We start from the raw sequence: 72,089 nt of genomic DNA on the forward strand, positions 1-72,089 counted from the left end.
CTGTTCTCTCTCTCTCTCTTGTTGTGGTTGTGGAGGGGGTGTGGAGGAGAAGTGGGCTCTAGGCAAAGGGCGGGGGGGGGTTGGCTGGGGGGGGTGAAGTCGACCTGTATGTTTGGCTGGTAAAAAAAAAAAAAAAAAAAAGGCTTGCCACTGTTTATCAAGCCACGGCAAATCCAATTAGCCTGTGGCCTGCCTTCCAACCCTATTAACCTGCTCAGCTGTGAGAGCACTCAACAGCTCCTGCCAATATCTCATTTCTCTCAGCCCCTGATAAGATCGGCTCAAGATATTCAGTGGGGTTCACTCCCGCTCCATCTCAGATGCTACAGCTGCCGCCGAGGCTCCGAAACCACAGCATCCGCCCTGTTCTCTCCCTCTCTCCCTCTCTCTGTCCTTCTCTTCCTTTCTCGCACTCTCTTTCCTTCATTCCCGTTCTCTGTCTTTCACCCCTGCTCCTCCGCCATCCACCTGTCACCTCCGTCCCCTCCCGTCTTCCCCTCCATTCACCCTGCCTCTTTCTCCCCCCTCCCTCCTCCGCACCTCTTCCTTCATCATACCTCTCTATCTCTCTTTCTCTCTCTCTCTGTCTCTCTCTCCCTCCTTCTCTCTCTCTCTCTCTCTCTCTCTCCTCCGTCATGTAGCTACACCGAGACAACAAAACAAGTAGGACAGTAACTTCCAGGCCCATGGCTTGTTTCCTCCCAGACAGCGATCAGGGCGCAGGCCCCACCGTCTGACAGGAGGGGAAACTGATTTTCCTTATCACGGGCTGCCCACAAAGGGCCAGGCCAGACCCGCGTGATTAGCATTCCTTGGTGGAGATGTGTCAGCCCTATTTCTATCACAGAGACAGATTGAGGCTTTCACTCAGACTGGCGACTGAGTGACACATGGCCCTGACCGGGGGGACAACATTGTTATTTGAGTTAAGAAATCAATTTGTATCAAATGTACACTGTAATTTATTTGTTGCCTTTGAAGGGAACCTGGCTAAGATAAATGGGAATGGACTTCTCTCCCCCCCTCTCCCTTACCTTGAGCCTGAGCCGATAAAGTTCTTGTGAAGCCCATGATAGTTCCCTGCGTCAGAGTAAAAAGTGACAAACATGTTTAAAGTTGCGCAGTGATCTTTAAATCTCAAAAAGAACACCTTGTCGGACATGATAGAACATTTTTACCTCTTCCCTCCCGTCTGTCAGCCGCCTCTGCTGACATACGGCTTTAGTATTTTTGCTGACATTTCGCTTTATCGCATACATCTGGCGGCGAATGGAGAAGCGATATTTGTCCTTCTTTTTTTATATATTTATTTTTTTCTCTCACTCGATCCGCAGTGAACATCCAAAGCTGTGAGATCAAGATGGTCTTTTTGGGATTAGAAAGATTAATCCCTTTTTTTCATGTCATATTTTAAAGCCTCTGAAACAATATTCATATTCTGTGACATGCATCCTTTTACATGAGAAGAAGCTCTAAAGTCCCGCTGATAAAAACTTGTTTATGCTTTTTTTACAAGTAGCATTTCAGAATATTGACACAGTGGCTATTTATCACTGAAATGAATTATACATGGCGGTGAAGTAACTCTTCACTTTGAATTGGGTTTGTTTGAAAGCTGATAACAGAGTATCATCATAAAAAATAAACTAGCAACAGTATGAATTCATGTATATATTATTTATGTTTATTTTTTTCAGCTGTAGAAAATATAGTTTTAGTTGTTTTTTTTTCAATATTTTTGTATTGTTTTAAAAATTAACAAATTAAGATTTCTCAGTGTCCTCTGCAATCTCCTACATCACAGTACCTTTTTGGAAACAGTGTGTACTTGCCTCTTACTTGGTAAACCAAGCGATCGGACAATTATGAGGAGGAAATCTGGTTCCAGTTAGTTTTTACTGCTGCTCCCCTGCTGGCTAAATCTGGGGGACAAACATCTTCCGCCTCATCGTGCCATGAGGACTTAACACTCAATCCATTGGGGACCACTTGGAATGGAAAACCTCTCAGCACTTCACAATTATTTTACAGATCGGTGCACATTAACTCTTGCAGGTAATTGCAGCAAGCCTGGCTCTGTGAATAAAAACCAGCACACAAAGTGTGCTCCGTTTTTTTATGCAGCATGGAATCTTTCAGTTAATTCAAATATATGTAATCTGTGTGTACAATCAGTCGGTTTGCTGCATTATCTGGTGCAGCCATGAGTTAAAATACCCTTAGGTATGCCAGATATTACATTTTCTGTATTTTTCAGCGGGGTAATAGTTTGTTTCCGACAACTACGCACATGTTTTGGCTCCTATTTCCAAAAACACTCATTCAAAAACACCGAGAAGGGAACGAGGGAGAAGACAAACAAGCGAGACAGCAAATATGTCTCATGGCTAAAGTATATTTTACTTGCACCGAGGAGAAAAACACTATTCATGTTCCTCCATTTGGTTGGAATAAACTCCACGTCCTCTCTGCATCTGAGGCTGGGAATTATGAAGAATAGCAGACTGTCCCATTAACATCAAGAGGGAGTTTAGCATTTCTCAGAAACTGGAGAAAGAGGGGAAAAAAGCAGGTGGCTATCTCTACACATCAAACATATATTAAGCCTCCAGGTTGACCCAGCAATGCTGCTCAGGCTGGATTTTTCAGCGGGCCACAAAGCACAGCCTGTCCTGAATTTCAGTGAAGGGGGAAAATTAGATATGCAAATGTACTCAAAGGATGCACGATTGAAAAAGGATGCCATATTGCCTCAAAGCCACATACTCTAAAGCTAAACAAGATTAGGAAAATTGAATCATTTCAAAAGCTGTGGGCAGAATGTAAACTGGTTAGCATTCTAATCCTCTGGGCCAGGTGACCAGCTCGGCATGTGTACAAACATACTGTAAGAAAAACAAATACGACGAGAGCCCGCGATTGAAACCAAATAATACCTATACCTGTGAAATGCATTCATTTACTTTTCCTTTTTATGTGACATGTCCTTGCTAGTTTTTTGTTTATAATATTATTAGAAATCTGGCCTACTTTCCATCCTGCTGTTCTCTTCGCCATATGTTTGTTTTTCTTTTCTAGGGAAGGTCTTTATTTATTTTCCAGCATCTTCTAGTTGCTCTATATATTCCCACAGACATGGCAGACAATAATTAGGTATTTATTTCCTACAATAACAACATTCTTCATATTTATTTGGTTTAAGCTGTTCGACTGTGGGTTTCCGCAGGTTTTGAAGATTCTCAAAGACATTTTTTCGGTTACCCATAAACCCCCGAAATAGGCGATTATGGGAAATGAGATAACTAAACACATCCAGATATACCCACGACATGGCGGTTGTGGTGAGGTTTATGAATAGCAGTATAAATAATTTGTACTCAAACGGATACGGCGACATGTCTCTGCCGCGGGGACGAGATCTGCAAAGGTCATTCAAACAGGAACTGAACTCTCGACCCTGGCGAACTGATAAGTAAACAGGCGGCCCCCCTAATAAAGTGTCACATTTCAGCTGCTTGTTTTCACAGAAGTCGACAAAGAGCAGCGGCAGGATAGCTTAGCATTAGCTTAAACGCTACATGGCCGAGCTCTTTGGTGACGTGTTAGCGCACAGAGGGCATCTCTTCAGGCGCTTTGATGCTCTCGGATGTGTGCAGCCTTATCGACTGCACTCTGGCTGACCTTTACGCTACGTTCTCAAGGCTCCGCTCTATATTTGTCATATCAACAGCAGAGTGATAGTCTTTCAGTGCTGCTCTCGAATGACATTGTGGGAATCAGATCTTGGGTCAACACTGGAGTTGAAGGTGTATTTTGGACACAGACTGACGCACAAATGGTGCGATGGGCTTCAATTAGACAGACGAGGATCTTTTTTCCCCTCGCGTGGTCAAAAGTGTCAAAGAAAACTACCTGTTCTTTTCTTTATTTTACCACTCTGTTTTCATCACAGAAAGATTCTCACTCTGTCGTATTATTTAAAAAAACCGAGTCAAGCTTTGAGGCTGAGGAATACAGTGAGGAGATCTGGCCGGTGTATTCACGCCCTGTCAACAGAGATCTTGTTTGAAGCACTGGGGTCAACAAACTGCTTAATCCCCTGCGTCAGTGGCTCGTACTGACAGACTGATAGATGTGCCCTGCTTTGACATCTTTTGTGAAACTGCTGCTTTCGAAGGGTTATTTGAGTTCAGTGAGTTGAAATGAAAGTGACCAGACACAAGTGAATGGCTGGATAGATTTTTTTTTTGTAGATTGAATGAACATGTGTGTACTGCAATTTTGACTTGCAGTAAAAACACATGTGAACACATAATAAAACATAGAACAACACTTTTAGGGACTAACAATACTTAAATGATTAGGACAAATATTTATTGAATACAGAAAACTTGTTTTGCCTTTGAAGGAAAAGTATTGTATATAAAAAATAACCAATATTATCAAATAATATCTAACAAAATACTTGGAACTCGTTTGATTTATTATTTTAATTAGTAATGAGATGATCACTTTAATGAGCATACTGAGTAAGTATTCTTAATTTCATGAAACCTCCAATTCGATACTTCTTATAGACCACAAAGTTTAGTCACTGGACCACTGCTGTGTTTTGCTAGTATATAAATAAAGTCCCTAACGCCACATATAAACTGTTTAAGACTTTTTGGAAGAAATCTTTTTTCTGGAATGTCAATTCTCTTGTTGATATTCAAATCTATGTTCATGTCCATGTTTATTTTTGTCTTTTTATATTGAACAATTCCAACTCTAACAATTCAATGCTGGATTTGTTAAATTATACTTTTTAATGTGTCAATATGTTTAATATATGAGCAAATATAATCATGTAATACATCACTAGAATATCTGTATCAAGTGTTATAATGATGTAATGTGGCTTGCTTCAGTTTTTTCTAGTTGTTTTAGGTCCCATTTGAATAATTTTATCTATAATAATACATTGGGAATTAATCACGCACTAACTTGCAGTGACCTGTATAAAAATCCTACATAAACTAAACCAAACCAAATATAAATATTCCATTATACTATTTGAAATGTCTTTTCAGCTCAGTTTAGCAAATTAATGCAGCTGCCTTTGTACTGTAGCTTTAACAGTTTGCATGGACCAGCTGACACTTTGGAAATGCCAGATCTCTACAGGACACTGACATTATTCTAGTGGAAGCTTCTAAAGCACGCGGCTATCACAGATCAAGGGAAGTGTGGACACGCAAATAGCAAAATGAAAGGTATGTGATATCTGGAAAGAAATCTATCCGGACTTTGAAAAGGCTCCCAAATGAGTAAATACATAAAATCTGAAATGCACTGAGCGACAAATTCTTTTGCACCAGAAGGTCCAAACATGTGTTCACAATCTGTTTCTCAAGTATCTGACAGCGACCTGTCGCACAACTGCTGCCTCCGTGACCAAGCTCACTTCGGTTTGTAAAAAGCAGAGGGCAGCGTTTAGATTCATGAAGTGAGTAAGGGTGACACATGTTTTTGTAACGTGCATTAAATAAATGTGTTGCTCGTCCCTAGGCAACGTGTGAACAAATTAATTTGGCGCTAACACAACCAGGATAAGGTAGCATCGTATTTATGCCCCGTGACATGTGGCATTTGGTGATCTATCATTTCCTCGCTCATTCGTTAAGAATGCGGTGGTGGAAACGTTTAAAAAGAGAGAGAGAGACACCTCGTACGTCATTGCACTACAGATGAACTCCTTACTGAGAATATGCAGTTTCATTTTCCGCAGTGAAACTTGAGTGAAACATGCACGATTTAATATGCACACCTAAAAATAATCTGTAGCCTCATAACTACAAGGAAATACGACCACGGCCAAACCCCACCAGCACTGGCAGACGACTGCATCCAGCCACCAACCTGTTTGCAGAACTCTGTTGATACCAATATACCATTTCATATTTCATCAGCTCCAAACCATAACTTGGTTGTGCTCCACAGAGAGTTTGTTCGGCTTTCACAAGAAGGGCTCGGATGCCGTGCTTCTCAGTAGTAATCCTTAAAAACCGAATTACTTCTTGTAGGATATTTGGAAAGTATTCCAGTAAATAAAAAAAAGGGTGGAATGCTGACGCCGAGGGGCAGAGGCTTCACGGAATCGTTGGCTGCAGAGCCTGCAGTGAAAGTTTGGTCACAGCACATAGCACGGCACGGCGCAGTACACTTCAGAGAAGAGCCAAGAATGTGTGTGTGATAAATCTCGCTCAACCCGGTGCTAAGTGTCACATTGTGTTTATGGCGTGCAGATTGCATACAGCTTGTTTTCTCCGAGGCTTGGGCCAGGGCAGGCGTGCTCTGGCTGCCTGACACACTGACAGACTCCGCGGGCAGGCTCTGACTCTAAACTGGTATTGTTTGAAATGATTTTTGTACTTTTGACTAGCCGAGTGGCTCCATAGCTCCGCGAGTGGCAACCTGACTGTCTCACCTGGTTGGCTCGATGCCTCACTGCCTGGTAGGCTGAGCGATTGGCTGGCTCGCTGGCTGTCTGAGCGGGGCTGTGTGATATATGATGCGGTTCGGCGTGGTTGCGATTAACGGATTGGCAGAGCGGTTGCATCCATTAATAACTCCACCCTATAGGGCTGGAGCCGTCCCAAGCTACACGCTGGTTCTGCAGTCGCATCACATTTTTAGGGTTGGGGGGGGTTAATTAATAAAGCTAGTTATATGATTTGTAGATTTGTGATTTTGGAAATGAGTTCACGCTTGCATTTGTGAGCGAATATCAATTTTTTGAATATAAAAAACAAAAAGGATGCATCAGAGGTGTCACCATCACTGCGCCTGGCTGTCAACGCGCGAGAGAGAAATGCACCGTGTCCCTGGGCCGCGTATAGATCTCCTTTGAATCTCACCCACTCATCGCTGCAGGGTTTGAAGAATTTAAGTTAATAAACTGGCTCATAAGGCAAGATTAAAGATACCGTGTAATTTGATTAACCGACTGGAAACGCGAGAGGCCACAGATGAGAAAATAAGCTTTTCCAGGGCCTCATTAAAGGGAACAATCCTGTCAAAACCTCATGGGTGAAATTCTACTGCGGAGATGCTCTCTCAATGGGGGTATAAAAAAATAAACAAATAATAATGTTTTTCGTGGCGTTCCATCATGTTGACGAAAAGTGGCTGCAGAGGAACATTTTGTAATAATTTACATCCTCAATGAGAAAAGTGTTTCCAGTTGCGGTGGCCGCTCTGACGGGAAAACATTCTGTACCTGATCTCTCGCTGTTATTTCAGAAACAAAATGGGCTCATTCCTCCTGGTTCCAACATGATAAATTTGCTTCTTCCTTCTTAGTCACATCAAAAAAAAAACTAAACAAATACATCTTGATGATCCAGAAGTGTGACTGATTCCACGGTAAGCACCGGCCCTATTTCATTTGTGTGTTTGGCTCATTTTGTTTGAGTGTTCCCCCGACATTTGAATCCAAGAAAACATCAAGTCAAAGGCATATGCTGTTGTATGTAAGATAAGAGGTTTTTCATTACACTGCTGATATTGAAAATAAAACCATGTGATGGGGAAATCTCATTTTAAAGTGAGAATGCATTTAAATGGCTGTAAATGAATGCAGGAGCCCGACTCCCGAAAAATGCACCATGTTTATACAAGCATGCGTTTAAAACTCTTATCTGCACAGGTTAAACGTATTCTCCATTTGTTTGCAGGTGTCCATCTGAGAACTTTATTAAAAATAACATGTGCCAAGTTTCCTTCTAATTGCTTTCGAATATGGACACGTTTCCAGGGCTGTCTGACTTCATTCCCTCCTCCACACGTGCCGGGAGATCAAGATTAGCCGTCTGCCGAATGAAAACCCAGGAAGTTCACCTGCTCGCCCTTGATATTACCCTGGAAATATAAAATCCATTCCCGGATTTAGACATCTCTCGCCACCGAGAAAATGTTCTATTCTGTCTGGAGCCACAGTCGGCCTGTCTGCGCCGCTGTCCCTTTATGGCTCAAACTAGATGTCTCAGTTATTGGGATGAAGAAATCCCTGTCGGTGGACATTCCGGGGAGAATCCCCCCCCTTTTTCCTCACTCTCAGCGAGGTGAGGTTAATTTATATTTCTCAAACCTGTTCCTTTCTCCTTAGAAATGGATTCAGTTGAAGTGTTGGCGCCGGATCGTTATCGGCGTGCTATCATTCCGCCGGGACAGCCCAGCCATCATCACAAATGGCCGTTTTTCAGCGGAATAAAACATATGAATTAAACTTCATAAGCTTATCTGGTCTTTGATATGTAGAAAGCCCAAGGTTTATTTCCACATTAATCCCCACACCCGTCTATTGCTTTGGCTCTTTGATGCATGAAGGTGGGTTTAGAAACTGGAATCTGCCAGGTATATATAACTCCATGTTTTACCCATCGCTGGAGCTTCAGGCCCTCTCTTCTCCCCCTCTCTCTGTCTCTCTCTCTCACTCTCACACACACACACACACACACACACACACACACACACACACACACACAGTGGTTTTCCCTAAGAATTTCATTACAAAAGGCAGCCATATGCATTGAAATACTGCCGGCAAGCAGGGGTCATGTAGCCCGATACTGAATTTCCCTTGCCTTTGTGCAATCTTAATTGTCTGTCATTTCTGTCTGCAGCCCCGTCTGTGCGTGCTCCAAATAAAACCTATGGAAACATGAAAGGTGGAGCACTGCCCTCACTTTCATCAAGGGATCGCTTACCGGGCCTTGCCGTGGCTACCCCGGGCTTGTGTTACGTACCTCATAAAAGTAGCTCTTGTTTCACCGATGCACTGCCCCATCTGGGCACTGGGCTAATCTGTCAAGCCGAGCTCCCAGGCAAATTCTTCCGCGGCGTAATGGACACTGTTACCGACGCCGCTCCCTCTCTCCTCCGCTCGTCTCACCCCCTCATTTCTGCGGAGGGCTCCCCTGATGCCCTCCGATGCCGCTGACAGTTGGAGCCGAGGCGGGATGCCGCGGCGAATTTTATATCGTGCTACCGCATCTGTCATTGTTTTTCGCCGAGGTGTTGACCTCCACGCGTCCTCTTCGGGCTCAGTTCTGCAACTCCAAGCAAAAAAAACCAGATACCTACAACTTGGTTGATCGAAAGGGGGGGGGGGGGGGGGGGGGGGGGGAGAGATATGTGCCACAGAGACCCTTTCCTCCGGTTTTTGATAGTTGGTGTAAAACTTTGACAGGCGGCTGGAAACCTCTGGGGAATTAGGTCACGGAGGGATGGGAGAGAGATGGAGGTTCTCAGGGGAGTTGGGCTGTTTCTATAGCCAGAGCTGTATCAGTGCCACAACAGCATGCAGTCAGGGATGGGAAACGCTCTTTAAACTGGAACCCATCTTGTGTCCTTCATACTTCACCGCAACATCATTTTTTGATCCTCTACACCTTGATCTCGCTGACAGTTTCACCTCCCGCTGCCATTTCTCATATAAAATCTCTTTATTTGTATAAATGTGTATTGAAAGCGCTCCATGTAGGACATTATCACTTTGAGGGGAAACTTCTCTCGGGAACACTCACTCGATGTATTGATCGCTCACTTTCCGCTACAGCCGCTGCTATCTTACAGTAACGCTTATTCTTCCTTATCTGGCACTGAGGGCATCAAGGCAGATACTGTACGAGGGGGACAGAAACAGTGACAAAGTCTGTGCTCTCCGAAGGCTCGCGCCCGACACATGGCCCACGAAGGGAGCTGGAAAGTGACTGCATTGAGTTTATTATACTCTGTACTCCTCTTAAAGCCGAGGATGGCGGATATCGCCCCCCCACCCCCCCCCCCCCCCTTTTTTTTTTTTTTAAAGTGTTATCACTCGGAGCTGTCGACTCACCGGGAAGCCTGACAGCTCCAGCCCGCTGAGACACGGAGTGGCCTCGCTGTGTCTTCGGCGGCTAACGATAGACAGGCGGGACAGCCGTGCTGCTCCACCATTCTTCTCCTGGTAACGCAGAGTGGCACGGACCTTTCCGCCTGCTTATTTATGGACGTAATGCTCTTTTTTCAGTGTTTAACTCAAATTGTGTAACTTTTTACGTGTGTATCCTATTCACGGAAATGGAGAGCATCTCCAAGACATGTACAATAATACATCCTCCAACTTTACAACCTCTTCACGTGATTGATGTAGATACTTTCATCTTTGTCTCCTCCCCCCCAGGGGGATGATGCATTACTTTCTGTATATCCACTTCCAGAAAATCCCAAATCTCAACTTTAGATAGGTTTACTTCAGTCCCCTTTTGCGAAATTTTTTTTAATTGTTATTTTTCTAAATTTAATTTTAAATATAGGCCATGATAGCATCAATCTTCTGATAGAAACACGTTGTAATGCCCAAAAACTGCATTCGAAAATTCTTTAAGAGCACACAGGTACCTGCCCCGCCCTCTTCCACTTCCCTCATCCAAGTCACCACAGTTTATGCACAAGAACCAAGCCCCCTGCAGAACTGCGTCATGGTTACGTTTCCCTGATGTCCACCAGGTAACGACAGTGTTTGAAAGCCTTGATGTTTCTCTTTGTTTAGGATGCAAGCACCGTAATGCATTACCTGTGGGTCCATTGTACATATGCTACTATATATACTCCATATATATTATTATTATTACTGTTGGACAGCCTTGTGTTTAGGGTTATTTAAATGAAAAAAAAAACGTTATTAACAGTTACACTACTGTATTTAACTTTATTTTTTAAGTTCTATAGAAAGCCCTGGGGACAAGTCTGAGTCTAAACCAAACCCAGCATGCAAGACCCGAATGCACTGAAAACAGATCATGCTTTCAGCTTAACTTTATATTCCATGATCTGGTTCCTCTTGTCTTTGTTTTGTTTTACTCTATTGCTTAGTGTGTCCACATTGTCTGTTTATGTAAGCACAAGTGTGTGAATAAGAGGGTCAAATAGATGAATGGATAGATAACATAAATAATATATCAAATACATGAAAACCCCCCAAATACCTTTACTTTGAAAACTTTCCCACGACTCATCACCTCTATCATTATGCTAATTCCGCTCTGTTATTTATGCGTAAACAAATTCTCTTGTCTCAGCCCGGGGTCAATGTTCAGCTAAAGGCCTCGGCCATGTGTAGTAAAGTAAACCGAGCTCTGGTGTTGTATATAGAGGGGCTCTGTAATGTTCATTATGCTTAACAACACACCAAGTTGAGAGTTAAGCTCTTCTCACATTCCAGGCCAGTTATTAGTCAGCATTACGGTTTATTTGTCCAAAGGTAAGATAAACCAGAATGCTCTGGGCCCGCCTGCTCCGGACCTGCAACACTGACTGGTTTGTTTGAACAGAGGGAAGTGCTCTCTTATGACAAATAGCACAATAACAGACGATAATGCATACACGGCCCCAAAACCAGATAGTGCCACTGTCCAGCTGCGACTGGGAATTGTAAGACTTTCACGTTCTTTAGGTGAACTTTGAAGTTGTGGTTTTTGGCATTGGGAACAGAGCATTTATCACAGTGTTCACCCAGGATGCATTGTATCAGTGAAAGCCGAGGCCCCAGCATGGGAGTTATTTCTTTTGCCTGAGAAATATTTAAAATGAGATCGAAACTAGAGAGCACTCAATGAGCCAACTGTATCGCCGCAATTTTCCATCAAACAAGTATTCTAATTCATCATACAGTACGCCCCCTGCACCCCCCCGCCCGTCTTTAACTTCATACATGTACTTTTTTTTTGCCAGCAGCTGCGTCTGCCGCACCGCCTGCCCCGTGTTTCCTTCTCCAGAACACCACATGTTCTGAACCGTACAGCCCAACAGCACATGACAGTCTCCATACATGTGAGCCCTTTCCCCCGCGCAGCCACATGCATACACTTAACTAATCAGGGCATGCAACCACAGTCACATTAGGCCCATGTAACCTCAGTGGGTCAAATTTGTCTCCCAAGAAATTAAATCTACACAAGTGTCTATGCTGTAATATCCGGCCCAGTGGTCGTATCAACTTCATTTTTTTCTTTCTTTTTCTTCTTTAGGGGACAGCGCCCGCCTTCAAACTTTAGGATTGTGTTTCAGTTTTGACTTTTGAGTGAGCGTGACTGCTGCTGTTCGTCCGAATACCAATCCAAACACGGGACAAAGAGTTGGTAAACATGTCTCGTGGAGTTTTGAAGTGCGGAGAAACGTGTGCATCGACCACAATCAGTTTCGTTATTATTTAAACATGATCCCTTCGGTTATCTCAGCAAATACACAAGTTAAGTGTAAGGTGTGACACGCACGCACGCACGCACAACCGCGCGGCTCGTCAAACAAACCGCGCCACCCGCGATTCCCGCCCCCATCTGCTGCGAGTGCGTAAATGTTTCTAATTAGCGAGGAGCTGTGGTGTTCCCTCTGTGACTGCTTACGGCCTGCCCATCACACTCGCTTCCTGATGTGTCCTGAGGATGAACTTTGAGAAAAACATGGATTGAAAAAAAAAAAAAAGGCATCTTCCTCTTAACCAAAAGCAGCCTACAGTGTGGCAGCTCGCGGGGCCGCCTGCTGCTGCACAGAGCATTCCCATCACAATCATGTTCAATTGTCCCCTAATTGTCCTCCTCTCTCTCCGCAGAAGAAGTTGCTGACATGAGAAATTAGGCAATCAGGATGGCATTAGTGCACGAGTGGAGGGACCGGGGCACGGTTATACTCTAATGTGTAGGCCCCATTGGGGGTGCAAATAAGCAGGAAAATGCTCGCGTCTCCCTTTGAAGTGATGGCCGCTCCCAAATTAAACTCTTAGTCACACTGCTATCAAAAGGATATGGTTGTTAGCAGTGCCCCGCTCTGATCTGCAGCACACTTCTGGATCTTATTACAATGTGGCTCCTGATTGATGCCCTTTAGGGTGGATCATTGTGAGTAAACATCCATATTCCTGTCCCTTTTTTCACCAGGCTGTCGCAGAGGAATGGGGAAATTACGGGTTATTACTCCAGAGTTCACGCGGCTGCGGGAGAGAAACGTGCAGCGTCATTTGATCGGTTATCAGGAAATAAAATGTTTCTTTAATATTGTTGTATTTTGAGGTGAGTTCCTTTATACTTTTTAAATGAGGGGAACTATTCGGCGAAAAAGTATTTTCTTTGTTCCGTAAAATTTATTCCGTCAGCATTACAGTTTCTCATAAATAAACAACTGACTTGTTTTTGGAAAGCAGAAGTTATTTGTTTTTCTGATATCATTTGCTAAAACATGTACCTTTTAATGAAAAAGCTAAAAGCAGCACTCGTGGGTAAAAACTCTTGATGAAACAATTACAAAATACCAAGAGAAAAAAAAAGAGATAATGATAAAAGGAAGTAAGCTGTATCCAAATAAACTGGGTCAGGTATAGCACTCCTTGGAGAGAAAGAAAACTCAGGGGGGGAGAAAAGTTCACCCAAAACCTCTCCGGGGGGGCGGGGGGGGGGGGGATTCAATGAGATTACCCCCCAAAAAGATTGAATTAGTTTGGCCAACAGAAGGAAGAAATGCTAGAAACTTAATGGCAAATAACAAGCTTGTGACAATTCATCAGGAGGCTTCACAGAGGGGAGGGCTCCGGTGGAATGCCGGAGACGGGACCTTTCCCCTGTGCTATGTTATTCTAACAAACAATGTCAATGAGATGGCATCCTACCTCTCACCAATTTGCATGGTTGTCAGAGGAGTGAAAGCCAGTTTAAAGGTACATCCTTTATGTGCCGGAGAAAGGATTAGGGCCAGCCCCACAAAGAGGCTTTGATTTCCCTGCAAATATGTATAAGAAGTTTGGCTGAGAAAAGTGAGTTTTCAAAGCTGCAACTTCTCCAAAGTGTTTTTTTTTTTTTTTTTTACTCCTCCATCTCTTTCTATCGCTCTCTCTCTCTTTTTCTCTCTCTGTCTCTCAGCTGGCATGTGTGTGATCTCAAAAAGAAACTTGACTAATGAGTCACCGTTGTGCATGTGTGAGTTAAATACAACACTATGTATTAAACTCACAAATACATAGAAAAAACTCACAAATACATAGAAAAAAGCTGTTGTAAACTTAATTCCAGGTAAAAAAAAAATTCAATGACAAAAGGAACTGGTATTCATTTGCTCCATGCTGAAATAATGGAGGATCATTGTGAGGCATCAACTTTTGGTTGAACTAGGCATGGCATAGAAACATTTTTTAATTTCAAGATTAATTTCCCAAAATTCCTTTCTTTATTAGTTGTCCTTCTTTGTTTTCCTTGTTTCTTTTTTTATATTTCTTTCTTTATTTCTTTTTTACATTCGTGTTGTTTCAGGGTCTCGGACTGAAAACGCCCGCACCACTCAGTTCAATGATCGACACGCTGATCCCACGTAAACACAAGGAGCACGCCATATGCACTTATAGGGAAGGGGGTTAGAGTGCAGCCCTCATTAGCATGTATAAACTCCCTGTGTCAAGAGGTCGCCTTTGACCCGAACACACAAACTCCTGCTCCAAACATGGCCGACACGGAGCGCATCTGTGCGGGTGAGGGAGGTACACAACTCTCTCGAAGTAGATAGAACTCCATCATCGGCTTCTACATGATTCTCCATAATATCCAACAAAAACAAATAGCGAGTTTTGCTTTTCACTTGAAATCAACATTGATTTCATATTATATCGCGAACCATACATTCATCATTTACTAAACGCAAACATCCTTAAACTGCAAGCTACAAAGCAAAAAATAACATTTCTATTTGCATCTAATGGTGCCGTCACTTTACTGAATAATTAAGTAAGTGAGTCAATACGTTTATTTTCCTACCCACTCGTCTGCATTGCTGTGTATATGGAAGTTATGTCGCAGTGAAATGGATTTGTATGATCACTTATGGCTGCACTGACACTTGCTTACAGCCGACTTACAGAAATCCCTCACTGTCCGAGGGCTGCTTCACAACTTTAAGTCACTTAATCGATTGATGGCTACATGGTATCAGGATTTCAAACAACTCCAGTTGACATTATAGGGTTTACAGACACACACGCACACACACACAAACACACACACACACACACACACAAACACACAAAACACTGCTTCATGCTCAAAAAAGATCACCGGAGAGGCGATGTCCCTTCGGTGGCAGTCCAGCACAATGTGTTCCAGTTCACTTTCATCATGTTGTACCAGCTGAACATGGTGTAGCTTTCAGCCCTGCCCTGTGGGAAACCAGCCTGTCTTTTCTCTCGCTGTGTGTGTTTGTGTGTGTGTGTGTGTGTGTGTGAGTGAGCATGTGTGTGTATGTGCGTGTGTGCGAGAGAGAGAGAGAGAGCGAGAGATGCTGTTGGAGCTGTGTTGTCCCGAGCTTTCAGCGACACAAACTCCTTGTCCTCGGGCCTCCAGCGTGGCTTGGCCACAGAGACTCTGTGTGGCATGCTCGGATGAATGCTACCCCTGATTCCCGACCAAAATGCCACCGATGCGACCCCTAAAGCATGTCTGTTGGGCCGCGCCGGCCTGCCAAGAGGGGGCCACTCTCTGCAATTTCTTGTTCTACTTCTCCATCTTTCTTCCTTTCTTTTCTTCTCCCTTTTCTCCGCTCATTCTGTGTCTTTACAGGCAAACAAAGCGAGTGTCGGCCTGAAAGCCACGCGATGTGTCTACAACCCCCTCCCCAACTGCTTTCACGGAGAGAAGTCCTCCTTCCTTCTACGGTCTCCTTCCTTCCGTCCTTCTCTCCTTCCTTCCTTTCTCCATTCGCTGACAGATGAGCCCAGACATACTGTAAAATCGCAAACGTTTAAAAAAGTACGACTACGCCATATGGCCTCACACATCGTATACACACTGTATCCTTCACCCTGCTGTGGTTAATGAGCCTCGTGGTCCACATGGGAACCTTCCTCTTTAGAGGCTCTAGTTAAACTGCTCCCCTCCATGCATGTTTATAGGTCAAACCATGAAACTTGATCATATCTTCTAATAATGGTGACTCTTTTGTTTATATCACATGACAGAGTCGGCATTGACACCACAGCTGACTGGATCCAACAGTAGTCCACCAGCAAATTGCTCCCCTGTATTTGTTAGATGACAGTATGCAGCCTGAGACTCTTGATAATGTAATCACACTTCGTTGCAAATGAATTTAGTTTTTCTTCGTTCTCATCTTCGCCCCCCCCCCCCGAGTTCCTGTCGAAACAGCTGTCTGGCATATAATACGCTCCTCTGTGACTTGTGTCAACAGGTTTACGAAAATAACAATGTTCTCATTGTTTAGGTAGGCCGGCGCTCTAGACGCTCCGAATCTTGAGCTGTTGACGTTCTTGAATACTTTATGATATGAATTCTCTCCCCCCCCCCCCCCAAAAGGTGACTGGACGCGACCTAATAACAAGTGCCCTTACTTTTGTAAATATACATGACAAATTCTGCCGTTAAACTCGATCCCCACTCCCCACCGCGCGTTTGGTCTTGGCACAATAAATCATGGCACTAAATAATATAAATGGAAACAAGAATAATACACAAGAGGTTTTGTTCAGCGTCACAATTTAATGGTGTAATCTAATTAGATGATACTTTTTAATTCGAGAAAGAGGATTTTAATCACAGTGTGAGTCAGACAGGCGTTTTTGGGGCCTGGCTGCCTTTCAAACCCTTATAGAGATCCCTGAAGACCAACAGCACACAATGTGTGGCTCATGTGTAACTATGAGCCTGGCCATAGTGTACAAATAAATCTTTTATTTACTTTTCAACCATTTTTAAATTTCTACCGAGCAGCAGCTGTGGTCATTCTGCCACTTCACCAATTATTACTTAAAGGCCAAATGTTGCCGAGCCCAGGGGACTCAAATCCAAACAAACTCCAGGTTTCCATTTTCAAGCAGCCTCAGTGAAGAGGATGGGAAAGTCTGAATTAAATATCTCCTTTCAGATGTCTGGTTTGTTTACATTTTGTTTCCCCGTGTATTCCTCTGGGGACGCTTGGAAATGGTAATAATGTCAAGAAGTGCTATGTCTTTAATGACTCAGGCGAGGAGGAGCTTGCCTCCAAAATGTCCATGTAAAACCAGCGCTGTGCCTGCAGGTCTGTGTGTGTGTGTGTGTGTGTGTGTGTGTGTGTATGAAAAGCCTAATCAGTTCTGAAGCTGATACGTAGGTAAAATAAATGAGACTTCAAACAAAGTAAAGTAGTCCTCGAGGGATGAGAACGAGGCACAAAGGGAGACGCACTCTGTGTGACATACGCAATGTTTCATCTGTGAGGAACACCAGAGAGCCGCGGCCTGTTTAACATAAACTCAGAGAGGTCGGATTTGTTTGGTGTCAAATCCAGTAAATAATTAGCTGATTCGGAGCAGTGTGGGGTCCTTCACAGAGCTCACCTCAAGGCCACAATAACATAACAGATGTAAACACCTATGGCACTGGATGGGAGTCAAGAATGGGTGGGCGAAAATCGAAAATGTGGACTGGTTTCTTTATCTTTTTCTTTTCTTTTCAAGTATTTGTAGTTTATTTCTCTTAATTTTATGAGGGAAAACTGTTGTTTGCAAGAGGCTCCTGTTTGACTGTCTGATTCAAGGTTATATCCCTTCAAGTCCACACTTTGGAAAGTTCTTGTTTGACACCTCTTCAGTTATTTTCATGAATGATCTACAAACTGGTTAGTGAAGCATGAACAAATTAAGAAACCAATTGCCTTGAAAAGGTTGAGCAAATATAACTATTAGTGTATTAAGTTGACGTTGAAGTTTATGTTCAAGTTTTTCCAACTTAAAAATGTGAAATTAAATGAACTATGGATTTGAATTGAAGTCAAATAGGTAACTGTGGTTTAGTTGGTTAGTTGTGTTTTCTCAGTCTATTAAATCAGGAAATATTAAATCTAGTCAAGTAGTTAGTAGAACTTTGTTTTAATTGTTATCCACGATGACATTAACTTCCAGTATAATTTGTTTGGATTCGGATTTAGCAAAGTGAAGAGCTCAAGCAGAGAGGGTGGATTACTTTATTTAAATGGTTTTCCACAAACACATTCTGGGTGCTAGTAACGCTGGAATCATTGCATTGCATCGCTTAACGTTAGCTGTGTGTGTCCCATGTGGTGTTGTCGTTATGACAATCACGTCTGCAGTGATAACGTAACACAGACGTGGGAGTCCAGCGTAAATGTGCACAAAACAACAGCCACAATGAAAAGAAAGGAATTAATACCGGCACATGCCAAGTAACATCTAGCCATAATGTCTCAGAACATAACTTAACTTCCGTGTATAACATTGACTCCGAACATGCTACATCTATACCATTGCTTTTTCCTTTGGGAGGCTCCACTCATCCACCCCCAACATACAACAATACCAATGTTGAATGTTCCTTTACTCTTCCACAGCACATGTGCACCACTGAGCTCTTACTCGCTTCAGCAGCAGTGGTGGAGGGGGGGAGAGCGTGGCCTAGGGGATAGAGCGGGTGTTCTGCAACAAGAGGGTTGTTGGTTCGAATCCTACTCTTTCCCATCTGCATGCCTAAGTAACTTTGGCAAAGATACTGAACCCCTAAAATGGCCCCTCAGAAATGTTGAGTGTACTAAAAATGTAAGTCGCTTTGGACAAAAGCGTCAGTTAAATGACATGTAATGTAAAGTCCAGTTTACCTAAGTGAATTTAGTTTCATTCCTGCTTTAGGCAAAACAAGTACATTACAGACATTACATGAGTTGAATAAACTGAAAAATAGGTAAAGAACAGTATTGAAACCTAAGAAAACTGTATTGCCTTTTTCAGAGGTAGTCTATATCAACTGTTTTCTTCTAAATATAACCTTGTGGGCGCTTTTCAAGCTGTAATTGTTTATCCCTGTCATTTTTATTCTTGTCTTCCATGATAACTGCAGAATGACTGGACCCAATTGTAGTGAAGCCACAAGCACAGAAAACCGAAAATGGCACAAGTTCCGTGCAAATTCGTAGCCGTTTGCCAAAGCTGGTGGAGTCACCGCCTGCTCGCTCAGCAGTGAAATCGGTCCCTCAGAAATGTCTCTGCTAACCAAACATTATCTGTTGGTGATTATCTAGCGCCACTGCTGAGTTAGTTTGATCCAGTGCACAGAAGTGGCCCCGGGGAGCCCTCCCTCCTTCAAGAACTAATGTTTACAATCATTTAGGGGCGTCCGCGGAAAGCATACAGGAGACACTGGCGTATGTTTGTCTCCGTTCTGAGGATTGTGGTTAAGCTGAAGCTCATCTGGCAGCCTTATGGGCTGCTCATCCTCACTGAAGCTCCCGTTGTTCCTTCCCCTCCTGTCCTCTCCCACTATCACACTTCTTCTTTCTCCCCCCTTTCTTTATCCTCCCCTGATTATTTAATCACTTTCTTTCTCTCGTACACATAACGCCGCTTTTGTTGCTTTGTCCAACTTTGTCCTCCTCATTCCACGCTCTCAACACGTCCTCGCCGCTTTCGTGCAGCCACTCATCGAATCGGTTGTCTCTGGTCCGTACATGTCATCCGCTGGTATGTGCTGATGGCTGGGTTTTCACGGGGCTTTCATGTGTGCATCATGTGTAGCAATGGCTGGAATAGGATGTAGGCTGGAGTAAATCAATTTGTCATATGAGTCAAATCTGCTGAGTGCATAGGTTCATGAGCAGGTTTTGTGGCTCCTCTTCGGTCTTCTCTCACATCACGATTTCAACATGTTCCAAATGGCCCCAGTGATCCACTGCTGTGTTCTATTTAGAGAGAGGAGGAACATGAACATCGCCAATGTCTTTCTTTTTTGAGCTGTTCCTCTTCTGCTTTTATTCAAGGCCAAGTCATTACCTGAGCTTCTTATCTTATTGCCCGAAAGACATAATGGTCCAACTCGGCACTGATGTCACTTCCAGGAAAAAATACACGAGTCGAACGATATTAAGTCCTTCATTCTAAATTGATGTGTTTCCCATTTGGAAAAACAAGATGTGACACCAACTCATGTAGAAACCATGCTGCAATCAATGCAATGTACGCAATAAGAAGAGAGAGAGGACTGTAAACATTGTAATCTGAAAGTTTTGTTGCAGAGGGCCGGGCTTTTTCCAAATATGTCAAATGAATGCTGCCCAATCCTTAGAAATTGGAGAGATCTATGGGACTTTACACATGTGAATGCTCGGAAAAAGCACAAGCAGGGAAATGAGATGAAGGACACAGAGGTTGAATCACTATGACAATGAAAGAATGCATTGGAAAGTGAGGGTGCTGTGGTTTGGGTAATGGGGCGGCATCTACATCTGTTTCCAACTTCACAGAACTGGGATTTCGTCTCAGCTCAGGCAAAGATGTTTTTTTGCCAAACTCTTTTTATTCGACCATAGCAAAAACTTTGGGTAAGAGTAAACCAAAATTATTTCCGCTTAAATGTTACCCTCAACTTAACTCTACCTAAACTTTGGTTTTAACTGCTTCTGTCACAAAGAGGTGAACTGTCCCTGATTATCTCCATCGAGGAAGCATCAACAGTGTTTGTTTGTTTTGTTATATTCAAGCAAAAACTACTGGACTGATTATCACACAAGAGATTGTTTTGATTTCTCAGGGAATAATCCATGGATCTTGATGGAAAAGCCTTGTTTAAGGAACTGATATCTATTGAAGTGTAACTTGATGTGGATCCAAATGAAAATCCAGATCTAGTGAATTTAGATCTGGTTTCTTAGGGGGACTGTTGGGTCTTGGTATGCGAGGTATGCTCTCTATAGTTACCTTCTAGGTTTCATTCATGATTCAAAGTTGCTGCAAAACATACAATTGATGATTGACACAAGTTCTTGCATATCTTTACTGTTAAATCCAGACCTAATCGTCTCTGGAATTTATTTATTTAATGTGGCAACAAAGAAGCATTGATCAAATTTGGCTCCTGATCATCAAACACAGTGTTAGTGTGGGCGGTTTGAAAATCTGTTTGCTTCTCTTGTGTTCAGGTGCTTGTTAACAGGTTCGAAACATGCTACAACAAGTGATTTAGATTTAGCTTTCAAGGTAAACTGACAGTCTGAATGTGGTTACGTCCCAAAGTCTCTAATTCATTACAGCCACTTGTTCCTAAGTCTCTCCCCACATTAAGCTTTCATAGAGGAAGTTAAGTGCCTTTGATAAAGTTCAGCAAATTATTGTGACAGAAGCTCTGTTTGATCTCACTGCAGGACTCAGTAAACACAGCTAATGCCAGCACCAGGTAAGACCCCAACACTAAGTGACTAGCACACAAAGACACATGTGCATAAGAAAACACAGCTGAGGAGGAAATGGCCTCCTGGGGTTTTCAGCTGGACCAAGTGTGTTTATTTTCCTCCCATGGTGCACCAGGGCAAAGTTGCTTAACAGAAGGCCGGGGTTCCTGCGGGGCTCTGTATAATGTACTGGATTTGTGTGTGTGTGTGTGTGGCTGTTTGCAACCATGTGTGTGCATATGTGGTTGGTGGCATTATCATTACTGTAATGCATGGGCAAAATGTGAGTCCGTGTTTAGAGTCAGTGAAAGGTTTTTGCGGGGGAGGTGTGTCATATTCTTTTTTTTCCTCTGTTTATTGTAAAAGGTTACATTCAGTCAAGCCTATCGTATGTGGCTATAGACAAATAACTGGGGAGGGCGAGAGAGCCGAGGCTGAACTTGGGGCCTGAGTGTTGGATAAACGTTAGGTTTCCCCCGCTGCCTGTGTCTGGATTATGAAGGGCAGATATACGGCTCTTCAGAGTGGGCCAATTAACAGCCACAGCAGCGGCCGCCACACAGGAGGGCCCCTCATAAAGACTCACCCTATGGTGTAAGCCCCGCCACTTCCAAGTGCTTTATCCGGGGCCGAGCCCATACACACAGCTGTTAAACTGGCAGGTTTTTAAGCAGCCCCAGCATCGCCGAAAGGGCCCAGGAGTTCATAAAGATTTTCTCAGCAAGTGCTTTTCCCAAGGAAAGAGAGAGGGAGAGAGATGAGAGGAGGTAGACTGACAGAGAGAGGGAGGGAGGGAGGGAGGGAGGGAAGGAGGGTTGAGCAAGGAGACCGGGGCAATCAAGGGGCAGACCTTGCTCAGAGACAAGATCGAGCTACCACGCTTCCTGCCTTCATCCCTCTCTCTGTCCCTCTATCTTTCCATCTCTCCTTCCGTTCTTGAATGCCCTCTTTCCTCATGCTCTCTCTTTTTCTTCATGTGAAGTAACCAGTGATTGCGATGGCGAGCAAGCCAACGACAGGCAGGGGGTCGCCTGCTGAGGACTTGGAAGGTGGGATAAGTCCAATCGTCCAAGCCACTGACACTCCAGCCCGCCACATACCAACTGCTGGCATTTGAACAGCTTTGATACATATTTTAAAGGCTGCAGTGCATCAGAACTGGACTAATCTTAGTTAAAAGGCGAAGCACCATGTACCGTTTTTTTTCTCCTCCTGCACAGAGGCCCAGCGGCTCATGCTGCAAAGTGCTGGGATGGAAGGACACACAAGCTGTGCATGAATCGACAGGGTTATGACATTTTGAGATGAAGAAATATGTAGTCATTGGCCAATGTATACAGATGAAAGCAACATGGATGTCCTACCTTTCCAGAGTTAAGATGTTTGACAAACATATTTTATTGCATAACTGTTGCTCAAGACAATAATATATACTGTTTATCTACCTTCTTATTCATCAAACATCTTTCTCTCTGTCTCTCTGTCAGTATGTGGAACACATATCTCGCAAACCATTTATAACATCGATTTCACATTTGGCATGTGTATTAAAAATTTACAAAAAGTTGTTGTCATGTTTTGTATGATTTTAGACATGTGATCGATTCAGCAATAATAAAACAGGCGTCAGTGGTTGACTGGGCAATGTGCCTTTATTCTGTGGACTGAGTTGAACACAGGGTTCGACAACTGGGTCACACCCTGGGTCAAAATCGCCACCAGATCATTTGGATGATTTGATTAGTCTTCTTCAAAGTAAAAGCACAACAATCTTCTTGTTGCTGTATTCTTCACACCAAGCAGCGTTATAGAGCTTTTATGTTAAAAACTTGTTTACTTCGGTTAAGTAAATCGTTCAAACATACATATAAACCACACATGTAAACAATAATAAAACAAATTATTTTTCATTTATTTAAACACATTGGCTGTGAAATCTTCACTGCAGATAAACAGGTAGGACAAACACAACGTTGTCTAACTTCACTCTGCACCATAGACTGTTTATAAAGAACTCTGCACACAAACATTACAAAGTGACAGTATATTGTAGAACCGTTTGAGGAGGACCCCCCAATGACAAGGAATGATTCTGAATTAGCCCCGGAGCATTAACACAGTCCAAGAGGACAGAAGACTGGTGTTTTAAAATGTTCCAAAAAGATGCAAGCAATCAAGTTAAAGGCAAGTTGTCCATTAACTTTTATTTAACCATACTTTATCAGGATTTAGTTGTGTTATTGCCATGTACCTAAAGCCTTTATTTCATGATGCATGAAGGAGCCCAGTGTTCAGGGCTGCTGTGACAGTGGAGGGTTGTGGACTGAACTGTTTAGCATGCTAGAATTTGTTTGACCAAGCTGTGCGAGTGTGTGTGCATGACGGCACATGCACCCATGTGTGGATGTCCGTACATGTCCATAACATGCGTGTTTGTGAGCACAAACAGCGTGTGTGTGTGTGTGTGTGTGTGTGTGTGTGTGTGTGTATACACCAAAATGACCCCAATGCATTTGTGCGCATGCGCTGGTGCCCTGGCAGCCCTGGGTCCACTTGCCATTGTTCCTGCTGACTGGAGCCCAGATAAAGCAGTGGAAGCCGAGCTGACCACATGCTCGACAGTATTGGCCACAGATGTGCCCACACAGATCACAGGGAAAACGTGATGGCATTTCCTCAAGATGTGGATGTGTATTTTTAAACTTTGATGTGAACATGATTTGCCATGAAAAAATGCTTTGTTCGTATGATTCACATGGTCTCAATAACGCAGCTCATACATATTGTATGCCTCTCCAGAACTTTTTTATTCCTCTCCGCCATAGTGTATGTTTATCTCAGGACGGTAAGTCGGCAGAATGAGTTCTCTTTTCTGGTAAAGAAAAACGTTGGTTATTATCGACCATAACTTTGACGTGAGGCTAACGTGTGTGAAACTTCAGCTGCTGAGACTGTTGGTATCACGGTGGTATCAACACAATAAGATACTCTGTGCTTAGGGTCAGGTCCTCAACACAGGCTCCCTATTTGAATACATTAGCCAAGCAGTTAAAAGACATTATGTGATTTAATAAACAAAATCAAACAAACGCTAACATCTAAAGTCTGTGGAACACATGTAACATCTAAAGACTGTGTAGATGGATATTTTTGTTGGCAGCCAACCAACGTTTTCTGTTCTATCTTCAGTCGTGTAATAGTTTTCTTCTGCATCAAAGCCCATTTTCTTATCCACGCTACCTTATCTGAACTATCGCTCCCTCTCTTGTGGCCATGTAGACATTAGCTTCTTCTGAAAGTTGCCTTTACAGATGAATCTATTACCAAAGCTTAAATAACCCAACAAAAATCCTATGACTTTGTATAAAAAAATACACAACTTTTATCTTCATATTTTACATTTATAAAGCAGCCTAATAGTGTAGATAGTATTTATATTTCTATCTTGTTTATTCTTGTTTCTATTCTTGTATTTCTTACAAAAAAATGTCCCCATGTGCTGCTTCTTCCATGTGCTGCTGTGTCAGTGTTTAATTTCCTCCACAGAAGATCAGTAAAGGGAAATAGTTTTTTTTATTTATCTCATATCATATAAATCTGTTTGGAACATGAGTTGAATTGTTTCATTAGTAATTTCACATTTTTAAATAAACCTTGTCTCTGCTGAATGGCATTATTTATATATTATTGTGTATGTTTGATCCATGGCTTTGTGCTTATAACATTCAGGAATCTATGCAGAAAAAACGACTTCCTGAAAGAACCCACCGTGGTAAAAACTTCTCCTTTCCCACATCGTTTTGCATGACATGCATTAACAGCAGCGGCTGTTATGGTAGATAGCTCTGCAGTTAATATTTGACATATCTAGCTTCTGTTGAAACTCCCAACATTCTGTGCCCGTCCCTGGCTAACGTTACACGGGCTAGTGTAGCAGGGAATGGCAGGTGTGAAGAGAGACCCTCCGGTTCAGGCAGAGGGGAAAGGTATCACTGCTGGATACTCAGGCTGTTGACTGGCCTGTCCCGCTGAGTTCAGGTCTGCGTGAAGTGATAGTTCCAACACATTGTGTTCTTGTTCTGCTCTTCTTCTGTTTCAGCCCTGGCAGGTGACCCAGCATTGGGTGTACTGGCTGCTGTACTCTGGGTGACAGCTTTTGACATTGTAATTGTCTGCTTTGGGCAAAGGGGGGGGTGGAGGGTGTCATACGTCTTACGTTTCCTTTCAGTAGAAATTATTGATAACTGGCTGTGAGAGGTGGTGTTGGTGTCACTAACCTGGTTTGAGCAGGTCTTGATTGATGATGGTAATTTGGGTTTACATGAAATTCAGGAACTACAGTGAAAATGATCAGGAATTGAACAATTATCAAACATCTGCTGTAAATATTGAGCGTGTGGCTTTTCATTAGGAGCCTTCAGAGTTAAAATATGTGGTTGATAATCCAAATGTACTCGCATGTTTTGTTTCAGTAACTATTTCATCATGCTACAGCGAAACCAAACTAAAAATATAGCACATGGAAGAAATAACTAGAAATAGTGAGTTCATATTAAACTGAGTTTAATGCAACAGTTTTACAGATGTCACTATTTTTATCTAAAAATATATATATTGTTATTATTATTTGTATTATTATTATTATTCGTATTAGAATCTCATGTTTCAGTAGTATTCATAATTATAATAAATAAATAATAATAAACAAAGTTTTTACAATATAATAATTGTTGTTTAATATTTTAAATATTATAGTTTTATATCCGTTTAAAAGTACTATTATTGTTATTGTTGTTCTTGTTAATTGTATTTTTTACTCTCCATGCACACAATTTATTATGAGATATGTATATTAGTATACCTGTATATGTTGACATACATTGTGAGTGTGTAGAACAGGTCTCTGTATACACTCTTCAATTGCACAGCTGCAGCAAATACTCATGCACAGTCAGTGAGCAGACAGCTTCTGCCACAGTGCAAAGAGGGAAAGGAAGGGAGAGCGGGGCAGAGAGAGAGAGAGAGAGAGAGAGAGAGTTGGACAGAGAGGGAAGAAGAGATTTCACATTCGCAGGGACGAGGATGGTGAGTTGCATTTGATATCACCTTCTGCGCTGCACATGTGCTGCGGGAGTTCAGAGGGAGCGAGCGAGGGAGAGCGACGGGGAGAAGCATCCTCTGCTAAATGGAAATTCCTGTGCTTCAGCCACAGCTGCAGTGTGACACTTCAGATGGCCGCGCTTCCCTTTGTACAGCCCCCTGGAATTAGCCCAAACCACAATGGCATCACATCAGAAAAGCTGACAGGAAAATCTGACTTTATTATCTATCGCTGTGGAAATATTTGTGCAGGGAGGAAAAGGGGGCACGAGGCCCTTGGCTTCTCTACTATGTCAACCTGCATTTTATTACTGAAAACACACACACACACACACACACAACTGTCTTTAAATAAGTGTCGGCGAACCCACTGCTACGATACCTGTGCTTCGGGATGGCTTGGCACAGCACTGAAATGTAAACACAGGTACACTTATCATTTTCCTTTCCTCTCCTTTCAGTCAGTTAGGCATGACATGTTACAATTGTTCGATTTTTTTTTCAACTCGGTGCAGAGAAATGAGTGCAGCACTGTAATGTCGAGCTGAACCCGCACACTGAGGGAACATTGTTCAACTAGCGCTGGGAAACCAACTCGGTGCTAACGAAGAGAAGTACAATCGCTGTGAATAAAACTTTCCATCAAATTGTGTTCGGGGAGGGGGATCCACTTCAAAGAGATCCCAGCACCGGCGCTGTCTGTCTGATTTACGTTTTCAAGTACATGCCAAATGTAAAAACCCCAATTTTGAGGAGTGTATAATTACAGGGAGAGAGAATGAGCGACTATAAATACCCCCATCATTACTAGTTCCTCCTGAAGAACATGATCCATATACTGACGGATAATTAAGGCAAAAATATTTCTGATCCTCCAGCAGCCTGTACCAGGAATGAGCGCACAAGTATAGTAGTGCTTGTGTGTGTGTGTGAGAGAGAGAGAGAGGGAGAGAGAGAGAGGGGAGGGGAGGGGGTCACAAGGCGTTCTCCCCTAAATATAGTTGTGTTCTGGTAGAGCTGCTATGTGCGGATACTTCAGGAAAACTCAAGACAGACAAGCTTTAATTGGTTTGTGAACTCATTAATGGAGCAGAAGCATAACTCGAGAACAATTGTGTGAATTGTGTGTGTGTGTTTGTGTGCCTGTGTGTGTGATGGACCCTGTCATTGCCCTTTAAACAACAACAGACACATGGAAATAACTTTGATCAACAAACATGTAGCAAACAAGAAGATAATAATGAACCTACATGTTCAGCTGAGGTCTCTGAAAATAGAACATTTCAACTAGGATACATCAGATTTGAGGATACTATCTCGACATTAGGCCAGCTAATTAGTGCCCCAATATCTGGCACCGCGCTTCCAGTTCCGATCCAAATAAGCATATTGTCCTCGTAGCAGTGAAAGAGCCGATCTGTGTGTTCCTCACTCAGAGTCGGAAAGAATGTTCGACTGAGACAGAGACAAACTTTACTCTCCTCCTCTCCCTGCCTGGCTTTGTTATCCCCTTCCCTCTCTTTCTTGGCCGATCAAAACGCAAGAATGTCCCTTTGAATGGGCGAATGAAAGAAAACCAGGCAAACAAGAGCGAGCGGCCGTGTTTATTTCTAGTGTTATCCGTGAACCGGGCCAGGGTTTGTGTGTCGGCGGGGGTCTTGCACGGGTTGTCGAGAGTTGTTGCTGAACCGGCAGCGAGTCAGTCAGCCAGCCAGTTGTCAAGCAAGTGCCGGCTCCTTGTTGCTATTTGTGTTCCAGTGTAGGCCCTGCCGAGAGCCACTCTCCGTGCGTTTTCCCCCCCGTTTCCAACCAAACCCTGCAACCCCTTCCTGCGGCAAGAACCATGTCTCACAGCAGCCTCTCGCTGCTGGGATGAAAAGTCTGCAACCGAGGCTCTCGTCCCACCTTCCCCTGCGATTGTGTTGCCGAAACAAGGGAGCAAAGTAGTCCGCTAAACAAAGTGCAGCGGGGTCTGATGGTGGCCCTGCTGCGGCCGATGCTGCTGGGCTCCAGTGACTTGTTTTCTGCTTGTTGTTGTGCGTTTTCCCCCCTCGGCTGTGGGCCGGGGTCGGGGCCCGGGATGGCTTTTGTGTCACCGCTCGGCCAGTGCTGCTCTCGCGAAACTAGATAAATGGATTAGAGGGGGGGGCATACATGGGTGGGCATCTTCCGAGAAAAGACAACAGAGGGGTTGAAGGGGAAGCAGGGGTTGGAGGAAGAGGAGGGTGAGGGGAGAGGAAGAGGCAAAGACATTTGTGTTGGTGGACTACAAGGGGTCGGGCCCGTTGTAAGAATAGCCTGCTTCTGCCAAAAAAGACAAGACAGTGATAAACTTTCCTCCACATGCAGTCACCTCGCTCCCCCCCTCACACCATCCCTTTCACAAACACACACACACACACACTGCACAAACTGTCACCACGCACAATTCACCATTAAAATGAATGGATTGCCACAGTGTGATACGTCTCAGTTGCATGGGGGAGATGGTACTTGCTCGCCAACAAAAGGCCGTGGTGTTATGGAGGGGGGCCGCAGCCTGTGACAGAATGCTAAATTGTTTTAGGGTCAACAACTTATTGTCTTTGCATGAGCTAGATTTACATATCTCCCAAGTGGGACTCGGCACTCGGATCTCTTGAAGCCTCTCTGGGAGTTGCAGCCTCTTGAAAGGTGGCTTTAAAAAGTTTGTTTAATTTGTTTATGTTTTACTTTAAAACAGCTAAATTAACCAAATTTTATTCCATCATTGAGTCAAATTATTTATTATTTAATGCACGGTTATTTAAAAACTGTAATGATCTTATCACTATAACCATTAAGGGGCAATTACCATGCTACAAGCATTGTTTACTCTGTCTAACAGTGGCTGTGGTGTTTTGAAAATCTGATAATATCATGTATTTACCTCTCTAATCCCAAGGAGCATTATTATTTAGCTCTATATTTACATTTAATTCATTTATCTGCTGTTCTTCCCTTTCTTTTCTTTTCTGTCCTTTAATTTCATGGTCTTTATTTGCTCTCCCTCCCCATCGTGGCCCAGGGGCGTGCAGAGGGGGAGAGGAGAAAATGGCTGGAAGTGACAGGCCTAATTATCAGCTCCAACTCCCGCTCATTACCCATTAGACAATCCCACTGTACATCCACTTACTAAATGAATAATTTTGTATATATTACGGGAACACAATATTATGGCCCGCAGCTAACGCCTCAGTGCTGCAACCCCACGCTGTTCCAGTACAAAAGGAATAAATGGGACACCGAGAGGTTATTTAATTTTAGCCCCCAAAAGCCAGCTCATGAGAGGATGTCATGTGCAAATGGGGCAGGGAGGGAGGGAAGGAAGGAGGGAAGGGAATATAAATTTTACACACCTGCCTCGTTTTTTTCCTCCTCCACAGCAATATTAAAATCATTATTGCCAATGCACGCGTTGTAGCATTAAGTGAAATTCACAAAAGTCCGATATGAAATTCCAATTTTGCGATGACAGGGGGTGGAACTCGTTTTCCCAACATGCACTGCAAAATGCTGCAGCACAGAGAAAAGAAAAGAAACCAAGATGCCTGTTAAAGTTAATATTGGCACATTCATATTAAATATCCGCAGCTACCCTGCAATCAATCACTGGTTTTCTTTGCTCTCAGTTTGAACTGTAGCGGAAGCTTCTTGTTTTTTGTTTTTTTTTTATTTCGCACATAATGACGCACAGTTTATGTTGTTGGTCCAACAGTGTTAATGTAAGTGTGTAAAAGCGCAATGACCCCGCTGCGGTCAACAAAACCTTCAGTGACCTTTGAGTTAATTTTTCAACACGCTCCTCACTGTTTAGCGAAGTGACACAGATTTATGCGCCCCCTGTGCTACACACACACACACACACACACACACACACACACACACACACACACACACACACACACACACACACACACACGCACACGCACAGACACACACGATCTAGTCAACGTTTACCAAGCATTAAAAAAGGAGCGGAGAAAATAAATCACCTTTGTCCCCTTTGCACGTTGCTGTGACGTTTAAATCCCGTGCAATAATTTGTAATGACTTTCTTTTGGAAGTTAAGCAGTTAAATTATTTATTGCAGAGCTGAAAACGAAAGATAATTTTGGCATTTAACGAAAAATATTCATTTTTGTTTTATAATATTTAATCTGAGATGAGTGTAATCATATTCTCATATATAAAGGTATTTCTATTTAAATTTCGTTTAAAACCTGCAATGTCACAATTCAGTTAAGTGCCACGTGTTTAAATCAAACTCTAAAACACACACTTCATTGTGTGTGATGATACAGTTTAAGCACATTGATTTATAACTGCTGGGAAGGTGAGAGCCGATTCAAGTGGAGGCGAGCTATATTCCTCGCCTATAGAGGTCGCTGTGATATTGCAAAACAGACGTGAACGAGTCACTCCACAGGTTTAGGCCACTCACAGCATTCACGCTCTGGAACAGCTCACTTCGCAGCTCAGTGGGATTCACAAAGGTGCACTAACTGAGGGGGGATATTTTCTCAGGTTATACTAAAGTCATTTTTTATAAAGAACGTAGTGAGTAATTGATTTTAACCAGAAATCACCATGAGGAAAGGCCTTGGCTCTCGGTAAAATAAAGATAATTTTAATTTTACAGGAAATTGTGAAAATGCTATCATTATTTTTTTTTATTTTCCTGTAATTTGCATTCTACAGTAAATTTCAATAGAAAGAGATAATAAAAACACAAAGGCCGCATCATTTCCCACCGCAGCTAATCATTGCACTTTCCTTTATTTAAACCCCATTAGGCCGTCGCGATAAATCAATATTTGGTTTTGGTCACCGATTGAGGAGCAGAGAAGCAGCTTTTGCAGGCTAATGATCACTATCAGCCTTGGAGCAGACAGGACCCCCCCCCCCCCCCCCCCCTTAAAAAATAAAAAAAAACTCACTGACCCACCAGCTCTACAATGCCAGCCTCCCCCTCCTCATCCAAAATAGAGAGAGAGAGGGGGAAAAAAATATTAATAATTTATCTTCGAATCGACTTCTCTCCCTGACAGATTAGATTTTAACCATTTGATTTTGTTTGGACTGGGCGTTCCCATATTATTACTTAATGACCTTCCCAGCTGCTCCTGTCCATTTTCTGTCACCAGCAACCATCTGGACACTTATTAGCACCTCAATGCATCCACGCCGCTTTCCCCCCAAACTTGAATAAAATTAAGCCTGGCTGCAGACTGCCAATACATGTAGTTGGTTTTCTGTCCCTTTCCCACTACCCCTGGAAGAAGGAAATACAACAAAATAGAAAATAAGCATCTACTAATAATAATAAAAATAATGCACACTCTGATGCATTCTCTATAATTTCATTTAGTTTATTAGGCAAAATATACGATCTGGACAAATTCCTTCAACGCTTCCTATTTACAAATTTAAATCACTTGGTATTTACATTAAAGGAAGGACACCAAAAAACACAAGATAGAGACAAAAAAAAAATAATTATAATAATTATAATTATAATAATAATAAAGTAAAAAGCCTACCAAAAAAAAATATCCCAGCCTGCCTGGGTCAAAGTGGAGAGAGAAAGAGAGAGAGTAACATTATAGGCGCGATTATAGGCTACACAACAATAGAGGAAGTAATCCATCCATCCACAGGATATTACCAAATTACGCCATTTGTTCTGTACCGACTGGATGCTACGCTGCATTATTATTTCTCATTGTCCTCTTTTTTTCTCAGGGAGTGTAAAGTCTCTTTTTTTCTGTCTCTGTTTTTTCTTGTCTTGTGTGTTGTTGTTGTTTTTTTTCAATCTCGGGGAAAAAAAGAAAAGAGAAAATGTCTTGATCAAGCCGAGGAGAGAGCAGTGAGGACGCGTTGCGTGGCGTCCGGTGGACTCCTGGCGCTGGAAGGCAGAGAGGATCTGCGTGGGGAAGAGAAAGAGAGGAGGTGGGTGAATGGAGATCCTCCGTGTTTGGACAGCGGGCTTCAATATGCAGCTCAAGTGGGCGGATGAATGGCTGAGCAGTTTGGATTTGAAACACACTGCAGCAGCTCCCCCCCCCCCCCCCTCCAATTTCCAATATAATAATAACAATAATGATAATTAAGTAATAATAAACACAGTAACGATAATAATAATCACATAATTATCCTCATCATAAATAATAAATAATTTCGAGTGTGTGAAGCCAGGAAATAAAAAAAATTATTGCACGATCATTTTCAATAATTCTAATAAATTAAATAGATTTTTTTTTTTTTAAATAAGACTGTTGCATTATTAGAGGGAGTATTTTGTAGGACTTGAAACTGAGGTAAAGGGTTTTTTTTCTACCCGCTTCCTTTTTCTGTGAGAGCGCTCCCCTGGGCTCCGGCTCTCCCATGGGTCTTTAGGGAAAGCACACAGCCCAGACAGAGCCCGTTTTACTCGGTGACTTGATAAGTAGCCACACTCTCCCCAGAGGGGAGGAATTAAAGGGGGGTGTGGGATGGGAGTCAAGACCCCTGTCACCCGCAAAGCAAACTGTGCTTTATTTGTCTTTGTTTATTTTTATTTCTTTACGTGTCATTCCAATTATCAAAGCTGTTGCATGCAGGGGGAAAAAATATCTAAATTTCCTATAAATTCGGCAGTGAGCTTGGTTTGCATCCCCTAAAATGGTATTATTTATTTTCGTATATTAACTGAGGTTATAATTTAATTCAAACGCAGGTCCTTTCCTTCTGTCCATAATCGTGCTTCATTTTAATAATTTTAATCCCTCACATTATGCATATTACAGGAGAAAGGTGCATTGTCTGAATCCGTATAAATGTCTAATAATGCAGGTTTGATTTAATCATTTGATTTAAATCTGGTAAAAAAAAATTATTCCAACAATCAACAAGAGCAAACAAGGCTTGAATGAACGTTGTCTCACCTGTCATGGATGGGTCGAAAGGAAGACTTCAGGATCTGCGTTGGAGGTGAAACAGACCTTACACCGTTTTCATGTTCTAGAAAAGGAAATGAGCAAAAAACACTTGTCAGTACTGGAGCTCTGGATTAAATCTAAAGGCTGTTATTTTCAGAATTGTTTTTTCTCACACATGATCATGTTTAAGCAAAACTGAACCCTGTGTTGATTTGTACGCACGAACTGATTTTAGTGCCCATGCGCTTTTACGCACGTCTGTGCAATACTTAATAATAGAGGCCACATAAATGAGAAACAGGTAGGACCAGGAAAAATAATACACACATATTTCACATTCTAAAAACCGCGGGGATTTTTATGGAGTGTGATAGTTGTGTGCTTGTGTATAGACTGTGCTCCTACCTATGTGTTTGGGACTGTGGGTCTCTGCTGGGGCCTTGCTGTCATTGCTGAGCGCTGCTGCAGCTGCTACCGGGGACACCACCACCGACGTCGGCTGCTGCTGCTGCTGCTGGGTCGGCAAGTGGTGGTTGTGGTGGTGGTGATGGTGCTGGTTTACTCCCAGAAACGACCGCACGTTGAGCAGGGAGTTCTGGCCCAGGAAAGCCCCGTTCGTCCAGTTGTGGAACTTTCCAATCTGGCAAGTGTACAGTCCGTGGCTTGGGAGGAAGGCCGGGTGGGTCTGGATCTGGTGGTGGGGGGCTGACGGGTGAGTGGTGGCCGCGGGGCCGCAGGGGGACGAGGGTTTCTGGGATGAAGTGTCGGGGCTAGTGGCGGTCTCTGCTAGAGACCAGATCTTAGGCTTGTTGTTGGACGGGAGAGGAAAGCTCCCGGATCTGTCCGGAGACAAAACTCTAGTCGTGTTGTTGTTGTTGCCGTCCGAGCTCTCCTTACTCCCTGCGTGAACTGAAATTGTGCTCTTCGATTTTTCAAAGGCCTCGTGGGCCTGCAGGGCGAAGGCCCGTCTTTTCTCCAAGCTGTCCAACTCCACCCCCGCACCCACACCGCCCCTATGCTCCCTGCTGCCCTCCGTCGATTTATCGTCATCGTCCTCGTTGCTCTGATCCCCGTCGTTGTCGTCGATCTTGTCGATGTCAATGCTCTCCAAATCGATCTCCTCCTCGTCTTCGTTCTTCTCCGCCTCGTCCCCGCTGCCGAACAAGTTCTCCTCCCCGTCCTCTTTGCTCCTGCCCCAGGTCACCTTGTTCTCCTTCTTGAGCCTCCTCCTGGCGTTGGCGAACCAGGTGGAGACCTGCGTCAGCGTCATCTTGGTGATGATGGCCAGCATGATCTTCTCGCCCTTGGTCGGGTACGGGTTTTTCCTGTGCTCGTTGAGCCAGGCCTTCAGGGTGCTGGTGCTCTCCCGGGTGGCGTTCTTGGGCCTGGCCGGGTCCCCGTACTGGAACTGACCGTATGGGTAGAAGGCAGGTGAGGTGTGGGCTGCAAAGCTGCCAGGGTGCACGCCAGGACTGTCCTTCAGCTCATACTGGGACCCCTTGAAAAATGCAAGATGATGTGTTATTACAATTTGGCAATTAATCATTTTTTCCCCCCACAGAATGAAAAAGCACGTGGTTTGATCACAACCCCCCCCCCCCCCCACGCCACACACACACACACACACACACACACACACTCATGCATTCTGGACATTATCTGCAGTCCACCCGAGTGACATGGCTGCTATTAAAAAAATCCTAGAGTACAGTTGCACCTGACTCTGGGCTTTCCACAAATAAGCTTCTCAACTTGCACAGCGGCGCACGAGGCCTGCGACACCTGCGCCTGGCACAGCCACTCACCGAGAGCCGCGGACCTTTTATTAGCAGACATTTTTCACACATGTCAGTCTAATAAGGGAACAAACAGCGAACAGGACAAGAGAAGGCCCGTCTCGTTCTTGGGTGAACGCGCACCTCGCATGCAAATTGCCAGCTTTCGTGCGTACCTGCCAAAAGTCCCCCCCCCCATATCCCCCCTTTCTCCCCTCTCCACTCTCCTCAAGTTATATGTCAGAGCAAGTTTGAAGGCCTAAGTTAAGTTTGCCCCAGCACGCATCATTTATTAATCCTCCCTGTCGTCGTTTCCACTTGATTCTGACACCGCAGCACACACACACACACACACACACACACACACACACACACACACACACAAACGCATATATCACATATCGACCAGTTCCAGGAACATCCACACATGCTTGGGTTTATTTATTTCTTTTGGATAATGGCCTTTGCTGTTGTGTTGAAGCTTTAGCGCAGTAGTTAGTGTCTGTGGTGGCCCGGTGCTCGCATTAGCCAACACATTAACACACTGTAAGTTAATCATTATCACCAGGGGGATGTTTTTAGGTCAGAGAAAGTCGGACCATTCTTCATTCGGCACAGACGCAAACCCTCCACGTGTAATTTAGTGAGATACTATTATAGCTCGGCTGTACTGCAGCACAGACTAAACAAATATTAAACTTACCAGCACATTTACAGCATGATATATTTAAATTTAAATAGAGAATATAACGATCTCATAAAAAAAAACTTAGCTGTAATACAAGACTGAGCAGAAACTTTATTTTTTTTAATGGTGCGTAAACACGCAGATGCACGTCTTCTTCGTCAGTAAAATGTATTTAAACTTTCTAATCAATCATTCTAACACTATAATAATTATTATTTGCCTGCTGTGTATTACATTCATGCTCTTCTTTATTTCTGGCCTTATTCTTCCTTCTGATTTTCTTTGTTGTCTGGGGCCAAACTTTTCCCAAGTTAACTAAACCAAACGAGACACTGATCTGCCCCAAACCAAGCGTACATATAAACTGAAATTTAATTAAACACATAAAAATGAAGTCAGTTTAAATTGTTTATATATTTCGTTTGGTTGGATAGCTCAAAGTGTAGTCTGTGGTTATTGTTTTTCTTTGTATGGGAAAGTCAAGCGAGCGAGTCCTCAAACACGGAACAGAAAAAAACAGAAATATGTCCTTACCATTTGCGAGAAGAGAGCCAGGTCCGCGCTGGTGTAAGGTAAGAAAGCGCTGTAGTTGTGCGCGTACGGGTTGGCGTACATGCCCAACACCGAACTGACCGCCGCCGCGGTGGCGGAAGGACTACCCCCGATTTCGGCGCTCCCTCCTCGGGACGAAGACGTAAGCACTCCCGGTCTCTCGCCTCCGTACACCGCCTGGGAGGCACTTAAGTACTGCGGGTAGCCGAGCTGGGGGAAAGACATCTCCTCCGCCGAAACTGTGGCACAGCCTGTATCGTCCGACAAACTGTGCGTAAAACGACCAAAAACAAGTGTGTGTGTGGTGGAAGAAAAAAAAGAGAAAGAAAAAAGGGAACCCAGAGGAGTCGAGGGGAAAATGTTCAAGCCAAAGTCACAGCTACTGGAGACGTAGAGCGGTATGTGCCGTCAAAACAAGCCCGCTCTTAAATCTCGGCTTCCTCTCTCTTTTTCTCGCGCAAAGTCCGCTGGATGTGATCTGATCAACAATTGCGCTCCGACTGACGCGCCTGGCCCTGAGGTCTCCGGGCTGATCTCTCAGATACAATTTGAAGTTGATGCTTTGATTGGCATCCCCTACTTGAGCCGGCAAGCTCCTCCTCGTTTGGAGCAATGTGGATAATGTGAATATGGAGTGAAGCACATTGGCTGGGGCCTCTCTCTCTCTCTCTCTCTCTCTCTCCCTCTCTCTCTCTCCCTCGCTCTCTCCCCCTCTCACTCTCTCACTCCCTCTCCCTCTCTCCTCTGTCTCCCTCTCTCCGTGTTTGGACTTATTGTATGTTAAATGTTCAAGCATTAGAGTCCATTCAACGAAGGCTTTGATTGTTGTATGACAACCTGTCTACAAGATTTTACAGCTGTCCGACACAGGAGGAAGTAAACCCGTCAGAAGAACCAACTAACTTTGAATAGATTTAAATTGCGTGCTAATTAAAAAACGGAAGAGCTGGTCCTGCTTGGAGGATTTAATATTTGGTACCAAAGACTTATGGTGCGTTTATTTAATAGCGACTAATTTACTCCAAAAAGTGTCTTTGTTCAAGTTGAGCTTATTCTTTGTAAAGTCATTGTCTTCATTTAATACCAAAACTGGTGTCCTACTTTTTATTGCAACATTATATTTATGTGGACGATATATTAATTAAAATAAACGTTTTTAATAAAATTACCTAATCTAATTAAGCTTCATATTTCAGCCATGAAACGCGCCCTAATTTTAATGACGCACGTTTTTCCCAAGAACTACACAGATCTTTCCACATCATTTATTGATTTAGTAGCTTTTATTGACTTCTGTTTTGCTTCCCTTTGATTTCTCCAGAAAGGTTTTTATCAGCCAACTTCTCCCTCCTTCTCTTTTCCTCACCCTCTTTCCCCCATCTGCACGCGCGGTCCGTATATGTGTGTGTGTGTGTGTGTGTGTGTTTGAGAGAGAGAGAGTGTGTGTGTGGATTTAAACCAGATTGTTGTTGTCTCTTATTGCAACAGCACAGCCACTTCCCGTCTCCTTGTTTGGAGAGAATAGGGATGAGGAAAACTCCAACATGGATCAGGTCCCTGTGCAGGGGACAAGCTGTTATCCATGTACATTTCGACCGAGCTAATTTTAAAGCAAGTGACGTGGCAGCACTTTCAGCAGTTGTGCTCAAAAAGTAAAATGAGGCTGAAGAATAATTTAGGCTTCATCGTGAAATAAACCTGTTCATAAAGTGATCGTAAAAGACACTTTTTATTTATTAATTTTTCTTATAAATTAGACTCAAGGAAATAATAATAATTCCACAAGAGTTAAATTTGAAAATAATAAATAAATCTGTTGCTGTAGCTTCTGGTCGCCTCTTCCTAAACACATTTCCAGCTCGGAGGAGGAAAATAGTCCGTTTTTCTGTCAACTCCTGACCTGCAGCCGCGTGGCTCAAAGAAGGAGGAGGGTTGTTGTCCGTGTTTTAACATTTCTATTTTTATTTGAATAGATTCTTACATCAACCAAGCACCTCAGCGTGCAGGGCTAGGGGTGGAGTGGAGTGGGGTGGTGGGGGGGTTATTCTGTAGATCTAGATTTAATGCCTTAACGACTGGGAGCCCAAGAAGTCAGTATAGATTCTGATCTGCACCAGATGGCTCCGAGTGGATATTGCCCGAGCTGAAGCGCCGAGGATCTGTTAGAAAGAAAAAAAATATATATCTGAGGGGCACTGATGGTAATCTGGGTAACACATCAGAAAGGAGGGGAGGAATGGCAATTGTGATAACCCGGTGGAAATGTGCGCATGTGAGGGGGGGAGGGAGGGAGGGGCGACTAGATGTGATGGTCGTGGTGTTGGAGAGGGGGGCAGCGAGGACACTGGAAATATCTCTCAATAGAAATGAAAGAAGTATAAACAAATTCTATGACCAGAAGTAAAGTAAAGGAGTGTGACAATGTATTAGTATTATTAGTATTATTAGTATTATTATTTATAATAATAATCATTTTCCTAATATAGTTATTTATTGTTTCTTTTTCTCAGAATGGAACCTTTTCCCCTTATTTTTGAAGAGCAAGTTGACTCCTGGTAAACAGTGACAAGTGTTGAGGGCAATAAACCATTACCGTTAACTGATTTATTGGGTCTTGTTAAACTCTCATTACCAACACAAGCTCCTCAGCTTCCACCCGGAGAGAGACAGAGAGAGTGGGTGGGTGAGTGTGTGTGCGAGTCTCTCTCTCTCTCTCTCTCTCTCTCTCTCTCTCTCTCTCTCTCTCTCTCTCTCTCTCTCTCTCTCTGTGTGTGTGTGTGTGCGAGTCTCTCTCTCTCTCTCTCTCTCTCTCTCTCTCTCTCTCTCTCTCTCTCTCTCTCTCTCTCTCTCTCTCTCTCTCTCTCTCTCTCTCTCTCTCTGTGTGTCTGTGTGTCTCTGTGTGTGTGTGTGTGTGGGATAGAGAGAGCATGTAAAACTTTGTTCCGGTTCCTCTCACCGCGTCCATGCAGCCACCCCCCCCCACCCCCCCTTCAACACGTTGATTTCTAATGCACTGCCTGGAAACAGATGTGCATTCAACATCTGCATCTGTCCATGACGCGCGTTTACGCACACGCGTCTGCACGCACAAGCACACGTATACATCCGTCATGACTTAAGAATTTTGAAATAGTCTTTCTCTCGCTCTCTCTCTCTCTCTCTCTCTCTCTCTCTCTCTCTCTTGAAAGAAGGTCCCCAGGCTTCTCATATCAGATTAGTTTAATCATGTAAATCTACAGGAGCCTCTTCATAAGCTGTTCTGCCTCGGCCACATTCTACTGATTCACTCAGGTGGAAAAAAAAAAGAAGTCATCTTTAAATTGAGATTATTTTTTAGATTAAATGCTTAATTACAAAAGACATGTGATAATATTGTTTAGATGTTACTGATGCATTATCTAAAATGTCTCAGCCACATCCACCCAAACTTCCACCTACAAAATCTAAAAAGAAGATAGAAAATACAAACTCTATCTTTCTCATCAATGTTATCAAAAATAATTACTCCTTTAGACAATAGAGACCTTTATTATATAAAGTAGAAATACAATTTTATATTTAACAGAACACACACGCACACTTACAGCATATGTCTGGTATACAAACAAGACCCTATCATTAAAGACAGGCCAGTGAAGCTAACACCATTCTACAAAGGTCTGTCAAAACACACATGGCAGCACTCTGCAAACCACATCCAGATATAATAGGTTTTATAATTATTTTTTAAGTTCTGTTAATTTCTTTATCCTCAAATTGATGCAGGGATGTTTGTCATAAATATTTTAACAAAAACAATGTCCTCTTGCAAGAAAATGCATATATTGCTCAATCAACATCCTATTTTTTCCAAAACATATATTTTCTTAACTATTGATTAAAACTTCTACCGTGAAAGTTTGATGTGAATTTTTTTGTGTCAGTTAGGCATTTTAAAGCTAAGATGTCCGTCCGGTTCTGGGTGTCATAGTCTTGTAATCCAACCTGTTTATGTTTAAAATCTATGCGTGCTTGTTCTCGGGCCTCTCAGACCCCTTGAAGCCGACACGCGGGCCTGAACGATTCCAGTGGAATTGAAAGCGAGTGAACCTGCATTACAAAAACACGGGTTATGTTGACAGTCGGCTACCACCGCAGAGGTCAAGGGTGTCTCTGTGAACTAATAACTGTGGTGAAAGATACTCCTTTCCTGCCTCTGGGAGTGCCAAAGTTGAGGAAAGGTTAAGAATCCGCAGAATGTCCCTTTTGTGCTTTTTCTCACAGATTATCAAATTAAGTGTTGAAACCAAAACTCCCTCTCCCCCTGGAGGGAGGAGATTAGATGAATATAACTGATACCACCGGACCATCACAACTGTTCAGCCGACCTCTTCCCTTTTAACACCAAGCACACACAAAACACTCACACGCGCTCAGCTCGGTTTGTACTCCCCGAACTGCGTCAGAGCAACTCGACTATTTAGCCGCGAGTTAGAGTCGCAGGACCACTGGTGTTACTGCGAGACATTTGATCCGCAGACAACTGCACCACACCTTTAGGTAAGGAAACTAGGAATTTCCTGGATAATAAAAGAGGACTATTCTGGGTCCTAGAAGGTCAAGACGTTATGCAGTTGACAGCTAACCACTTGGAGGGGAGGTGCTCTTCACTTCTGACACGACTGAGAGCGACTGGACGATAAACACCAGTTAAAGGTGTTTCACTGCAGTTAGGTGGGCAGTTCACTTTCACTGTACACATGTGTACACACGACAAGAACAGGGCGATAATTGATTTGACTTCAGTCTGCTTGAGGCCCCATTGAGGATTATTGAGGAAATGGCACCTTTAAATAAATATGCATTCACATACTTTTCTTTTTTAATGTTTCCAATACATGTTTTTTTGATGATTTAACCATTGCATATCTCTTAATTTTGTGTTTATTCCCACTTAGGAAAGAGTAAACAATTGTGTCAGTGGAAAAATACATGGGAATCGAGAGAAAAATAAAACAATTCAAGTCCTTAAATGTAGAAGTGAGTGATACAGTGTAATGTTCTGAGTTGTCACCTTCACCCTTTTTAGCCTTTTTGATAATTTATTTAATTTATATATATGTTGCAGATGCAGTCTTCTTGAAATGATCAATATGCAACTGATTTGTTTTTCCATCTATGTTTCTATAACAATTTGCAAACTGCAGGGCTTCGACACTGGGGTTTAAGCTTGAGTATAAATACATTGTGGTTAATGTTTAAAAAACTTTGGTTTTGGTTAAAATGTTTGAAGCAAACACGCAGTTCACTTGGCAGCGGAGTCTCTTAAGGAGCCTCACCGTGCTGATACAAAACATCTTCTAGGAGGTATTACATTTCATTCAAAACATGTTTGCTGATGGTATTACTCGTGTATTTAAAATGTCAGTTGTGTTTGTGGGAGACAGGGTTGAAGTAAGTTCATGCCGGTGCATTTAAGGTGACTGACACTCAGCAGAGCACAACACTGTCCTGCACTGTTCCTCCAGCTGGAGCAGCAACACGCTGCCACCACCGCCGCTGCTGCTGCCAATGCACACGAACTAAAAACAAGACCAAACACTCTGAGCACAGCAGGTGTTACCTCATCATGATCAAGTGTTACCATGATGAAGTGGTTCATCCAAACTTCCGAAAGTTCAGTGCTAAAGTGCGGGAGAAACACAGCACTTCATTATTGTTGACAAGTTTCTTTTAACTCGTTCTAGCTTCTGACTGCATACCACGCAAACGACAAGAGCCAAGGATCTGACTTTTCTCCCCCCCCCCCCCCAGGGGCACACTCAGGGGTGGGTAATGAACGAGTGGGCCCAGATTTTGATGTGGTTAGGGGCCAAGGGGAGAGAAATGTGAGAAGGGGTGTTAATTGTTTTGGCTCTTTACTGGGGAAACATATCAACATTAGATCTAATGGAGGTTAAAGACTCTCATTGCCATAGGGGCTGGAGCTAATGAATAGCTATAGCTAGCCAATGAGAGCGAGAGGGAGGGAGAGAGGGAGAGAGGAGGAAGAGAAAAAAAGGCGATGCAACATTTACAGGCCTTTAAGATGTTTTAACGGCACTAAGCCGAGTGTTTTATTGAGCTTCTGACCCAAGAGGATTAACATTAAGAAGTTGTGAAAGTATTTTTCATGAGTTTTTTCTACTTTTCTGCTCCAGTATTTACACTGTGAGTGACCTGCAACCATAAGTTTTGAGAAAATTCTCCCAATTTCAAGTAGTATCATCACGGTAATATGATTATTGAATATGAATGCTGCCTAATTTAATACCTGCTGCGTAAATATTCACAAAAACCGTGCCAGTCAGCGTACAGGACTGTATAATCTAATTAACCATTCTGGCATTTCACAGGCTAATTCCATTACTTGGTATTAAAGTTCCCCGTGAAACAATCAACTGATTTTCCTGTATGCCACCGCACTCCCAGTCTATACTGTGCGTGCACATATGCACAATACACTTGCAGATGTATGCAAAGTACAGTAAACGTGTGATACATACGAGAATGACTCTAAACAAAGAGAACACTGATATCAAAGTCCTCTCCTTGTCCCACGTATAATGTTATGCTAAATCAGACTAAGGGAGGCTCAGGCACTGGTTTGAAACACTAGCGTAACAAAATATTCATAAGAGTTAGTTTCCCGTTTCAGATGTTTATTTGCTTCTTCGGAAATGGGAGCATGCAAATCCTCTTTCAGATGATACAATTGCCACGTTTATTTATCAACAGAATTAATTGAAATTTAAGGAACGGCCTTCTTAGGGGGAGAAAAAAACAGATTTTTGTACAGTGAAGTATTCTTTTGAAACTGCACCCCTTGATAGTGATGGACTCATAGATGAAATAATCAACAGAGAGCATGATGAATGGAATTTCAATGAGGCTGTTTTTCATCCGTTATCGTGTTGTGCTGCGTTTTGCTTTGGTTGCGTCTTTGTACGAACTTTTGATAGTTGTCAGAACCTGCTGTTTTTGTGTGTTTTGCTGGACCCGTTCCCCAGGATGCCTCGGCCTCTCGCACGTTATAACACTCCTATCTCCTTGATCACTGATCAGACTGACTCCAGCTCAGTCGCCTCGGGATGTCACTTGTACTTATATTGATGTTTCGGAGGGTTGCAGTGGTTACTAACACAGAAAATAAACAAGAGAAATATTGGAAAACAAACACATTGCTGTCCAGTGTGGCTGCGTTTTAGGCGGAAAACACAATATATGTATTTCCATCATTACACCGGTAGACAAATAGCATTCCAGTAGCATATCCAGCCAATATTTGTCACAGGAAATTGTGCTTGACGTCTGTGGGGCCACAAACTACTATTTGAATTTAGATTATTTATGTCATCATGGCCTCTGAGCAGGCTAACCAGTGGTCCTGCCCTCTAGCCGTGGGTGTTATGGGGTCACAGATGAAAACAGCAGTCTGTCAAATTCACTTATGTAGTAATGTGTTATAGACACACAGCGAACCGGCAAGGGGAGGGGGGAGACGGAGAACAAACACCCTAAAAGAAAACAGGCCTCCAAGAGGCTTTAAAGGCTACTGGTGTACTAGATTAGCTCTTTGTGGCGCAGATTAGATCTTCCCATGTGGCCGACCAAGTGCAAACTACATGGAATCTTCTTTTTTCTCTGTTTAGACAACCATGACAAACCTGGAAACCAGCTGAAACAAGACCAGCATACGGCTCGGGACATGGCCGGACTGTGAATGGCCAATATAAGAAATGGAGGACGCATTTATGTGGTGGGAACACAGTAAACAACAATTTACAGTGGAAAGTAGCAGTTCTGCCTTTTGTCAGCTGCTCTCGGCTATTTATCTGTATGCCTCTCTCCTACTCTCTGTGCTCACATGTACAGCATTTTAATACAGTCATATTCCATAACAACAAATAAAGATGTTTACTTTGACATGTTTTTTTATCCTTTTTTCAGACCTTTTTGGACAGAAAATAGTGAATGAAATGCCTCCCATTAAGATAACATGCTTCCTAGCATTCACTTCCGGCATTCAGCTATATTTAAAATGATCAATCACAGAGAAAGCTATAAGCTCACTCATGTGTCAGGTGCTGTGCGTTTAGTTGAATGAGACGTGTGCCGAGGGAAAGTCCAACCTCTTGTTCGCAGGGAAAGGCCAGAGACTGTTTTCTCGTTAAGTGTGTCGCTAGGTGCTTTGTTGAATTGCGCCAATTCATTTTGAAAGAGCAACAGCCAATAGGGAAAGTCCAACACTCAGCCGACCGACCAATGGCTTTTACTTTTTCACACAGTTTAAACTGAATGACGTTGTTGCAGCAATGCTAAAAAAGAATAAAATCACAGTTGTGTCATTTGGTGATGCTCAAGACATTGTTTTTGCTTGAGGAACTTTAATAATATAAAGACCAGGGACGGTACCTTCTGGCTTTCTCCAAACATGACCAAATACATCAGCACAATTTATTGGCATTTAATCCATGGACTTCCTGGAGGCTTGTTTTCACCATGGTTGTCATGCAGGCAACCAGCCGAGTAACCATCAATTGAAAGCATCTGTCCAAGAACTAATCTGTTTTATGACCTCGCTGTAAGAACACAGAGTCTTTTTACTTCTTGTTTTTTTTTTGCATAGATTATATGAGGAAAATAGTAGATAATATATAATACATCAGAGATGCTGCAGATGTTTAAATGAAAAGGGAAGAATTGCCTTTATTGCCGAAATGGCTCTTGATGAGAAAATGAATCATAATTCCAGTCACTCACTGGGAATCTAATCCCATGTAAGTGGACCATTAATTATATTTTTTCACATCTCCAGAAAGAAGATAACCTGTCCACTCTGATGTGGAGGATGCTGAGCAGCCAATTCAAGTTAACTTTTCATGATTTTTCTCCTTGAACACGCAAGAGATGTCTGATAGAAAGATGTTGCGTACTGTGGAGGGCCTCACCTTCTGTTCTGAGACGAGCGCTGGTGTGGGTGGCAGGTTGCGCCGCCGCTTTCTACATCACGCCCATGTTAAAGCATCATTGATCTCAGCTGGAAAAAAAAAAAGAGAGAAAGAAAACCAATCTGGACAATGAAGTTCAATAACAACTGACTCCCCGTCTCAAAAGGGGGCCAGCTGAACTGGCGCGGTGTAATGCTTTAGCATTAGTGGCACTCAGCTGTTTCTGCCAAACACTGGGCCACACCATGAAATCTCTTGTTAAGAAGAGAGAAATAGTGTTCGCCTTGTAATTGAACCATTTTATACCCCCATCCTCAACCCCCCCCCCCCCTTCTCCACCTTCTTTCCTCGCTGTCCCATCCTGCTCGTCACCATTTGTTTCCCGTTCAAACCGTCTTAACACGCATGCACACACACACTCCCACACACTCCCACACCCACACACACCCCCCCCCCCCCCCCACACCCACACACACACACTCCTTTTGTATGAGCAGCAGTACCCATCAAAATCTGGATCGATCCCCCGGTGTCATTGTGTGAGGAGGTTATTTATGTGGGCATCCAATCTGCACCTGCCGTTGTGTTTGAGCAGGAGGGGAACATGGCCAGAGTTTGTTAACAGCGAAAGGGGAAACATCAAAAGCCGAGAGAGGGAGAAAGGTAGAGAGAGAGGGCAGAAAGGAGGGAGAGAGAGAGAGAGAGAGAGAGAGGAGGGGAAGAGCAGCCACCTCCGAGCCCCATGAGTATCCACCAGCTCGCTGCCTCGTCTCTCGTGAAATGAGCACTTTCACAGTCAGTTAGTCTTTAAGTAATAGATATATTGAGTTCATCCCTTGTAACGTTAGACAACTAATTTATTATTATTTTTTTCCCCCCTCAGCCCTCGCGGCCCTCCCTTTCTCCCCCGCCCCCCCCTTCCCCCCTTCTCCATGTCCTCCCCTCTGTGTCCCCCTTTTCCCCTCCGCTCCCCATCAACACGGGATTATGAAGGTTAAATAAACTCTGTGAAAATGAATGAGTATTGCCACCGACCAACTCCCCTCCCACCCGACAGCAATCAAAACCGGCACCACCACCACCCTCTATCTCTCTCTACCCTCCACTCTCATCGCCTGAAAAAAAAAAGAAAGAGAGGAAAAAAAAAAACACACAGAACTCCAGCCCAGGCTATCTGGCGGCAGAATGAATGATCCTATTTATGTTAATGCATACATGAACGTTACACAGGTTTTTCCCCTGATAAGGCGATAGGTTAATGAAATGCTCATTTCATTTTACCAGTTGTTTTCTCTGTGAAGTTCCGATAAGTAGCAAACCAATGAAGCTTGTAATTACAATCTTACAGAAACCCGGCCAATCTGTGTATAAATCTCACCATCCAATTACAAGATGTAATAATTTTGCAGTCAAGCTGGTAATGAGGTCTAATACTCATGCATGTGATAATCCCCCCTGGATGCTGACTCTATCAGATGTTAGCTTTGTAATTATATGAGCTTGAGAAAAAAAAAAAAAATCATTATTTCATGTTCAAGTAGAAAATGAGGTTGGTGGGAAGTTAATTTTCTCTATGCTCTGTGAAGCGTAGACAAGAATTTAATGATTTAATTACAGTTGTTAGCCCTTTTTTGCGAGAGGCTTAAATTGAGCTAAGCATTTTTCATAGCCCCCGACATCAAGAGTCGGGGAGCATCAAAGATTTTGACAGCATACAAAGTGATGAGCAGGCCCAGTGGCCCTGACATTTTTTTTCATACTCGTCCTGGTTGCCAGAAACAAAACCTCTCCTCTCCTTTCCTCTCCTTTCTTTTCATTTCCTTTCTTCTCATCTCCCGTCCTCTCCTCTCGTCTCCTCATCGTCAGGGTAACCACAGCCCGGGGATGGCCGACCTCCTGGATAAAGGCAACATCAACAAATATTAACCGCTCTGGCTTTCACCACCGGCAGCTAATCCACTGTATGTGAATTTGTCATATCAGATTACTATGACAGTCATGGTGCAGCGCAGAATGGAAAGCATCCTCCTGCCTCCTCAAAAGGACAATATAGTTTTACTCCCCACCTCCTTTGAATTTCAAAACGGCCTGTGAGTGGTGTCTGTAGTCCTCTGATTTCCATACAGCCTTTATATGAGAGAAAGGAACTGTAAATACATTCCTCAGAGTAATCCCTAGAAAGAGGAATGGCTGCTCTCGGTACTTTAAAAAAGTGGTTTGAGCGACGTAATTCAACATCACAGTAGCAGCGGCGACTCTGTGATGCATTGGTGTGAGTGTGTCATTGATCCTTTTATCAGGTTTTTGGAAACTGATTGAGATTTTAATTACTTATTTGAGCTCTGGAAGTTGGCACGAGGTAATAGTTCATATTTATGACAGATGATTTATTTGCAAATCACAGATTATAATCCAAGAAGGTTACTGTAAATGTAAATTGTTATATAAATATATATGTGTGTGTTTGAGGTAAGGTTGGTGTAGTGTAAGTTACTTTTGGTTACTAAATGTGCTATTTAGTTACTTTTTATTCACTAAACATTTAGTTTCTATTGAAATGCACAGTTTTGGTTATGGCTATACTTACATTTACACATGGCATACTCCGCCTATCAAGATTAGTTTAGACAAAGATGGTGTCTAGGCTTCATCTAATCATTACTTCCATTATAAATACCCATCACAACAAGATAACATATTGACATATCTAAATAGCTTACGCCCCCACCCCCCGTTTTCTACAAAACTCAAAAATATTAAATTTAAAATCCAAGAAGTCTAGAAAAGTAACAAATGTTCATATTCCAGAAGCTCAAACCAGTCAAATATTTATAAAATGCCTCATAATGACTTAAACAATTAATAAATGATCAAATTAAGTGATTGATTGGCTAATCAATGAACTGGTTTTGATCCTGATCTGTTATTGTTGGCCTATAAGTGCAATAATAATCATAGTATTTGTTCATGTTTACCCTGAAACACAGAAATCAGAGTTTATTCATGTTTGTACATGCTTCACTAGCGTATCTTAACCGCTGTGTTGAAAACTGTCTTCAAAACAAATTGCACATTACACCTCTATAGTTTTACTTTTCTTCACGAGGCATACATTTTTTTTGGCTGTATCGATATAACACTCCCTCTCCTCTCCCTCCCTCGTCCAGCAGTCCACCCCTCCTCTTCTGACCTTTTTTAATCCCCCCCAGCCCTGCGAGTCCTTTCTCTGTGCTCGGCCATGTCCTGTTAAACAAGGAGCGTGTTGCGGTGTTGTGACCCACGATGGCGGGCAGCTTCACGGCAGGTTTTGCAGGCCTTTTTTCTGCTCCGGTGTCCAGTCTGCCTCCATCTGCCACTGCCTCGCCACAGTCCCACCGGGGCAGAAGGGGCTAATTCTGCAGTCAATTAGCAGAAGGGCCGCTTTTGTTCTCTCGCTGGCTCCCATGGGCCCTATCTGCTCCAGTGCTCGTTCACTCTCGCTCCGTTTCGGTGGCTCTCACTTTCTGTCTCATTTATTTGTTCACGGGGCTCTATCTCTCGCTGGCTGTGTAATTTCGTGTTTCATTTCCACTCCTTTCTCTTCCCTTGCTCCCTGTCTTTGTATCTTCATTGACTCCATCGTACCGTCCTCATGTCTCTATCGTTCCTCTTTCTCTCCCTCCGACGTACGGACTCTTTGAGGTATTAAATGTCTGCCGGGCCATATTTCTCCTCCCAGCCCGCCCTATAGCTGAGTGACCTCTGTGACATTGTTGGCCAAACGCTGTCTGTGGCAATCATAGGCCATAAAAGAGATGGAATTATTGGTAGATATTGCCAGACAGATTTTGATACATTGTATCATAAACACTGGCGATTAGTCTAAATGGCAAACATTAAACAGCAGGCTACGTACGTTTACATGCTGTACCTGTGTGTGTGTGTGTGTGTGTGTGTGATTTCTGTGATGTATTTTTTTAGTATTATAGATTATCCCACATTCTAATGTGCTTTAAATCATTCTAGATTTCCCTGTCTTCACAATAACAACATGCACGATAATTGACCGTCTAACATATTTATGTTTCATTTTTAAATAAGGAGACATTACATTTACGGAGAAATAATAATTGCACCCCCAACCTTCTAGGATCAGCAAAAAAAAGAAAAAAAAGGAATTATCAGTTTAAAATAAATAATCATTCTTCTCCCAGTGTCTTTTGATCGATGCGGCCCCCAGTTGGTCTCACCCTGCTGTTGTCCCTGTGGCTCTACCTGGCCCTGCTGATCTGTACCTGTCTCAAGTTAATAAATCATTTTGGCGATATAAAATATTCAAAGGAGAGTGTGGTGGCGGTGTGGGGGGAGATCAGGCAAGGCCAGGTTAAAGAATTTCTTAAATTTTCATGGCACGTCATCCTGATCCACATTCACCGCCCCCCTTCGGCTGATTCGTGTCCCTGTGTGTGTGTGTGTGTGGTTTGTGTGACTGGGGTTGGGGAAGATCTCCTGTGTCACTCTAATAGTCTAGAATTACACTTGTATCAGTGTCACTAGCATATGGGGTCTATGTATACCCTTAGGCCCATCACACTCCCTTCCACCTTCCACTGTCATGGCATTTAAAATGATACCATTTGGGCAAAGCTAGTTTTGACAGGAAAAGTGAAAAGCTGTGTGTTTCCCTCCTTAGCCTGACGACAGAGCCGCTACCACCGGGGGCCCCTGCCACTGAGCAGCCAATCAAATGTTATTTTACAGGATAATGATGGAAAGTAGCTTCACCTCCACAGCGACTGCTCTCTCTCTCTCTGCCTCCTCTTTTTTCCCTCCTTTGCCTTTTTTCTTCTCTCTGTCCCTGACTCTCTGTTTTCCTCTGTCTCTCCACCTCTCTCCCCTGTCTCCTGTCCTGTGAGATGTAACTGATAGTCAGAGTGAGGATGACATCTCTCAAAGCAATCAACACTTTCGACAGACTGTACTAATGCAGTGGTATGAGTCGATTTTAGGTTACCTAACTTCATTTTTTTTAAGGGGGGCTGGCTTTCAACAAAAAGTTATTTTTCAGAAGTGGTCGTAACATCGAAGTCTGATCTCAAATCATGATGTATGATCTTAGGAACTACTCATCTGTCAACCACTATTACTTCTACTTTGGATGTTTTCTGCTTAATGTGATATAGTGTAACTTCAACTAATCAGGATCTTGCAATGTTTAAACCAGACTCTGAAGACCGCTGGTTGGTTGACTGGTCAATTACATCGGATCAAACCACACAGAGTTTTTTTTGTGTTTTTCAGTCTGTATTTTGGCAGCAAATGTGTCAAAATACCTGGAGCCATCTTTAATGTATTAATTCACTCATCACAAAGGTCTGCATCGTCCTGCAAAGCTCTGTTGTGGAAACTCAAATATGTTGAAGTGGACATTCCTGGTGTTTTACTCTCTAATGTGAATACAGCAACTCTGCTGGGTAAATGTTGACGACTGTGACAGAAAGACATTGTCCCAAAGTTTTTCATACAGTTTGGCCATCAGGGCTAATGTCAGCTTCAAGTTATTTTCTATTAAACTAGTGCAGTGCCCATTATAGTCCTGCCTGTTTGAAATGGGCTGTTTGTTTGGCCTGTGGTTTTGCTGCTGTTTTCTTTCTGAAATTGCAAGAGAGCTGTTCCCCTGTTTATAAGAAGTTCGGTGAAAGTTCAGCTCAGAGCGAAGAATACTGAACAGGAGAATTGGATGTTCTCATTGCCATGAATGAGCCTCACTTAGTTGATGAATCCAAGCCGCCGATGCTACAGAACATTGTTCACCTTTTGAAACAAAGTTTATTATATATTTGATATATTACGGGTTTTGCATTTCTTTACACATATCACAAATGATGAGAGGGAAAACGATGGAGTATTATGTATTTAATTCCCCCCCAAAAAAATTGGCGGGTAATGTGGTGAACACTGCTGTGTGTGAGGATCTGGCAGTAAAACAAGAGGACTATGAAATGAACTATTCTGTCCTTTGCTTTATCAAACAGCTTGTAAAGGCCTGAGGTAGTTTAGCTTCACAAAGGTTAAACAGCAAATGAAATAGTGATTAATTCGCGGATAGAGACCAATTAATGCTCCCTGCATCTGCCTCCCACAACCTTCTCTCCCTCACTTTTCTCCTTCCTCTCATACTTCTTTGTTGTACCTTTTGGCATCTCTTGATCTTCTCTTTGGATCTGCCCATGCCTCATATATCCACTCCTCAACCCCATCCTTCCTTCCTTCCCTCCATCCATCCATCCATCCCAGATAGCATACGGATGTGGATACGGATGATGCAGCACTTCTGGCCCTCTTGAGGACCGGCCAAACGGATGTCAGCCTGTTGTCGCCACTTGTAAAATAGCAAATATGGACCAAATATCTAAAATCAAATGTTGGCAAGGTGTAATCTGGATGTGAATATAAAGTGGCCCATGTAGTGTTGACCCTAATAGCCCAAATCTAGGGATGGGCATAATTAATCGACGATCGATTAAGACCATTTAATCGAATGCCCATCCCTACCCAAAACAGTTTCCAATTCTGACAAACAGGAGTGGAACACCCCAAGTGCCATCATTTTACGTGGTATGGTCAATGCTCTAGTCAAGATGACCACTCAAAGCGCTCTACAGTTTTACATTCACCCACACGATCAAACAGTGCATCTATGTGAAGCACTTCCTCTCTGAGAAGGGGCAATTTGGGGTTCAGTGTCTTGCCCAAGGATGGCATGCGGAAAGGGGACTGGGATCCAACCGCCAACCTTCCTGTTAGAGGACGACCTCTAACCCCTGAGCCACAGCGTCGCTCTGTATTTGGCTGTAGACCAAATCTTGGCCCAAACTGTTTTGTTATCCATCCATCCTGACATCACTTGAAGACAGTGCTCTGGCTGGCTGTGTCACTTCCACAGTGTGGGAGAGAGGGTAATAGCGAGGGAGGGAGAGTTCAAAGAGCTCCTGTGTGTGCCAACTGAAGCTTTGGCACGAGAAGTTTTCAAGAGGCCAGGGAGCATTCTTTGATAGGTGGCCACCTTTTAGTTGAATCAGGTATTGTATTTACTACATCTCAAATGTAAAAAAGAACGCAGTGTTGTGGATAGAGAGAGCATCGCCAATTTTATGTCGTACCTTCCTGTGAATATTATTATATTATATGACAAAAACAATGGGATCCATATGACTAACAATCTAAATACATCTTCCATTTGTATGATAACTTTTATCATTGCTTGTTAAAACTATCATCAATACAGAATTTTCTTTGCATGTCTGAGAGCAGCCCGTCTCAATTTTAAACGCGTCTCCTGAATTTCCATCACCTACCTCACACTGGCCATCGCTGCCTTACTGTCACTGACAAACAAACAAGGGACCACATACACACACACACTCACACTTGCAATATTGATATGTTTTTCCTACTTATCTCTTCATATCTTGTCCCCCTTTTCTGCCAGGCTACAGTCTGACCTCTGTGAAATCCCTAATATATGCCAGTAATTGCACATCAAACCTCAATGCATTATTTCAAGCCCAAACTCTCCCTCATCCCACACACACAGATGGGAGTGCACAAATACCTACGCACACAGTACCTTCTCTCATGCAAACACGTATATAAATTTTGTAATTGCATGTGCATATACAAGCACACATGCATAGATTCGAATGGCAGCTTGCAGGCCTTATTTTTGTGTGTATGCACACACAAACACACAACGCGGCTCGCTGGCCCGCCGATGGTTTGGGACTCATGTATTTTGATGATATGAAAGTTGACCACATTTACATGCAAATCGAAGTTCCAGATTAACATGGTCCGCGTGCCAGCGCGGGGGAAGACTGCATGGTAATATGCTATTATGGCTTTTAAATACATTTACCAGTGTTTTGAGGCAGAATTAGCATGGTCCGAGCACAAGGAAATCATGTCGGTGTGATAGCAATTTAGTTTTCCAATTGGGAATACAATTTCATCAGGTTCAACTGTCGTTTCTAATAATGACTCAGGTTGTGCTCACTAAATTGAAGATTCTTTTTTTTTTCCTCACAGTTTTGTTCCAACCTTGGCGGATGAAAGAACAAGCTCAGTGTTAACAGAGGCTCTTGCCGCTCAGGCATTGCTGTACAGAATACTATTTACAACCTTTGTGTGTAAAACAGTGAATGGCAAGTGTGTCTGTGTTGTATTTGTTTTAAGTTTCTGTTTCAAAAAATAACTAGCTTGTTCATTCAACTTAAGAAAGAAAAATCTGTGTTGTCATTGGATCATAAAGTGAAAATGACTCTTTGACACCAGCCAGAGTTCTTTTCTTCTACCCAGCTAAAGAGCACATTTGCATATTCCAACATAAAGCATAATCTCGTCTGCACTCGTCAAAGGATTGTTTGTCAGTCCGAGCAAAATGTCAATCACCTCACCCAAAAACGATCCTGACAGCTAAATACAGATCTCAATTTTCATGCAGAGAATTCATTACTTATGAATAATAAATGGCAAAAATAGTCTGCTTAATCTTTGCATTTTTCTTGCTTCGTATTATTTTCAGAATCATGAATTTCAATATGAAGACTGTTGAGGGGGAAAAAAAACCTCAGGAGTTCTTGTTGTCGAGAAATGATTAGACTGTAGATTGACCCAAAAGGATAAACTGAATGCTCTCTACTGTTATAAGTCTTGTTTATCATCTTTGCGTTTAATTAATGTATTCAACTGTACCACGGTTTGATCTCCTTTGAGCAAATGCAAACATGAGAGACACAAGGAAGCATAAAGGCAGGCAGAAGAAAAAAAAACAAAAAACAGACTTGGGTGTTAGACTTGTGATGTATTTCCTTTAAATTTTCCCCACTCAAGAAAAACAAATAATTAACAGCCCCACGGGACATAACACACAAATAGAATAATGTATTTGTGTCAGTCAAATGCCGTTGCATAGCTGGGCAAAGAAAACATAATAAATGAATATGAAATACGTAAACAGGGTCCGGATACCATCCAATTAATAAATACCATTTTTATCGTGTCTTCTGGGGACTAAAATTTTTTTTTTGAAAAATCGCAGCATGCCTTTTGGCGTCCTTGTCAATTTATGTAAACAGCCTGAAAACATTCGAGGGGCGAAGACCACAGCGAGATCATAGATTATTAATAGAGTTTGAAAATAACAAAAGCTGCGTCAGCTTCGTCCTGTGCTGCGGTGGCGATGGCACTCGGCCACTAAATGCCACAGAATGGTCGCTGTACGCCACCGATTTATTCCTCGGTGTTAGCTAAGCTGCGAAATTCAAGGTCTGACCGAGACCGACGAGAGTTCAAGTGGCGAGGGAAGAACGTTAGAATAACCTTTATCTTTATTCAGGCTGTGATGTGTTGACGGTCTGCTAATTTGCCTCTGCTCGGTGGAGAGTGGGGGAGTGGGTGCAGGACTAAGTAGGCCAGAAATATTAGGCCTTTGACATCAGGGATCAATTCCACTCTCAGCAAGGGAGAGAGAAAAGAGGACTATGGCGACGCATGGCCCCTCTCATTAGCTGACCGTGGGGGAGCGAAGGCGTTAACTTGGCTTCTCCTCCGGGACTCTAAATGGGTCCAGGGCCACTGCTGATTGGGGGGGGGGGGACTTCACAAGCACAGAAGTGGGTTCAGTATTGAGTTAAGATAACTTTGTTTTCCTCATCAGACCGGCCGGGTTGCAAAGCCAAACTCACGCGGGTAGACAAAGTGGTGATACAAGAAACAAATAGTGTAGTTATGCAAATTTAAATCCACTCAACGCACGCACATGCATTATGATAAAAAAAAAACAACAACAACACAGTAAGTGCACCTCACAGCGGTTCAGGGAAACAAAATTACACTCTTTAGTTAATTAATCTCATACACCCTGCCATTAAACTTCCAGGCAGCTAGGAAACGTTAGCTGACAAATAGGCTGCTTTGACTAGCAAGGTGGGGATAAAGGGTTGAGGTAATGAGGGACTAATCATCTGCATCAGTTAAGTCCATCAGGCCTAATTTACCTAAAAACAAAATAGTGTACACACCGAGCTAATCTCCACCTTTTATTTATTAATTTCCCATCTAGGGGTTCAGCGCCGCGCTAATAAGGCGTACTCACGCAGCCGTTCAAGCATGCATCCTAGCCCCCTCCTTTCACACACACACACACACACACACAGATTAAAAGGTGTTATGAGCCATGGACTGCAGAACAAAGAGGAAGCGACTGTAAGTAGATAAAGAGTACACTCATAAGGAGATGCAGCTCTTAGGATAATGAGGCTGCTGGGGCTTTACTCCAGGAGTTTTTTTTCATATTTATTAACCCTTTCCTTCATTTCACTGCTGAGTTTGTTTCTCTCTTTAAGCCATTCAGGTACGGCATGTAACCCACATCGTAGCCTACACTGTAAAGGGTGACGTGCACCTCCCGAGAAATGCAACAACTAGTTCCATCAACACAGGACACAACGTCTATGATTGGTCTGTTTGACCATGTCACTCTCCTTCTGCTTTTATTGGTTCACAGGTCTTAGACTCCGTCTCCTTGGTCATCTTCCCTCTTTCAAGTTGCAATAATTTCAGTAAAAATAATTGTTGGTCAACATATATTAGCTCCAGCTTCAATATGAATTTCTCAGTCTGTTGCCATTGAGGTAAGTAATCACCAACTATATCTTCTAGTGGTTTAAATGGTGAGGGACCCTGAAACACCTGCTCAGAAATGTACAGTAAATGTTCATGTGTAGAAGTGTGGACTCTGTGTCAATGCGAACAGACCTATAAACCAGACCTTTGGCTCTAAAGCCCCTTTTCGAATGGTCAGAACACCACTATAACCCAGTAACATCTGTTTTTTGTCTGCAATAGGAATGGATGAAATCAGGATTCACTCTTGAGGTTTATTTACTCCATGGGCTTCACCTGCAACTGCATTTTCCCCTTCATATTCTGCAAATTGCAAGACTGACAAGACAGCCAGGGATGGAGCTTCTAAGTTTCTGGCAAATTCCTGATGTTGAACATGACTCATCGGGGGAAAAAACAAACAGACGTACTCCTCTACTGGCCATGTGAAATTATTAATTGGTTTTTATCTTGGGTTAACCCGCAAAGAAAACCCTGCATATACCTGCTAATTTGGTGTAAGAGAGGTTGACCTTAAACTCCCTGTCCCCTCCACACCTGTCCATTCTTTTCCTGCAGTGTTAAATACTGCATAAAACCTTGGTGCATGCACAGTGTGTAAATAGTTTTCATTGCACTCTGACTGGAGTAAGTCGAACAGATGAACATGACATATCGCTAATTGACACTTGAAGCTCTCAGGCCCAACTGTAGAGAACAACGCGTACAACCAGCTGCATATTAGACAAATTCTCCTCCAGTACATGTCTAAATACTTACAAAATCTGACCTTGGTAGTTGCCCATTGTATTAATAACCAATTATTTGCACCAGTTACAGCATAGTAGTCATAAGGAGGGAGGCATTTGCCTGTCTCAAGTGCTCTAATTGGCAAAACTAGTGGCTCTCAGAGGTCGGCGCCGTCTTTGTTAAACTGTCAGATTTGCAGTGATAAAGAGTCAGAGAGGGCGAGACGGAGAGCGAGCAACAGCCCTCCACTGGCACGAGATGTCTGCAGTCTATCGCAACAGATTTTTTAAACTTTCATGGCCTCCCGTCCGGCCTCTTTGCCAGCTGCGTCTCCGAACACTCTACTGTCAACGGAAGAGAACACTCAAGATCGTGTCGGCCCTGAATTAATAATGTGACGTTAATTAATTAAGACACAACACTCCCTCAATGCTGTTTACATCCGAATGAAGAAAAGCAAGACCTGAAATATGAACGTGTTGTGTCATTTATTGGCAAGCACCGTCCGAGTTTATTGAAATGCACTTGTGGACGTGTCTCACCTCATCCATCAAATGGCTCATGCAATCTCTTATTAAAAAGTATGCATGGTGAGGCTTATTTCTTTAAAGATTAGAGGGTTTCTATTTAACTTGAAACAGATGTTAAACGTTAGAGCCAATCTCCTTTAAAAAGAAAAGTGGATGGGTAAGCTAACACTTTTTGATCCAGTAGGACAGTGTAATGCCAGATATTTTATGTTTGAGGTGAAGGGGAAGAGAAGAGCAGAGCAGAATAAGCAACACGGACTCACATGTACCATTAGAAAGCTGCATGGACCACCAAAGGCCCAGAGAGCACAGCTAATATGTCACCCCAAGGCCTAATCTTCTTAGTGGGGTAGGATAGAATGAGTATCCATTACGGAATCAACCTCCATCCCAACCCTCTCTCTCCCCCATATTACCACCGCTACTGCTCCAACCCTTCTTCTTCTACACGCCCCCCCCATCCACCCATCCAACCCCCCTCCTGGCTTTCCCTTTGGAGCAAATGCTAGCATCGATAGCCAGCAGTGAGACAATTGGCTGACTCGGGGCCCTAATCAGGTATTAGCCACTAAAGCTGTAAGGGAAGGCTGCTAATCTCCATACTCACTTCATCTGTAGGGGCAAGGGCCCAGCAGCTTGCTTTCCCCCGGCCCGGGCCTAGATCAAAGATGCCTGCTAGAAATCAGATTAGAGTAAAGAAGGGTGGAGAGAGGGTGCAGGGTGCGAAGGCCACAGATCTTTGAGACCTCCCTCCACCTTGCCTCCTTTAAAAAGCTTTTTGCATAATCACGGAGGTGACTTTAGCAACCCCCCCACCCCCCCACTCAAAAAGCCTCTTAGCCGCAGATGAGACAAAAACATTAAGGGGTGGAAAGAGTGAAAAGGAGAAAGGTAATGTCCGTCATGACTTAAAACTGTATAGTAACGTTAATTTGCCTTTTAAGCCTATTCTAGCTGAAGTACCCGCAAGTGTAGTGTGATGTTCTAACACACATTCGCCAAAACCAACTGGTTGTGGTTGTAGTGTTGGTGATGTGTGGGTCAGGGTTATGTTATTTATAATGCAACGATGAATTAATGAATAAGCTAATATGTAAAAAATAAGTAACAAGTTTGAACCAAAGATGGAAGATGCGTCTCCACTTTTTCCTACGATCCATTTTACATTACATTACATGTCATTTAGCTGACGCTTTTATCCAAAGCGACTTACATTTTTAGAACATTCATCATTTTATGAGGGGCCATCTAGGGGTTCAGTATCTTGCCAAGGACACCTAGGCATGCAGATGGGGTAGAGTGGGATTCGAACCGGCAACCTTCTTGTTGCAGAGCACCCGCTCTATCCCCTAGGCCACGCTCTCCCATTTGAAACCAATGGAGACATTTGGAGCCATTGTGGGCAGTAGCAAGCACAACCAATCATGATTCATTAATGATGTACCTACCCCCCCCCCCCCCCCTTTCATAGCATTAGTTAACTACTTTAACCTTCCTAGAATAGTGAACACTTGACTGAACATCAATGGGACAAGAACTACCAAAAAATGCCAGAAAAGCATATATGAGATAAATATATTTGAGGCGTATTTTGTCTTTTTAGTTTGGCCCAAGTCACATCAACTAACATGGAGCAGGCGGTATATATGGCCTGTACCGTAGTCAGCCACCAGGAGCCGATCAAATTCCAAAATACATTTGGGGAGATGTCATTTCGTCCATCTTTAGATACAGTCTATGGTTCGAACTTTGTTCACTGATTGTCGCTGAAGCCAAGTTCATCAGGATTTTTAACAGTTTCCTTTTGTGGCTTTCTACTCGATTCACATACCCATCTTGTCACAAGCTGTTTTAGGTTGTAACCACGATTCATAATCCTCATATCATCGAGCTTCTGGCACAACCCTTTGCAGATACTTGCAGAAGAACATCATAGTTTCACTTCCCAATGTCACCAGGACTGTGGAGAGAGCTGGCTATCAATGCACATGGTTGTCTTCTGTAACCCCTAAGTAAAACACTGGGTTATGATATGTATATCATAAAACCCCCAGTATTGAGATATACATAGCAGTAGAATTGTTCCTATTGCTATACCAAAAGCATTGTCACTCGAGAACAGTTAACTAAAGAGTATTCTACTGTTAGAGTATAACTTTTCTAAAGTTTGGTTGAAAATACTTCCCTCAACAACAGGTGAGACAGACTCTCTTTCATGTGTTTTATTAATCAGATTGGGAAACCCACCGGTGTTCTTCATGACAATTACGACTGAGGAGGAAGCTTTGTCCCTCTCTTTCTTCATCGTCCGAGAACCAACGGCGGAATTTCTTCTCCTCAGTGTGTGGGACCACTTTTGGACAAAGGAGACTGTCATTGAACTATGCATCTTGGGTGAGTAGCCCACAGCTGCTCAGTTGAGCGAAGACATCATCTTTGTGGCTCTGAGGTACCACACACACACAAACACACACACACACACACACACATGGCATCTGAGCTGCACACAGACCTGCAACACGGTTTCATTTGTGTTTACTGACAGCTTTTGTTTTTATCTTCTGTGGGTCCTCTAATGTCAAAGATGGTGAATTGTTGGTGATGTTTAGCGTTTCTTTAAGGTTTTATTCAGAAGAAATACCAGTAACAGATTGTGTAAAATCCTATCAAAGTTGAGAAGTAAACTCAAATGTAAATCTTGTGCCTTGATAATGTTCCTACAGATTAAAGGGTACTAATTTCATTTTCATTTGGCTTGGCTGAGAAAAAGGCTAGTGCACATTTCATTTTCTTCTTTGTTGTAATACTCCTGCTGTATAGATGTAAAGGGATTTTGAACGATAAAATTAAAGGTTTTAATTTACACATTCACTCTAAAACATGTTTAACTTCAGTAAGATCTACTTCAGTACTTACCATTAAATATAATAATATATGGTGAAAATTTTGTTTGGTCAAAGGTCGTGAGCTGCTGTATCTCAGGACAGGTGTATCATAAAAAGCGTTACACATCTACCATAGCGTCACCACAGGAGAGTGAAAACAAAGATGTTTACGGTCCAGGCGGAATGAAGCCAGCTCTAAGTTCTATATTGTTTTTTCAGTGGCCACTGCAGGGCACCAGTTCACCTTGCTCTGCCAAATGTTTATGTCTGCTACTTCACACTCACACACACTACTCTCTCTCAGACACACACACACACACACAAAACACACACACACACACAGAGACATGCTCTTGTAAAGTGCACGGCTATTGTTATTGACTGGAGTACATTGGGTTCACACTTCTCCGTGATGGATTCTGGGGTGGCGGTGGTCCTTTAATTGTGAAGGCTGCTGCCTGAGTGGAGCAGCAAAGTGTCAGGGGAGTTCTGCCGTGTCGCCTCTTGAGTGTGGTCAAGGGCAAGCTGCCGCTAGAACCTCAGACAAACACACATACACACAGACACACATGCAGACACACAAATAACATACACAACTATGTATAATACTGAACTTAAGTAGGCCTACTGAACATATGTAGAAAAAAAATTTGATAATGAATGTTGCGTTGTAAAATGTTTCTGACTGTTACTTCTGCTGTTTCCTTGCCATTTTATTACCCTTTATTTTCTTAGTTCAAGTAAACCAATTTGAGAGTAGCTATCTAATTTCAATACAGTACTTTCTGTCTGACAAAATTGCAATTTACAGTATCTTAAAACCAATAGCATGGCTCACAGAGGTGCTGCATGATCATTAACTGCACAGATAAAAAAAAAACACAGGCTAAAGCTCACCGATATGCACACAGTTCCTGCAGTCTCCACGGAGGACAGCCTGTCCTTAGCGAAGCAGACAAATGTTAATTCCCTTCAGTGAGCACAGGTCTGACCTCCAGACTTCTTGAGGAGAGCGCACACACTCACACACACAGACACACACACACACACACACACACACACACACACACACACACACACACACACACACACACACACACAGTCCTCTCAGAAGGTCACAGAGCAGATGACACCAGCCTGTTCCCTGTTTCACTTCGATTGGCCCATCTTTTCTCCTTCATTACCACACACAGCTGTGAATAAGAGAGTCTATGTATGTGTGTGTGTGTGTGTGTGTGTGTGTGTGTGTCTGTTTCCCCAAGTCGCCGAAATGGCTAAGTGCTGTTAGTGCAGTTTTTATCAGTGAGGCCACTGCTGAGACTCAGGGGAGCAGACCGGGGCTATCTCTCTCTGCCGGGCCTGAAAATTGATATTGAACATGGAGGAGGAGTTGGGGAGAAATCTCACATGCTGGTAGCAATTAGCTAAAAAGGGATTTGCAACTCTGTGATTCATCACACCAGAGATCGAAGCCATTTAAAGACAGTTTTTTTTCACTCCTTTACCCCACTCCTTGCTCGTTCACCTCCTCCCAGGCTGCGCCTCCTTCAGGCCACTTACATGACAGAGCGATATTTCCTTTTCAGGGTTTATTTCTCCCCACTGAAAACCTGCAGTGTGCCGATGCACAAACACGCTCTTTGATTTGACTGGCTGTGTGTACATACCTAACACCAGGGTGCTAAACTGATGCAAGGCCACTGTTGGTTTGCTTTGAGAGTTGGCAACGCTGCGTGACACACTGTCAACACCACGGCAAGGGAAATGCATTCGCTAAAGGGAGGAGAAATGGCACAGGTTGAACAAACTTTCTATCACCGACTTGAGGCGTCTTATTTATGGCACTGGGGACCTGTTGGGCTGTGTTTACACTGTGTCCTTCACAAATAGTTTGAGCAAACCGCCAACTTCAGGATATGAGGTTGAAGTAGTAAAACACACCCCTGCCACTGCGCTGTGGAAGTTTGTGTTACAGTGAGAGAGAAGAGCCACATTCACTCCACCTTGTTATCTTTACAGCTTAATGTTTGGAGTGATGGAGAAAGTCTGGTTTGCCTTTTCAAACATGAACTTAATGAAACTCACACACCCCGGACTCAGAGAATGTGTGCAATGCAGAATCATTTGGACCCTGTGTTTATGCAAGTGGTGGAGATGAGGTGAAAATTAACTCAGGGTGAGGGTGATCTCTCACCGGGCGGCAAGTATGTGTGTTCTTCATTTGCACAACAATGTTTGTGTTAACTCAGAGGAAAATTAAATTGATTTAATATAACATGCTCATATTTCAATGGTCAAGACTGAAGAAATGTTTGTAAGTATTCAACCCTCTGAAAACTAATGTCCAGCGGACAGCCTAATGCTGAAATTGTTGTTTACATTATCCTGTTTTAATTGAAGTAAATTAAAGCTATACTAGCTAGAATGTCCATTTGTGTGTGTAAACTAAGGTCTCTGTCTTTCGCCTAATCCCATTGTAAACTTGTGATGACATCATTACATTTTGTGGAGCAGAGAAGAATGGGCATATCGAAGAAAAAAAAAAAAATACATTGTTCAAATAACTTATGGCTTGTAATGTTTAGTTTATGTTAAAATATTTCGAATTATTTTTTATTTCTGAGAGATTTGTACCCAAAATGTAACGGTTTATAGACATAGAAAAAGTTTATAATGAAATCAACAACTCAAATCTCTTATACAAGAGAAACAGGTTAGATAATGAAAACAGACAATAAAATATAAACATCCTACTGTGCATACGCTGAACTAATTTCTTACCACACACATTTTTGTTACATAACGACAGGGACGATTGCCACATATTGTAACAGCAGTTAAATGAACACATGCTCAAATAGGGCTAAACAAATATAACTAGTCATGACCCTACCCAGTGCTACAAAGTTATAAACAAAGTCTTCCCTGCCAAATTCAACAGCAGGTTTGCCAGTAGTGTGTAATGGGCTTCACATCTGTAGATCAAGAAGAACAACTGGTATTTTTCTTTTCCAGAAGTCTGAGTCTTATACTCTGACTTCTTTTACGGAGAGTAAAAGAAGTCTGAGTGTAAAAGTAATTTCCATGATGACATGATGTTAAAATGTGTAAAAGGGGCCGGTGTAAATTGATACAGACTAGAAAACAGATGTAGTAGTAGAGAGAACCTCCGTGGACAGGGGGTGTGGGGAGTGTTAATGTGAAAAGATCCACATCCAGATGTGAGTCGTGATGTCGGGGCTGAAATCAGCACCCTTGTACCGGCTGATGTCTGATGTCTGGCGGCAGTGCCAAACGTTCTGTGGTGTAAACCGCAGAGGTGTGGACTCGAGTCACATGACTTGGACTCGAGTCAGACTCGAGTCATGAATTTGATGACTTTAGACTCGACTTGACAAAATGTAAAGAGACTTGCAACTCGACTTGGACTTCAAAATCAATGACTCGTGACTTCACTTGGACTTGAGCCGTTTGACTTGATAAGACTTGCTCCTTTCCCCAAAACACAAAGATTAAAAAGTATGTTATTAAGGAGCGCTCTGTATCTGTCATCGTGTTTATGTGCGTCTGTGTGTGCAGCGCCGCCGCTCCCAAAACGCGCACTACGCGCTGTGCGTCGGGCACCAAGTCCTGAGGGGGCACCAAAAAAAAGCAACTGAAAAATGATCATAGTTATTATAATTATGTAGCCGAGCGTTTGGTTGTATCATAAGTCCGGCTTCAGCCGACAAAGGACACGAGAGCAGGTCATGCGCTCGGGACAGCACACCCGTTTATTCTCCGTTCATTTTACAACTTCACTCATCACAGCACCCACTTCCTTTAAAACCCCCTTTCAAAATAAGAGTCACTACCAACAACCCACTTAAAACCGGAAATACAAATCAACCCTCAACAATAACGTCATTAAATAAATTAGCTTACAATTATAATGCCGATATTATTTCAGTATAGAAATATTAGGTACCTTTTAGCCATGTATATCACAAAAAAGGCAGAACAAGAGATATATTAAATTGCTCAAAAAAAGTTAAAGAAGATTGACTATTCTTGTTTGTACTTATTGATGATTATTTAATGTAATCATAGAGGAGTTATGCTTAGGGCACCAAAATGGCTCGCAGCGGCACTGGGTGGAATCATACTACGTCCACATCGTGCACAAATGACTGACAGACTTTTGGCCAATTTGGTCTTTTGCAAATGCAATTCAGCATAGGGCCCTGACATATAAAAAGCACAACCCTGTTCATTGTTATGTTCAAGTATTTGTTATGTTTCTCACATGTACACACACACACAGACAATATGAGGTAAGATAAATGAGATGAGATAAACACAGGACAGGACAGAAATGTTCATGTTCATGTATTTGTTATGTTTCTCACATGTACACACACACACAGACAATATGAGGTAAGATAAATGAGATGAGATAAACACAGGACAAGACAGAAATGTTCATGTTCATGTATTTGTTATGTTTCTCACATGTACACACACACACAGACAATATGAGGTGAGATAAATGAGATGAGATAAACACAGGACAGGACAGAAACTGCTGTGGAACTAGTTAAAATGCAAAATACAATGTTAGCACTTTTGTACAAATAATTACAGTTGCACTTGTTTTTTCAAATGTGTTCATTCTGTAGGAGTGGTTTAAAATGAAGAATATTCTTGCAAAATATGAGTTAAATGTTAAAAATGACTGGTGCAATAGGGAAGTGCAATGTTGGCACAATTTTTTTCTGTAATTTCAATTGCACTTGTTTTAATAAATAAATAAATACAGATTTTAAAAGCATACATGATCTGTGTAAATATATTATTACTCAGTGATCAAAAGGACTCGAAAAGACTCGAAACTCAAACTGCAGGACTTGGACTTGACTTGAGACTTGTCAGTCTTGACTTTGGACTTGACTCGGGACTTGCCTGTCTTGACTTGGGACTTGACTCGGGACTTGAGGGCAAAGACTTGAGACTTTCTTGGGACTTGCAAAAAAATGACTTGGTCCCACCTCTGGTAAACCGAGTGTGTAGTGTCCACCTGTGAGACTGTACTCCTTTAAAAACACTAGAAACCAAAGCAGTCCCTTAGTTATTACAATTGGAGCTGAGGAAGAAATGACGTGATGTAGTGTGAAGAGCGATAAAGTGAATGATAGGAGGAAGTTGAGAAGGCTGCGTTTACAAAACAATGGACTAGAGACACAAGACAGTTGCTCGTTTCGCATGTGAAACTGATCCTTGACCATCCTATTAAAGTTACCATGGTGACAAAGGGCCTCTACCCAAAACTCTACCCTAATCCCAACCACCTTCTTTCCCTAAACCCGACCTACCATATGTGTCTTAACGCAGGGGTTGCATCTTCAGACTTATTGAATCACACTGACGAGACAAGACCGACCCATTTCAAGCAGCAAGCAATGAGGCCAAAATGACCAATGGCTACACTTTTAAATGTAAGTATCAGGATTCAACCCAACAGTTAACAGTGAGATGAAAATCAAGGGGCATTAAAACCTCCTCGTCGTGTCCAGTTGCAGCTCTGTTGCTAGGCTACAGCGGTTTGGATAGGACAAGCTGGGGATGCAGATCATTGAAATCCTCCGTAGACCACACCGTCTCATTTCAGGTCGGCCTTTACAGTCTACACGACAAGTCCGCCTCCTTCGTGGGCTGGAGGAACCACGTGCTCCCGAGGAGGCGGGCCCTGATTCGGGACACAGCTCATGACTGTTCCACAATCTTAATAACGCGTGGATCATTGTTACCTATGACCCATGGGAACTTAACTTTAGCTTGTTGCCACCTGTCAAAGTACAGCAAGTGTTGGCTTAGTTTGGACACACTTTTACTTCTCGTTGACACAAATCCCTCTGTTTTCGGTGGTGTGTTGAAAAGACAGAGTGGAGCTCGGAACGATTCCTTGGACCAGATGTTTAGGATGAGATTAACATTGGTTCCAGCCCCAGAGAAGCAGACAGAAGTAGTAGTAGGATAAACCTTTACTGTCTTGTACCAACAGTTCATGGTAGAATATATGAGTATGAAAACAATGATTTTTCATACATTCATACTTGGGTAAAAATAAAGACAAGTGAGACTCTTAGTTATAATATGAGATGATAATCGTTTTTCCTAAGTTTTGGTGTAACAATTCAAAAATATGAGCACGTCTACTTTTGTGGCGTTTCCTGTTTCTCCAAGTCAAGAAATCCACGACCCTTGTACTCACACAAACAATTAAAGTTGTTGTGTACCCCCTCAAAAGGGGTCATTTATTTGAAGGTATGTCCTGTATATCTTAACTTAGCACAGGCATCTCCAAGCAGAAATCTCATTTACTGTTTAATACGCATTCCTCATGAAGCCCATACAGGCAGGCCGGGAGCCAGTAAACCTCTACAGTTTAAAAACCGGGGCTTTAGCCATTAACGGAGCTGGAGATGACAGATGAGTTCATGTGCCATGCAAGCAACCCAAGACAATGGCTGTGGCCCGATGACAGATTGCCTGACCGTAACCCATTTTATGTTAAACTCATTCTTGCTGTTCAATTTCACAAGTGTAATTTTGTTGGGCCGCGGATGCATTGTCCTCGACGGTGGGTGAGGCGCCGGGGTGTGCTCTCAAACTCACTATCCCCACCTCTGGTAATGATTCCCCCGCTCTATTCTATTGTATTGTTTTCTGCATAATCAGGTTGGTAGTCAAGGGTTTGGGTGACACAGCCATCTGTCAAGTTCATTTGCTCTGCGAAATGCAATGGAATAATGGCTGATCCTGTGGGAGCCTATCTGTTATCAAATAGGAGAGGTGCCCCCTGTTTATGGCGCTGCTCCACCTTACAGCAGAATGTGATTGTGCTGGCATCCACACATTCACACTCAACCTCACACGGACGCACACACACACACACAAGCAAGAACAAACAGATAAATGTGAATTCACATGTGCCTCTTTTACACAAGCCTGTGGAGACAAAGGCTACACACGGTATGGGCCTGGCACACACTCACATGTACGATTGTGCATGCTTAGCTTGATCCGCTCATCTCACTGTAGTATGGTTGTATAGGCATCCTGTGTTATCAAATCTATAATTCAGTTAACACTGTGAGCTGTTGTCCATCTGGAGCTCGGCGCCAGCTGTTTGTCTGACGAGTCAAAGTGTGTGTGATAGGAGAGTGGCATGTGTTTGCCGACGCTCGGTGCAAAGACACATGTAACAGTCAACTGCAGCTGTGTGTTTGTGCATTGTTATGCTAAGCCTACATGCATACAGTATGATTTTGGTGTCACTTTTTGACCCTTGACCCGATTGTCCTGGTAACCATGCCTCCATAAATGTGCACCCGGACCACATCCTGACTTTAGAACCTTGTTATAAAATAGAGATCAAACCTAAGGATGCTGGATCAGGAAATACAGAACAGGGATAACAAGTTGACAACAATGTAAACATAGACAACCATAAAAAACATGTCAGAAGAGAGCTGCGTAGAGTATAAAAGCATTGTGTTTTGGTATAGTTTAGCAAATGAGAATGATCATAATCAGGCCACATTCATACCTATATATATGTTTTCATTTAAAAATACATTTTTAAAACCAAAACCATCTCAGTCCACATAAGCATTTTGGCTCGGCATAACAAATAAACCCTGACCATACCAACACGCCTGTAAATGTATATCACTTGACTAGCCTTATATACTGGGCATGTACATGTCGTGGTAAACAGGAAGCAGATTAACTACTCTGCAGTTGGCTGCTTAGTTAAGGGAAAACTACGAGAGCAACAACAATGGTGAAAAGCAAGAAGAAAAAATGTATGTTTTCCTTGATCGACGATGAGTTGGAACTTTTACACAACAGTTTTCAAACTAAAATGGTTTCCTAACTTCTCAGTTTCAGGTAAACGTATTTGCCTAAAAGGTATCCTGTGCTCATGGCGATCCTAGAACTGAGATCAAATTGAGAGGCAGATTAAATTTTACTTAGTCCTATGTAGCTTTACTCTTACATTGTTACGTGCATGTATGCCATTTAAACCTTTGACCATCATCATGAATACCTGTTGGTACAAGAGCACTTCCATAATTCTACATCTTGATTCACAGGGTAAAACTAGTTAAAATACAAAAACTGTGGACATAAAATTAAGCCCGGAAGCTGTGAACATTAAGATCGGCATTGGGCCGTATGTGGGTAAAACCAACAGACACAGAAACACTGCTTAGATGTGAAACCAGAGACCAAAACAAAGACAACAGTAGTAAACTCAAACTGTATTTCACAGTGTAAGGCAGACCGAAAGATTAAAGCAGACTCGGTAGGTTTCAGATCGCATCGATGTTAACTTCAAATGAGCGAGCCACCCCAGGGGAGCGAAATCTGAAAGAAGCACAAAAAGTGCACAGTATGAACTCTGATCGGAGGGCAGCTCCTTGTCAGCACCTCAATTCTGTTTGCTTTCTTTGGCAAAGTATTGATTCAGCTTCGCTCTGAAGTCAGCAAGCAGGCCCATTGGCAGTTCACTGGTCATCAGACACAAGCAACGCCAGTGTATTTGCTGGATGCAGTGGATGTTTGAGCGAGTGGTCAGGTAAGATACTGGTCATGTTTGAGACTCACACAGGAAACTGCTTGGATTGACAGTGAGCGGATTGTGATAAAGTCATTTCTGAGTATTCACTTCTACATTTAATCTTATGTCACTATGACAGAGTATTAGGGCCAAATGAAGGAAAAGAAACTCAGAGATTTTGAGAATAAAGTTATAATATTGCGCAAAATAATTTAATTTAATGAAAATGTCATAATATAATGAGAGGAAAGGGGCAAAAAAGCTTCCTTCAGCAAATGAGGAGCAAGGAGGACCAGTGATCACAGGAGTTCCTCTCCTGGATTCAAACTCTTGATTATCAATCTTGTTTTTTGAGAAACTGGAAAAATAACACTAATATTATGACTTTATTTGTATAAATATCCAAGAGTTTTTCTTTGTTTTCTGTTTTTTTCCCCCTTAAAGTGGCCCTACCACACCATCGTATGCCATAGCTCCTAAATTTCCCATGAAAGAAACAGCACTTCAGATATTTATTTATTCATATCACATTTATGAATCCTGTAGAAATTAAACTATATCCAGTGTTGTACAATCCCTCATGAAGGAACCATTGAGAAAACAGCAAACACAACATTTGATTTACCTTTTCATCTTCGTAATTTCTTCAATATATTCCCGCAGCAATGCTTTGGTACTGCAAAATTATCTAAATTTGGATTTAACATTGTTAATACTTTTTACAAAACATGTTTTCATGTTCAGAAGCCTGTATATGACTATAATATGTTTTGCCAATTTCACAGGCTGCGAGTGTGAGGTGAACGAAGCACCATTAGAATGAATTCACTTTACTGAGTTCCAAACGAGGATTACGCGATGAATTAAAATGACACGTGAACCTTTTTTCATCCAAACCTCCCGTCTCCGTTTCTCTCTGTGCTCCATGACCCTCTTTCCTGGTGTCCCCTCCGCCCCCTCGCTCCACTCGCCGCTCTCTCACCTAACCCATTATTCCATAGCTTTCGTGAAAAGGGTAATCGCTCAAATCATTCAAAGGCAACTATCTGTGTTTGACACTGGGGAGCATAACCATCATCACAAGCAGCCGCTAATGGCTCTCTCTGGATCCAGCAAAAGCGCTCCGCCGCTCAGCCCCGTGCGGCGCAGCGCAGCAGGGCCAAATGCTGTGGGCACTACAGTGCTGCAGTCGAGGCCAAATTTTACCCTAATGAATTTGGACCTTGCCAGGTTATTGCAAAAGGCAGCCACGTCCATCCAATACCCTCCTAGATGATCTGAAGCGACTCCCGTGGTCACCGCTCCTGCCAGGGAGCCCAGTGCCATGTGGAAATGAGGGTGTGGGGGTCTGTTTTTGTCTTTGGCAGCCGTCTTCTCAGCTCAAGCGTTCATTCCTGCACACACGCACACGCACACACACACACACGCACACGCACACGCGCACACACACGTAGCCTTGCTACAACTAAACGCAGGCATGCGCACGCATCCGCACTTGCCTACACTCATGCACACAAACAAAAGGGGACAAATTGTGCACACAAGCTCTCATGCAGACACACACACACACTCACCCACTTCCAAACACTGGCACAGTAGCTGTAATGAAGCCTGAAGAAAATGGCACGATATCCGATTATTTCCAGTGTTCGAATTTGGAGAGAACGTGTGTTTTTTTCCCACTGATGCACAATGAACATATTGATTTTTTCCCCCCTTCTAAATTGCTTGGAAGCTTTTGCATATTGTATATTGCGCTCGAGTCCAGTCCACATTGAAGTGCACTGCTTTTATGGGTTCTGGGAGCGATTTGAGAGGTTATGAGATAGACTGGAAATCCGTTTGTTAGCACTAATTTCGGCATGCATTTTCCTTGTAGAAAGCAGATTTCAAGCAGATGCCTATTTAGCGACCAGATTTGTTCAACTGGCCAAATGCTGAGAGCTAAAAACTCACAGGCCCTGCATGAAAGACACAACTGCTTCCTCTGCTTCCAACATGACTTTATTCAAATGGAAACAAATGCCATCATTACACAGAGAGTCCGGCTAATTTATACAAACCATTGTTTCTCTAATTTCCACTGGACTTTTATGTGTCTACCATCCACCTTCTATTCCTCTTACTCCCACACCTATTTTCCTCCATCCTCCACCATCTCAAACACACACACACACACACACACACACACACACAAACACACACACACACACACACACACACACACACACACACACACTGTGCTCACCTCCCTGCCTGTTTTCCTCTGTCCAATATGCTCAAGGCCCCCCAGCTGTGTTACAGGTAGCGAAAGTCTCCTTCAATTAGACATAATCATCACTCACGGTCAATGACTGCGCTAAAGGCTAACTTCCAGTCTATGAGGGGGCCTTCGCATCTAATGCACTGATTCGGCTTGTCTCGGCCAACTTCTCTGTCTGCTGAAACCAAAGCAATTTATTCGTCGCCCAAGGCTCTTCTGGCAACAGCCAGTTGAGCAAGCTAACAGAGAGACTGATAGAGAGACATGGGGGGGGGGGGGCATGAAGAAGGGGGAGAGAGCTAGTGAGGAGGACTCTCTCGGTTTTCTCTCTCTGAGATACAATTTAATCAGAGACATCTGTGTGCAGGCAGGCGGCTTTGCCCTCGGAGGAGACTTAGACAGAGTCTTAGTTAGGGAGGCTGTGTTTGAAGTGCAAGGGAATTATCACTTTCTTCCAATAACAGTGCCAGAGATGGAGGGAGGGAGGGAGAGAGAGAGAGGAACGGAGAGCGTAGAAAAACAGAGAACCTTCTTAATCTGCTTCATCCCGGTGCGCCGGGGTGTGCTCCGGACACACGAGAACCAAATCCAATCATCAGACAGGAAAGGGCCCACAGCTGACCAATCAAGTTACCACCTCGCCGGCCAAAGAGACGGGGCCAGAGGAAATTAAATACTGGTAATAGGTTTAAAAGCGGGGGGGCGGTGCAGAGAACGTGTGTGCGTCCCATCAGTAAGACTAACAATAAGCTACTCTGTCATAATCATTACAGCTTAACAAGAGGTTGAATTATAAGCTAGAGCAAAACATTTAAAAGTGTTCAGCGCAACACAAAACCCTCTGATGGCTAATAGCCGGGCATTTTTGTTGTGCCATTTTATTTCCCTCGACAACTCATCACTCAGGCGTCGGATCTTAATGAGTCGAGACTCCGAAATGCAACATGACGTCTCCCGTTGGTCGGTTCAGTTCCATCCTGGAGACGACATTCTGCCCAGAGTGGCCGAGCTGTGAAGAGACACAATCTGGGTGAAGTCTGAGAGGGAAGCGATAACCGCACAAGTGTGGGGCAAGAAGGTTAAAAAGGAAAGATAGTTCTTGTCATCGTTTGCTTCGCTAAAGGGCAAGAGATGTGCCGCGGCTCGCTGTGTGTGAGTGTGAGTG

The 72,089-nt window shown here is 42.9% G+C and overlaps 1 protein-coding gene across 1 annotated transcript; it reads right to left on the reverse strand.

Annotated features, from left to right (window-relative positions):
- Positions 1-31,705: 31,705 nt before the first annotated feature.
- Positions 31,706-36,792, reverse strand: irx1a (iroquois homeobox 1a). Its single transcript, XM_062398378.1, has 4 exons — positions 36,261-36,792; positions 33,669-34,761; positions 33,270-33,345; positions 31,706-32,269 (listed from the first exon to the last, which is right to left on the reverse strand). The coding sequence occupies exons 1-4, from the start codon at positions 36,501-36,503 to the stop codon at positions 32,194-32,196; spliced, it is 1,488 nt and encodes a 495-aa protein (XP_062254362.1). The 5' UTR covers positions 36,504-36,792; the 3' UTR covers positions 31,706-32,193.
- Positions 36,793-72,089: the final 35,297 nt, after the last annotated feature.

This window comes from Platichthys flesus, chromosome 11, assembly GCF_949316205.1.
Source record: "Platichthys flesus chromosome 11, fPlaFle2.1, whole genome shotgun sequence".
NCBI lineage: Eukaryota > Metazoa > Chordata > Actinopteri > Pleuronectiformes > Pleuronectidae > Platichthys > Platichthys flesus.

Bases quoted from the DNA above. Each gene is read 5' to 3' on its own strand.
- irx1a (XM_062398378.1), bottom strand. From the start codon at position 36,503: ATGTCTTTCCCCCAGCTCGGCTACCCGCAGTACTTAAGTGCCTCCCAG. The intron at 34,762-36,260 runs GTAAGGACATAT...GCATTTTTCAAG, and splicing joins TGGCTCTCTTCTCGCAAATG to GGGTCCCAGTATGAGCTGAA. The intron at 32,270-33,269 runs GTGAGACAACGT...TTCCCCACGCAG, and splicing joins TTTCGACCCATCCATGACAG to ATCCTCTCTGCCTTCCAGCG.